We start from the raw sequence: 68688 nt of genomic DNA on the forward strand, positions 1-68688 counted from the left end.
CAGCTGCTTCTGCAGGGAGCCTGGCTGCTGAGGACGGAGGCCGAAGGGGAGGAGGGGTGGGGCTTGGGGACTTCGGCGTCCCCGTTGCTGTCGGGGGAGGAGGAGGAGGAGCAGCTGCAGACTTGTTTATCTGCTCAGCTGTTTGTGTCCAGGAGCCCGAGAGAGACAGAAGCAGCTGGGAGCAGAAAAAGCCGCCCGGCGGGGCCGGCGGTCCTTCTACCCCGGCCACAGGTCCTGACACCAGAGCAGAACCGCCAGACCAGGAGAGACTGGAAGGGGCCTCCCTCCCCCCACCTCAGAAGGGCTTCTCTGGGGCCCTTGTGCTTGTCTCTGCTGTGCAGACACCCGTGTGCCATCCTCGCCGGGGGCAGCATCCTCACGGGGAGGGGGGGGGCAGGGTCCTCACCAGGGGGGCAGGGTCATCGCGGGGGGCAGGGTCCTCCCCGGGGGCAGCGTCCTCACTGGGAGACAAGGTCCTTGCTGGGGGCAGCGTCCTTGCCAGGGACAGGGTCCTGGGAGGGGGAAGTGTCCTCGCTGGGGTCAGAGTCATCCAGGGCAGCATTCCCCCGCCGGGTTAGCACTGGCACAGACATTCCCAGGCCCCTGTCTGTTCTGTCTCCCTTGTGAGCTGCCAAGTCCATGGGGGCCAAAGCCGCTAGGTGCTGGACTTTGCATCAGCTGGAGCAAACGGGTGACAAACAGTCTCCAACAGGACTGCCCCAGCCCTGCTCCTTCTCCCTAGGGCCCCAACCGCTCACCTCTTTGACTGCCCCAGACCTGGCAGACTCACCCACTGGTCCCCTCCCCCGGAGGCTCATAGATTGTTTGGTTTTGACCAGGTTAGTAAACACACCAGTCCTCACAGCAGAGTCGGCTGTAATCACAGTGCAATTTCCACAGTTTGCTTGTTTTTCCCCTTGGCTCTTTCCACCTTATTATTTCCTTCTTGCTGTTTGTTTACATAAGAACATGGCTGGAACTCCCTCCCCACCCCGCCACCGGAGAAAGGTCTGGTGGCAGAGGACACTTTCTGTCTCTTTCTGGAGCTCAAAGGCAGGGCCCCTCTGTTGACAGAAGCTCTGCTGCTCGGGCCCTGGGCCTGGCAGCTGGGGCAGTGTGAGCGTTGCAGAGGCTTGGACATCGTTCAGACATCCATACGGCCCAGGTCTCTGCTATGGACACAAGGCCCCTGGGGGTTGCGTGGTGCCCATGGGCAGGAAGGAGAGAGAAGGCTGAGCGATCTGAGGAAGGAGGAACCTGAGACTGTTTGTCTGTGGGTGGAGGGTGGGGGGGCCTTTCTCTGGAGTCTGAGGGTGGGAGAGTGAGCGCATGGATCAGCAGGCCCTCCTTGGCCGCTAACGAGTTAGGTGGTCTGGGCAGACACTTCCCCTCCATGGGCATCCTGCTTAAAGGCAGGATTTGGGGCTCTGATCTCTGGGTCCTTTTCTGCTTTACGGATTTTCTCCTTTTAGAATGCTAATTTCTTTGTCTATAGCCCATTTCCTCCTCCAGAGACCAGGTAGCCCCATAAAACCACTGCTTAATGGTGCTGGTAACCCAGCTGGCGTGGATGACTGCCTGCTTCCCTGAGCCCGGATGCTCTAGCCAAGACCGGTTAAAACTTTGATCACTGGGGAGCTCTGGAAGCTTCCCTCTGACGGGTCAGGGGCTCCAAAGGGCAGGAGGGCCAGGGTACCATGATCCTCAGCGTTTCCTGTGCTATTTCTATGGAACAAGGGCCCCTCCTCCAGACCCCTTACACAGCTACACCTCCCTCCAGGCACATTCCCTGAGCTCTGCTTGACAGAGCTTGACGGAAGTCAGGCTGGGGCTCTTCGCCTTTTTAATTTAAATTTTATTTGTATTTGCACACGGGATTCTCCATATTCATGGAGGCAAACAGGATTTTTAGTTGGGGCCTGTGGGATCTGGTTCCCTTAGCAGGGATTGAACCCAGGCCCCCTGCATTGGGAGTGTAGAGTCTTAGCCACTGGAAGTCCCCTTCACCCTTTTTTAAAATTTTGGCTGCATCATGTGGCCTATGGGATCTTAGTTGTCCGGCCTGGGATTGAACCTGTGTCTCCTTCAGTGGAAGCACATAGTCTTAAACCCTAGTCCAGGCCAGAACTCTTGGGCCTCAGATGGCATTCCTGTCAATTTACCAATGTTTCTTGAGCACTTACTCAGAGACTGATGTTGCTGGATACAAAGGATTACAGCAGACACACGCGGCCCGGTCCTGGGAGGACACATCTGTCCTGGGTCCTCCATCACTCCCCACAACCTCAGGGAACATGGGAAAGGACATCATTACACTGACCAAAGAATGTATATCAAAGGTTGAGGGTGGAATTTCTTTCCTATATTTAAGAAAACTGGGTCAACTATACTCCAATAAAATAGCTAAAAAAAAAAAAAAGAAGAAAACTGGAAAGTAGAAATTCATTCAAGTACAAGTGCATTTGCAATCATATATATATCTATATATTTTAAGCTGAAAGTTAGACCTCAAAGGCCTGATTAGATTCTGATTAAAGCTTCTTGGCAAGAACACAGCCTATGTGCTTCCTCTGGTTCTATCACTAACAGAGGCATCACTGGGGCGCGGGGCTTATCACAGGGGGAGATGTCTCCAGGGAGGGGGACAGGCAAGAAGGAGGCAGACTTGGGCTGATTCCTACGACAGGTTCCTACAACAAATCTCAGGACGTGTGCCAGGGCAGAGGGTCTTCCTTTAAGACTAGGGGCCCAAGAGGCAAGCTCAGACTCAGGGCTCTAGAGAGCAGCCATCCAGAGAGCCCTGAGCTGTGGCCCAAGGCCCCTCCCAGGAGCTCCTGGGGATCTGAGTGCAGTGGGGCAAAGGAACAGGGCTGGCGCAGAGACAGGCAGACCTAGTGTGGCAGGTTCTGAGCTCTTTGGCCTGGGCAGGTGACTCGAACTCCTTGAGCCTTGGTTTCCCTGGCACCATAAATATCCTACTTAACAGAGGAGTTTTAGAAAAGACCCTGATGCTGGGAAAGATTGAAGGCAGGAGGAGAAGGGGACGATGGAGGAAGGGATGGTTGGATGGCATCACTGACTCGACGGACATGAGCTGAGCAAGCTCCGTGAAATGGCGAAGGACAGAAAAGCCTGGAGTGCTGCAGTCCACGGGGTGGCAAAGAGTTGGATATGCCTGAGTGACTGAACAACAACAAAAGGGGAGTTTTAGGGACTAGCACCCATGGACAGAGACACGGGCACAGAGGCTGCCCATGAGATGAGCTCGTGGTAGTGGAGAGAGCTGTGGACACAGTGATGGGCCAGGTCCAGCCGGTGGGGCTGCCCCTCCTCCCGGCAGTAGGGAGCCCCAGGTGCTGGGTGAGGTGAGGCTTGGAGCAGCTGGAGCTTTGCCACATAAGGGACTGTGGATTCTCTGATTAGGAGGAGCTGGTGGGTGGAGGCTGGCAGGGCGGAGTCATGTCACGTGTCTTTAGGGCCAAGGCCCTCTCCACCCGCTTGCTGCTGGTGGGGCTACACCTGCTGGGACAGGTTCCCTGCCTTTGCTGTTTGAGTCCTGAGTTGACCCCATAGTCCTCTGTGATCTGGGTTTTAGGGCCTATCACATATGGACGAACTCTGGATTTAAGACAAGGGAGAACTCAGCTCTTGAGATTTAAAAATAAACATTCAAACATAAAATGGTGACTGTGGCCTTAAACATGAAAAACCCACCCTGAAATGTGGGTGATGAGCTAGTGAATGGTGGAAACCAGGATGAGAATGCAACTCTCCAGCCAGAATCATTTTGGTTTCCAACGACAGAATGTGTAGCTAGGAGAGGCCTGAACGGCAGGGCATCTAATCCCATGACAAGAAAGTCCAGAAGAGGCGTTCAGACAGGCAGGCGCTCAATACTCTCACAGCTCTATCCCAGCTTTCCTGTGGTCCCCTCAGCTCTGCCCTCGTGACCCATGGTGGCTGCTGTAGCGCCCATTGCTACATACATTGTTCAGTATATTTCAGTTGCTCAGTTGTGTCTGACTCTTTGCAACCCCATGGACTGCAGCACGCCAGGCTTCCCTGTCCATCATCAACTCCACAACATACCATTGTGACAATACGCAAAGATGGCAAAGGTGTGGGCGGTGTCTGCTCCAAAAGCCCCTGCCAAGGTCAGGGTTGCCTCGGGCTCTGACCAGAGCAGTTCACACACCTGCTCCAAACCAATCACTGTCTAAGAAGCCAGCCCCCCCTTGCCCAACGTGGCTCCGACCAATCACATTTCACCCCTTGGGGCTGGGCCCACCTCCCCTGAAGGTATTACCTCTGTACAAAACAAAAGGAGTCAAGCAGAAGTTGGTGGAGGGCCAGCAAGGTCAGCCGTGGTAACCAAGGAGCATTGTCCCCTGAGCCACTGTCAAGAGGTCCCTGGGGAGAGAAGCAAGATTTGAGAAAGGCCCTGGTGTGCAGAGAGCAAACCTGTGTGCAGGAGAGCAAGAGAAGGACAGACTGGACTGTAGGGCGGCCTGGCCTTCGGGGCAGGTCACCAAGTGAGAGGATTGCCTCCTTTAAGAGAAAACCAAGAACTGACTGTGACAGCAGGTGGCCACAATGGCTGTGCCACCTGCCTAGACCCAGAGCCAGGTGTCAGGCGGTGCCCCCATGCTGAAGATCTGGGAGGGGGAGGCGGCCATACGCTTGTCTGAGAAGAGCAGCTGGTTTTGCCTTGTATGGAGGGTCCAGTTTTGCCCAATCTGCTGATCTTTCAAGAGAAGTTCAAACTTTAAAATATTATATGAAATTGTCCTGCTTTAAAAAACTACAAATTAAAAAAAAAAAAAAATTAAAATTTGGTGGCCCAGGGACTTCCCAGTGGTCTACGGTCCCAGTGCAGGGGACCCAAGGTCAATCCCTGGTCAGGGAACTAGATCTCACATGCCACAACTAAGACCCAGCACAGACAAATAAATACATAAATACACTGTTTAAAAAATAAAATATGGTGGCTCAGATACATCTGTGGGTCAGATTTTGACCTGCAGGTAAACAGGTTTGGAAAATGGGGAAATGTTACTGCGGTAATGAAGATGTTCTCAAACATATTTATGTTAATTATTACACAACTTGACTGTAAATTTACTAAAAACCATCCAACTGTATAGTGAAATGGATGAATTATATGTTACATCAATATGCCTCCATGAAGTATGAAAACATTTGGCCTGCAGACTGGAGGCATATTCTTCCAAAGTCCTCCCCTGACTTGGTTTTGGGTTTTCTCCCACCTGCCCTGGGTGCTCTTGACAACAAATCAGGACGACCTTCCCTGGTTGCCAAGATCACTCTTGATGGTGGTCCACCAACTGCTCAGAGTGGACATCTATCGATGGGGGAGGTAGGACAGCCTGGTGGTGACTGTAGGCCATGGGGTCACCTGGCCCCTTCATTTGGCAGCCCTGAGACCCTGGGCACATCACCCTTTGGGTCAGCTCCTTGGTTTCCTCATATCTGAGATGAGAATAGCTCCTGGAGGATTAAACGAGATGATACATGTGACACATCCATACAATGAAGCCCTTGGGGACTATACAGTTATCCCTGGAAGATCCTGCCTTGCAGAGCGAGTGCCCCCTTCCTCTGCCTGCTGTCCAGAACTTCATCACTAAGCTCCATGGTGCCCAAGGAGGGGGCTCCCCCACCCCCCAGGTGTTCAGCGGATCTCCTGATTTCAGCCCAAGTTTCATTACAGAAAGGTTTAGATATGGACCTTGTAGGGCCTTGGGTGTTATGAGTAGGGCTGAGGAAAGGCGCGACCTGAAGGTATTTCCTGGGAAGTCAGATTTAGGCTCCTTTTCTTTAGAAATTCAAGGAGGGTTGATATATATCCTCTGCTCCTGTTAAAGCCAGATAGATGCCTGAAGCCCACAGGACACTTGGGGACCCAAGAGGGGCTATGTGACTGGGAGTGAACACAGGGTCTTTTCAGAGGGCAGTGTGGTGTGGGGCATGTGGGGTTGAGGCAGGCAGGGGGAACCAGGCCAGGTCAGACACTTGACCCAGAAACCACAGAGGAGAAAGAAGCTTGTGTCAGCCCACCTGGCTGGTCCTCAGTTCCCTGAGTTCTTGTCCGTCTGTCCGATTCCATTTATCCTTCCCTAATCCTGTAGCCTCTTCCTTTCCCTCTGTGCTCATCCTGTGGACCAGGGCCTTCAGAGAGGGATTAAGTGTAAGTGAGGCTGTTGGGGTGAGTCCTGATCCAATCTGGCCGGCGTCCTTACAGGAGGAGAACATTTGGACACAGAGAGACCAGTGGTCCAGGTGAGGACACAGCGAGAAGGCGGAGGGAGGAACCAAACCTCTGACAACCTGACCTTGGACTTCCAGCCTCTGAAACTGGGAGGAAATCCAGCTCCATCATGTAACACCCCTCCTCCACCTGCCGTTTGGCAGTGACAGCAAGCTCGTGCAGAGAGAGACGCTGAGACCCCCAGAAGGAAGTGTCACAGATTCAGAGCCCCACCTTCTAGAAATCCCCAACAGCCTCTGTCCTGTGCCCGAGGGTGGGGTTCCCTGAGGGCAGGGTTCTCTGAGGAGCTGTGGTCCACCTGTGTCCTGGGTTGCCCCCTGCAGACAAAATGCGTGTGCGTCCATCAGAGTCCTCCCCTCTCCAGGCCTCCCACGTCCCTCCTGCTCACTCACGTTGCACCCCCACATTGCACCCAGGTACCCTGGAGTGTCACCTCATGTTGTGAGGAAGTACACAGCTCCCTCTGCACTGTGGCTGCGGGGGTCTTAGGAATGTCCTCTCAGGGCCCGGCCTCTGCCAAGTGAGTGGCATCAGGCAGCCCACACACGCCCACCCCAGCTAGTTGAGCTGTCACCACCTTCAGCTAGGCTGTCTCCTGGGCCCCTGCCAGGAAGCTGTGACTCGGAGCTGGGGGTGGCCACAGAGACGTGTACCCGAACAAGTCCTGGCGAAAGACAGGGAGACAGGAGCAGGCAGAGACAGAAAGGGGACAGAAAGGGGACAGAGACAGAAAGAGACGAGGGGAGGCGGGGTGGGCCATGTGGACCATCGCCTATTTGTTTATAAGACGCAGCAGAGGCCTGGGCCCCGGGCCGTGGGTGAGCAGACGCCCCAGGATTTATTTAACCCTAGAGGCCATCCTGTGTCTGCTGGCTGCTCTTCTGTCTCCTCCTGCCAGCACCTGGGGAGGCTGTGTGCTCACCTGAGTTCCCGCTGCCCAGGGTCAGCTGTGTGTCGGTCATGCTGGCCTAGCTTTGCCCAGCCCAGTAGGATCCGCTCTGAGCACACAACCCCTTTCCGGTGTTTAAAAACATTCTGCAGGGATCCTCACAGGCAAGCTCGGCTCACCAGGCGGCCTTGTGTGCAATCAAGAACGGTGTTTTTGGGACTTCCCTGGTGGTCCAGTGGTTAAGACTCAGCCTTCTAATGCAGGGGTTGTGGGTTCGATCCCTGGTCAGGGAACTGAAATCTCTCGTGCTGCAAGGCATGGCCAAAAATTAAAAATAAATAAATCTTAAAAAAAAAAAAAAGAACGGTGTTTTGTTTTCTCGGCAGGCCTATGACTGCAGACCTACACGCTGAGCGTGCATGGCCTGCCATGACCTTAGTGACATCTGCAGAGTGCCCTCTGCTGCAGGACACGGAACAGTCTCAGGTCCAAGGATATCTGTGTTCCCCGCCAAAGAAGTCACATGCTTGAAAGGAGTCAGAATAACATGAAAGTGTTTTCAGAAAAATCCCGCTCTCACACCCTGTCCTCCCCACCTGATCCTGAGCATCCAGCCCATGGAGCCAGGCTGCCAGCTTCCTGCGTGTGTTCCCAGAGGGGCTTTCTGCAGATGGCCGTGAAGATGTTCTACTCTTTCTTCTTCCTTTCTGAGACTGGGGTGGCCCAGTACGCCTCTCTGCACCCTTCTTTTTTCTCTTGATGTGAATGAAGTTTGCAGAGAAGGAAGGATTTCCTGTTTGGATAAGGCACAGCACCCCCTGAACAGTCTATCAGGCACCCAGTCTGTCTCCACTGGTGGCCTGCTGGTCTTTTCCAACATTCGGCTAGGTGCTCAATGGCCGTCAGTGACCAGCTTCACATGGTGTCATTTCCTGCCTGTGACCACTGATTCCTCTCCAGTTCTAACGTCTCTAAGGCCAGTGACCAGCTGGCTTGGTGACAGTCTATTCCAGGCATGGAGGCTCGAGCTGGAATTTGTGAAGCTGAGTCACGGCTGGACTGAGAAATGGTTTCAATGCCTCTGAAAGTGCTCTCAGATTTTCTGTAGGAGCCGGCCCTTCTGCCCAGCCCTGGGCCCTCCAAGCCATTCACCCCAGGGTGGTGTGAGCTGCCGCCAAATCCCCAGCCCCAGAAGGAGGCCCCAGCTCAGCCGCGGTCCTGACTCCTTCCCAACCTGGTGGCGCCCTGCTCTTGTTGCAGGGAGGAAGCCAATTCTGACTCCATGTTGGAAACTGTTTTCTTCGACTTGCTTTTACTATTATAATCATACTCAATGGCTTGCCTGGAGGATCCTGCCCCTCTGCTTGACTGTAAACCAAAGTGCCTTTGTTCAGCTCCTGGAGAGATATGTTGTACCTGCCCACTTGTGAATAGAAGAGATTAACACACCCCTTCTGAAGGTTGGACATACTCTTGGAGATGCTTTGCAAAACTGAAAACCCTTCCCCTTTACTTCTCACCGCATCTCCTTCTTTATTCTGCTTTTTGACGTTGGTTCCTCATTGCTTCTTTCTCTCTGATCTATAAAAAGAACCTGGCATCCAGACCCCAATAAGATGGTTATTTTGAGGTGCTAGCCTGCCATCTTCTTGGTCTGCTGGCTCTCTGATTAAAGTCTCTTCCTTGCCATTGAGGAATTCACCTCATCTCTCAGATTCACTGGCCTGTCATGCGGTAAGCAGAGTGAGCGTGGACTCGATAACACTCTGACTCACGGGGTTAGCTCCTCTGACCACTTCAGCCTGCTCCCCCTCCTCTCCTGATTCTTCTGAGTTCTCAGTTGCCTGGAGAAGGTTCACAGGCAGATTCCTCTTCAACTAAGATGGTCAGCTCAGCCCACAGCAGGGTGCACACGTCAGCCTGCAGCCTGAGGCCCTTCCCGACCTTGGCCCTCGGCCTCCTTATGCAGAAATGACCCAAGTGCCCTGCAGGCTCCTGAAGGGGTGAGGGGGCTGTCCTTCCTACAGATCATCTGGTGACACAACTCTACCGTCACCCCTGGGGACTCCGGGGGGTGAGGGGGCACCGCGGGGGAGGCCGAGGGCTGCTCTTCAAGCTGGTGTGGGGCTGGCTAGCCGCAGAGGCTGGGCTGAAACGGGATTGTTGGCCCCGGATGCCCAGCCACATCCAGCCTGGAGCCAGGCACCCTCTGTTTCCCTCCTTCCCTCGCTTCCTCGCTCTTCCCCAAGGCCTCTGCACACACAACCCTGACCCCACGAGGATGCCCCTCCTCCCTCTGTCACTTCTGCCCGCCTCGCCCCCGACCCGGTCTCATTTAAAGTGTCACCCCCACTGTGGACACTGCCCGGCTCCCCTGCCCCGGGTGGTTCTGCCTCCTACACTGGTCTCATTCCTCCAGACCCTAGATGCGATTCTTTCCATGCCTGTAAGTCGTGAATCATTGACCCGTGCTCTCCTCTCCACACAGACTGCAGAGGGAAGGACTGCCCTTCCCGCACAGGGCCAGGCACAGAACAGGTCTCAGAACAATTTGGTGAATGAACAAAAGAGCAGGAGAAACTCAGAGGCTCGACGTGGCTTCATCGGTGAGCACTTAGCTGGCCAGATGTTGGGAACATCAAAATAAACTCTGCCTGGTGTCCCTGCGGTCAGGACCCACACGGAGCCTGAGGGGCGGGGTGGGGGGTGCTGGTGGGGCAGGGGGCTCTGGGGGAAGGGGGGATCTCGTGGGGAGGATGCCCCCGATGCCCCCGTTTGATCTGAGTTCCTGCACTCGATCGAGCTTGCAGTTCTGTGCCTGTTTCTATCCCTGACGGAGTCTCACCCCCTCCCCCACCCCGCTAGTTTTCTGGTGGAATAAATGTCCTCCATGTCACCTTGAGTTACTGACCCGGGATCCTGTCCTCGGTCGACGCCCTGGCTTGTCCCGGGAACTTTCCATCACCTCTCCAAGGATCTTGCGTCCCCTTTCGGTCTCTTTCTTCTCAGTCCTGATGGATTTTTTTTTTTGTTTTTTTAATAAAGTGCTGGCCCACCCAGTAGCTCCTGTCCCTCCAGCCTGCGTCAGCTCTTCACCCTGACAATAACTGCACTTAAAGATTCATTATTGTCGTTTGCATTTAAAAGGTAATCCCGGTGGCCCCGGGGCAGTCTGTTTCTGGTATTGCAACTTTAAAATACTTAAGACACCTGCATTAGCATTTTAATACAAGCCTCGCCGGGTTCCGTGTTTGTGGTGGAGTCACCCCAAATCTTTCTATTTGCGTTGGGGGAGAGGAAGTGTGGTGGGGTGCTGGCGTGGGCACACCTAGGAGCAACTCCGGGTGTTAATGCAAGTGCTCTGCAGGTTGGGGGTGACCAGGGTGGTGCATTGGATTTAGAAAAGGCAGAGGAACCAGAGATCAAATTGCCAGCATCCGCTGGATCATCAAAAAAGCAAGAGAGTTCCAGAAAAAACATCTACTTTTGCTTTGTTGACTATGCCAAAGCCTTTGACTGCATGGATCACAACAAACTGTGGAAAATTCTTAAAGAGATGGGAATACCAGACCACCTGACCTGTCTCCTGAGAAATCTGTATACAGGTCAAGAAGCAATAGAACTGGACATGGAACAACAGACTGGTTCCGAATAGGAAAAGGAGTATGTCAAGGCTGTATATTGTCACCCCGATTACTTAACTTATATGCAGAGTACATCATGCGAAATGCTGGGCTGGATGAAGCACAAGCTGGAATCAACATTGCCGGGTGAAATATTGATAACCTCAGGTATGCAGATGACACCACCCTTAGGGCAGAAAGTGAAGAGGAACTAAAGAGCTTCTTGATGTAAGTGAGAGAGGAGAGTGAAAAGTTGGCTTAAAACTCAACATTCAGAAAACTAACATTGTAGCATCCAGTCCCATCACTTCATGGCAGATAGATGGAGAAGCAATGGAAAAAGTGCGAGACTGTTTTTGGGGTCTCCAAAATCACTGCAGTGACTACAGCCATAAAATTAGAAGACGCTTGCTCCTCGAAAGAAAAGCCATGACCAATCTTGACAGCATATTAAAAAGCAGAGACATCACTTTGCCAACAAAGGTCTGTCTAGTCAAAGCTTTGGTTTTTCCAGTAATCATGTATAGATGTGAGTTAGACTAGAAAGAAAGCAGAACGCCGAAGAATTGATGCTTTTGAACTGTGGTGTTGGAGAAGACTCTTGAGCGTCCTTTGGATTGCAAGGAGATCCAACCAGTCCATCCTAAAGGAAATCAGTCCTGAATATTCATTGGAAGGACTGATGCTGAAGCTGAAACTCCAATACTTTGGCCACCTGATGCGAAGAACTGACTCAGTGGAAAAGACCGTGATGCTGGGAAGGATTGAAGGTGGGAGGAGAAGGGGACGACAGAGGATGAGATGGTTGTGTCACGCGAGTGTATGCTCCTCGGTTCTTTGTCTTGTCTGGTGGCATGTAAGGAGTTAACCAACTTCCAGTTGGATGGCGTCATCGAGTCAATGGACATGAGTTTGAGTAGGCTCTGGGAGTTGATCATGGACAGTGAAGCCTGGTGTGCTGCGGTCCATGGGGTCTCAAAGAGTCGGACACGACTGAGCAGTTGAACTGAACTGAGGGCGCTGCACACTGGGCACACCACCCCTTGCCCCAGTTGGGAGCCCACCTAGGCCCCAGGCTGCCTGAGAGGCTGAGCAAACACTGGGGGCTCTTTGGCGGGTCTTGGGAAGTAATCCTAATTGTGGATTGGTTCTCAGCGTTTTCTGGGTTTTGTTTTGAGTCAGAGACAGCCCTGTTCCCCATCTCTGCCCACCTGCATGAACCAGCCTTGGGCGATCTAGTCTGAGCTGGGAACTTCCCCTGGGCCACTGTCCACAGAGGGTTCTCCTGCCGCAGACCCCAGGAACTGCAGCACTCCAAGCGGCCCTGTCTCTGACAACAGTGACACTGACAGTGTCGGGAACACACGGGACAGCCGGCCCATCACAGGCCTCCCCTCTGACCCCCACGGCACCCTGCGCAGCGCTGTTTCTCCGACCTCCACTCTCAGTCCAGGAAACTGGGTTGGGACTGTTGAAATGACCCGCCAAGGCCACAAGGCTGTGAATGTTCGGGCTGGTGCAGGTCTAGGCCTGGCGGCAGCCTCAGCACATCAGTGCTGCGTCTACTCTGCCCTCCCTCCTGGAGGGACGCCCCTTCCCACCTCCCTTCCTCACAGCCCCTCCACCTCCCACCGCCACCCTCCACTGCCCTGCCCCACACCCGTGATTCCTCTGAAAACATGTACTTTTATTTATTTTTTTGGCTGCACTAGAAGTCTGTGGGATCCTAGTTCCCCAACCAGGGACTGAACCCAGGCCCTCGGCAGTAGAAGCACTGAGTCCCAACCTCTGGGCCACAGGGGAATTCCCAAACATCTACCTTTTGTCACTTCTACTTTTTCATCCACTGTCCAGTGGGTCGGCCCACGCTTCACCCCATATTTCTGAGGAGGACCACTTCCCAACGTTCATGAGCAGGTTCGAGTGCCTCCAGCCTGGGGGGTAGCCACTCACACCCTACCCACAAGTGAGCGTGACCCACCTGCACACTGTACATGACACACACACACAGCGCAGGCCTGTATGGCTCTCACATGGATGCTCACACACACAGAAACACATGTGTGCCCACATAGACGCAGCAGGCCACACCCCACCCCCAGGCTGCAGGGAAGTGAAACCCTGCCCCAGGGAAGTGAAAGACTGTGAGCCCCGGTTTCCAAAGGGCCTTTGTGGGAACGGAACCCGCAGTCACTGTCTCTGGAGCTGTCCCGAGGTAACTGGGGTCCCTTGGGTGGGGCTTGGGGCTGAGGCGTGTAGGTGGTTGGGGGCAGTAGGGACTCATCTGGGCGGGGGCCCGCCCTTGGGGTGATCCTGGGGGTGGGAGGGGCAGGGCAGCTGGGGTTGCGCCACTTGCCAAGGTCCCAGTTCGTGACTCAGGCTCACAGATGCACAAGTTCCTTAGCCTGCAAACAAGCTGTTTTTGTAGCATTTTTCTGCGCCTTCTTCTAAAAGCGTAAGTGCCAGGCCCCAGAGGGAGGAGATGAGTGAGCACCTGGACGGGGTGACTTCTTGTCCCGCTCGGTTGGGCTGCTCCTGACCAGCGCTGGACACACTTCCGTCTGGCCGGCTGGGAGGAGCCCTGGGTGCTGGCCACATGGATGCTGTGGGGTCCGTGGAGAGGACGGAGTGGGAGGTTTGGGGGTGGTGGCTCCTGTTCAATGTCACTGGGGGAGAGGGGACGAGAGGTGGGGTCCTGGGTGGAGGACGTGGGTGGGATAAGACGGCTCTGTGATGGGTAGTGGTGTGTAAGGGATGGTGTCACTGTCCCCTGCCTGGAGACTTCAGGTTCGGCAAACACTGTCATCTGGGGAGAGATCTGGGGACCTGGTGAAGGGGCAGGGATTTTCCCAAAGCCCAGTTCTCAGATTTGAGGTCCAGCCCTGCCACGCTGGAGTCTGATATAACCACTGAATAATCGAAAGCCAGCCCTGGAAAGGATCTTGGACAAGGTGTCCTGATGATGATCACACTTTCAATTAAAAAAAAATCTATTTAATTTATTTATTTGTCTGGCTGCATCTGGTCATAGTTGCGGCACCTGGGATCTTTATTGCTGCATTTGAACTCTCAGTCCTTTAGTTGCAGCATGCTAACTCTCACTTGCAGCCTGTGGGATCTAGTTCCCTGACCAGGGATTGAACCCAGGCTGCCTGCATGGGGAGCGTGGCGTCTTATAAGTATTTTATTCCATTTGAACAAAATTGACACACGATTCCCACTTTGAGAAGCACTGGTCTCACCCAGTTCACCCTTGCTGCAAGTGAGGAGACAGGCCCTTAGACATGAAGCGATGAGCCCGACGTCTCGCCAGGACATGCTCATTTGGGGCTGGGCCTGGGGTCTCCTCATTTACAGCCTTGATACTTCCTGAGAGAAAGGAGCATACCCTCAAGTGTGCATTAGGAATTCCACATTCATGTGGTTCCAGGAGTCAGCCCAGGTCAGGGGCTGCTGGTAGATCCAACCAGGGAGTTCCTTGATTCTGCCCACAAGCCCCTGCTCACTGGCCACCCAGGCCAGCTGCTCTTTGGGAGCTGCCGGAAGCATCAGTGCTCAGTTTCTGAGATATCGCCGTTGATACTTGCTGCATGCTCAGCAAGTCTTGCACACTCAGCGGGGCAGATCTTCAGATCTGGGACAATTTCTTTTTTTTTCAATATTTTTTCAAGGTCTTTACTGAATTTGTTACAATACTCTTTCTGTTGTGTGTTTTGATTTTTTGGCTATGCAGCATGTGGGATATTATTGGGAAATGAAGACTTAACCACTAGGCTGCCAGGGGAGCCCCTGGGACAATTTCTTATATTATTTATTCCCTTTTTCCTCCCGTCTATTGTTTCTTTTTCCTTCTGAAATGTGTTTTTTTGGGTGTTGGTTTCCTGAACCCAATATTCTTCTTTTCTTCGCTCCTGTTTTTGTCCTGCTTTCTTAAATCTTCTCTTCATTTCCATCATTTAATATTGCTGGTAAAGGTTTTAAATTTCAGTACTCCTGCTTTTAATTTCTGAAAGCTCTTTCCTGTTTTGTGTATTTTTCACACTGTGCTTTGCCTGTTTCATAGAAGCATGTTTTCTCGTTCCTGTAAGGAGGTTAACCATGGTTCTTCTGGACTTCTTTTTATTTTTCTGTGCTAGTTCCTTGTCTGGGCTGTTTTTTTAGTTCCTTTCTCATGTTGTGGCTTTCTTCACAAGCCTTGTGACCTTCTGCTCTCTGGTTACTAAGTGAAAGTCGCTCAGTCGTGTCCAACTCTTTGCGACCCCACGGACTATACATTCCATGGAATTCTCCAAGCCAGAATATTGGAATGGGTTACTCTTCCCTTCTCTAGGGGATCTTCCTGACCCAGGGATCGAACCAGGGTTTCTTGCATTGCAGGTGGACTCTTTACCAGCTGAGCCACCAGGGAAGCCCAAGAATACTGGAGTGGGTAGCCTATCCCTTCTTCAGGGGATCTTCCTGACCCAGGAATGGAACCGGGGTCTCCTGCATTTCAGGTGGACTCTTTACTAGCTGAACCACCAGGGTTATATTTGAAAGTAAAACCCAGACAGTCTATGGTGTCTTCCTCTGAATGTGAGCAGGGCTCGTCAAGGACGAGCTCCCATCTGGGAGCTTCATGACGAGTGTTTGTGTGGGGAGACTGTCCTTGCCCATCTTCAGGGATCTCTTCTCCAGGGTCTCGGAGAAGAGTTTTTTGTATGCTGCCTCCTGGTAATCTACTGAACCTCCTCCAGCTTCAACACTTAGATCTGTAGTTTTCTGCCCCCTCCCCACCTCAAGTCTACAGCTGAGTGATCTCCTCTTCCAGGCATCCCAGCATCAATGTCGGGGCGGCTGGCCCTGCCCTCCCTGCTGCTGGCCGTGATTGTGTCTTCTTTTTGCCCGGCCACATCCATGTCCGGAGATGACATGCGAAACCAGCTGTTGACAAGAGAGAAGATGATGCGGATTGGGGGGCAGTTGGTGCTGACTCAGGAGGAGGAGCTGGCCAACCAGAGGCTCAAGGCCCTCAAGGAGGCTGAGATGCATAAGGCCTTGAGTAAGGGGAGCATCCTGCCCAGCATGCACTTCTTCCAAGCCAAGAACCTCATTGAGAAAAGTGAGGTGTTTAACATCCTGAAGAAGATGCCTAAAGGTAGGTGCCTGGAGGGGAGGGTTCTGGGGCCCTGGGGACTTGGAGGAACTAAATTGCATCTGGTGGTTTCTCTTCTAGTGGAGCGCAAACTCCATGGGGGTCCTGTGTGCTCCTTCTCCCTGGTGGACAGGGGGCGGGGGTCCACATGGCTTCTGTCCACCCTGGAAACCAAAACCCCGGCTCTGAGGGGACTCAGTGTCAGACAGACAGGGAGGAGGCCTGGGTGTCACCGGGCATCCCTGGTGGGCTTGCAAGTTGTCCCCCACAAGAACCTCATCCCTCCTTTCATATGCTCTTCTAGCCTTTCCAGGGGCCAAGTTACCAAACAGGATACATCCTGGACAAACAATATTTCTTGTAGTTCATTGCGAGCATCCACTGGGAAAAAATGCATGACCTGAGTGTTGTGAATTAAGTTTTATTTGGGCAAAATGAAGACTATAGCATCTCAGATAATTCTGAGAAACTGCCCCAAAGAGGTGGCGGTGGGGGCAGGGGGGAGGTCAGCACATATGTGATTTTGGTGAAGGGGAGTTCCTACAATCAAGCACACATTTTTTGCAGGTTTTTGCTAGTTGTGTGTAGATTACTGTTAGTCACGAAGAACAGATGTCTCCCTAAAGGATTTCAGTGCTTTTCTAGATATGTGGAGATGCAAGAAGTGGGTTCATAAGCTCATCTCCTGAAAATATCCAACTATCAGAAAACTGTCCAGCCAGTTTTTCCTAGAGCACAGAGGGCCTCGTTTCTGCTCTCCACCCTGAACTCCTTTCAGGGGTGTTGAAGGCCAGCAGCTGCAGCAGCTCATAATTTAATCCTTGTAGAGGTAGATGGCAAGTGCCAGTTTGTAGCTGAGACTAGTACAGAAATGTGTCGTCACTGTGAACACATAAATTGCACTTTGCAGCTTGTAAGGATTTTTCTGTCCTTTTTTTTTTTTTTTTAGTATTGTAGAGATTAAACAATGTAAAAACTGTGAGGTCGGTAAGGTAGCCTCACTGTTTAGGTGGGGAACATGGCAGAGCTCATACAGTGGGACACCTGTCATGGGGTGAGCATCAAGGCCGGAGAGCAGAGGAGGTGGACACTGAGCCTCAAGTCAGGGTGAGGTCTGGAGGAAGCTGCTCGATGCTGGCAGGAAGCAGGGAGCTGGCAGGCAGCGGATGGGGTAATGGGGAACTCGCTGGGGGACTCCAGGATCCTGGGCAGACAGGCCAGGGGGCAGGTGGGGCTCCTCTTTCTTAAACCCCCTCACATGACACTGGGCCACTTGAGGACTTGTTTGGAGGTCAGGCTCCTGACAGGAGCTGGAAGCCGGTCTTCCAACTCCAAACCTGCCTGCTGCCTCTTGAATGAGACCACCCAGGATCCCTCCTGGTGAGGGAGGGAGTCAGGGAACCAGGAGGCTGTGGCCAGCTCTGAGCCGCAGAGGGAAAGGGCCCTGGGTTCCCAAGAACTTCACCCTGTAGAAACCCCGCCCACCCACTCTCCCCCTCAGGGGCCGCCCTTCACGTCCATGACTTCAGCATCACCAGCCCGGATTGGTTGGTGAAAAATGCCACGTACAGGCCCCACTGCTATTTTTGCTTCACCCGGAGGGGGATCCCGCAGTTCAGATTTGCTCATCCGACTCCCCCTACCCCGAAGCCGGCAGAATGTCCCCAGTGGGTTTTGCTGGAGAAGTTTCGGAAGGGGCTGCATAACGTCTCGGAGTTTGACAACAGGTGGGTGTTGGTTTGCAAAGAGCTTGTCTCGCACCTTCATGGGTGGGGGTGGCATAAGGTGTCCCCGTGCAACAGACCTTTCAAGAAACACCTGACCTTAAAAAAATCAGGCGGCTTTTTTCTTAACTGTACAGGATGCTTTGCTTCACCACAGTGTTCCACGCCTTTCCCATCCAAAGCAAACTCCTGGTACGTGTAGACCTGATTTGATCAGCAACTCTGCTGCTGTGTCTGGACCCTCAGCAAGGGTGCTGCTGCTACTGCTGCTAAGTCACTTCAGTCGTGTCCGACTCTGTGTGACCCCATAGATGGCAGCCTACCAGGCTCCTCCATCCATGGGATTTTCCAGGCAAGAGTACTGGAGTGGGGTGCCAATGCCTTCTCCGTCAGCAAAGGTAGAGACCAGGAAATTCCTGGCTCTCAGAGCCGAGAGGGTCCCAGGTGGACGAGATAGCCTGAAAACATAATGAGCAGCTTCCTAACAGACCTATGAAGAATTACTATAACTCTTCTAATCAGAGAATCATCTACAGAGGGCTTTCTGGAACTGCTTCCTTTATGAGTAAGAAAATGCTGCTCAGCCTGGGTAAGGAGGTTGTTCATGGCCACACAGCTGATGAATGAATGGCTGAACAGGGAAGTTACTCATGTCCTGGGCTGCCAAGCCCACAGTCATTTCCATCAGACCTCAAGTGTGAGCTTGCTGGGGCTGCCCCAGTGGGATGCCAGAGATGGTGGCTTAAAGGAGAGAAATGTATTTTCTCACAGTTCTTGGAGCTGGAACTCCGAGATCGAGGTGTGGGCAGGTTTCTCGGAGGCCCCTTTCCTGGGCTGATGGCCAGCTGTCTTCTCACTCTCTGTGCAACCCTAGGGTCTCGGATGCTGGCCTTGTTCATGCAGCTCTCTGCCCTTGGTGCTGGTGGTTTTAGTTACACAGTTGTCTGACTCTGCAGCCCCATGGACTGCAGCCCGCCAGGCTCCTCTGTCCACGTGATTCTCTGGGCAAGAATACTAGAGTGGGTTGCCATTTCCTCCTCCAAGGATCTTCCGGACCCAGGGATCAAACCCTCAACTCCTGTGTCTCCTGCATTGGCAGGCAGATTCTTTACCACTGAGCCAGCTGGGAAGCCACCACCACCAGCTCCTGAAAGGCCCCATCTCCACACACAGTCACACTGGGGATTAGGGTTCAACATATGAATTTGGGGGATGCAATTCAGTGCACGAAACCTTCCAAGGAGAGCTTGACCTGGGATGTTCGTTCTGTGGGGTCAGCCTGGCTGAGAGGCGGAAGGCAACAGGTGGGCCTGGCTGGGGTGGGTGGGTGTGTGTCCTGCCTGCTGTCTCCTGGGGAGCAAGTGCAGGTCCCAGGGTGGGGGGCCTCCACCGGAGCAAGGGCCGGGGTGATGGCCTGTGGCACGCCTCCCCACACCCTCTGTGTCCTGACAGCCTGCTGAGAAATCTCACTCTGATGACCGAGAACCCCCACGTGACTTACACAGACCAGGATGCGATCTGGGCCAAGTTCAAGACCATCTTCTTCGTGATGGGGGACCTGGTGAGGTATGCACCGGTGTTCCGGGACTACCTGTCCCAGGGCCTGGAGGAGTTCTATCAGGACAACGTGCTCTACCTGGAGATCAGAGCGTCACTGTACCCGGTGAGCAACCTCTGCTCACCTCTGCTTGGGCCAGGCTCTGCTGTCACCCTGCAGAGTGACAGAGTGACCGAGTGACACTGGCTCCCCACCCTGGTGCCCCGCAGCACCAAGCCCCGGCTTCACCCCCGGGGGTCTGGCGCCTGTCCAGGGGCCGTGTGAGCACGGAGCCCTGGAACGCACTGGGCTAGCCCTCACTGCCCATCACCTCCCTTCCCCCCTGACCCCCACGTCCCAGCGCCCCCAGACACTCGGGGCCTGCTGGTGCCTGGACACCTACCTGCACTCTGGGCAGTGCCTCGAGCCTGGACGTCCTCGACCGCCTGCTTTCCTGTCAAAGCGTGCTGCAGGATGGCGACCTCAGTGCAGGGACGCTGAGCCATCTGGTACACGGGTCTGGTTGCATGTAGAGTGGGGGCTGGGAAGTCCCTGGAGGTTGGTCTCTTCTGTGGGCAATAGAGATGTCTGATTTGACTTTGAGGAAGGAAGGTCAAAGGGAAAGGAATGGAAAAGATTAGGAGGAGTCCAAAAATATCCCAAAGTGTTAAAGTATTAAAAAGAAAATCGCTGAGTAGGACCTTGAATGTTGGCCAGTGGAAAAGGGTGACAGAGTCTCAGGTGCATGAGCTGGACCGACCTCAGCTTTGCTGGGGTGTCTCGGGTCCAGGTTGGGGGCAGAGTGGGCGTCCTATGAGGAGCCCAGGGGAGCCAAGTATGGCTGAGAGAGGATGCTCCTGGTGGGTCTTGGAAGAGGACTTCTGGGGGGCGGCGGGGTTGGGGTGTCCTAGGTACTGACTGACTCCCTCTGGGGGACTCACAGGAGTGTGAATGCTTAGTAGTGCAGGGGAGCGGCTCACCCTCAAGTTGTCCCTTGGCCTGTGGGTTATTTTGAGCAGAAACAGTCAAGGCCCATAGGACTCAGGAAGAGCCTTTGACCTTCCCTCTAAGTAAAAAATAGTACTTTTATTTATTTACCTATTTTTGGTTGCACTGGGTCTTCGTTGCTGGCTGGGTTTTTCTCCAGTTGCGGTGAACAGAAGCGATCTTTCATTGTGGTGTGAGGGCTTCTCATTGCGGTGGCTTCTCTTGTTGTGGACACAGGCTGTAGGTGCGCGGGCTTCAGTGGCTGAGGCTCCTGGGCTCTAGAGCAGAGGCTCAGTAGTTGTGATGGATGGACTTAGTTGCTTCACGGTGTGTGGAATATTCCCAGACCAGGGAAGAGAGACCCGTGTCTCCTGCGTTGGCAAGTAGAATCTTACCCACTGCACCACCAGGGAAGTCCTCCTCTAAGTTCTTAAAGAACCTAGATGAAGGGCCCATTCCCAGAATAGAGCTGTCACCAGTCTCTGCAGAGAATACCGCAGGTGTGGTACAGAGACTTCAGGGCTTGAAACCAGAGTCCTCTCTGTCCCTTGTCCCTGTGGGCCCAGAAAACATGTATTCACCAAACACTTGCTGTTTATCACCTGGTGAATTGCTTTCCTCCCCTTTGAAGTCCCAAACCCCCACCCCCAACTCCCTCTTTGTCTTTTGAGCTGAAGAGGTATTTAAGGCGAGAGCTTCAGCCATTTGGGTGAGTGGCTCCCTCTTCCTGCGTCTCTCCCATGTACAGTTGTTATGAAGCTTGTGCTTCATTTTCTCCTGTTAATCTGTCTCATGTCAGCTTAATCCTTAGACCAGCCAGAAGAACCTAGAGAGAAATGCCACCCCCGCTCCCCATCTACCCCATCCCCCCCAGTCCCCACCCCACCTGCCCTCCCCCCTCCCCCCTCCTTGACAGCTGGCCAGTTGCCTAGGTGGCCCCAGGCTGCCACAGCCCAGAAACCCTGGCAGAAGGTGAGAACCCTTATCCATCAGTCAGTCCCCGGATCTCTGCCTGCAGCGTTTTTGGAAGCAGGAGCGGTAAGAGTCTTTTTTCTCATTTCTAAAATTAGGTCAGCAGGAGAAAATATTTGTGGAGCTGGTTCCTGGGGTTTAGAGCTTCTGGGATGGTAAAGTTGGTAGAGCTCTGGGCTTGTTAATCCTTTTCCTCCCAGAGATGGTGTCTGTTTTCCTGTGTCTCTGTCTGTTGTGTCATAAGGAGGAAAACCTTTGGCATGATGCCTTTTCCTTTTTTCTTGTTCTGTTTTGAGAGTTTGGCCTCAGGACCAGTGAGAAAACTCGCCCTGGTCCTATCATCCAGAAGATGCAGGCACGGGGCATTTGGTGGCCAGTCAGATCCAGTGGGATTCTTGGCTGTCACTGATGGTGGGAAGCACACAATCGTGCTGGCTCCTAGGAGGGTTTGTCACAAGGGGTCCCCGTCCATGGGGGCTTCTGTCATCTCAGCCTTCACTACAGTCTTTGCTTTCTCAGACCATCTTGGGGCGCCAACTCTCTGGATCTGGTGTGGCCGTGTTCTTTGCCCTCTCCTGTAACACCTCTTGTTCGTGGTTAAGCCACGGAAAGCCTGATTGGTGTGTGTTTGTGTTAAGATCCTACTCTCCATGGCAGACACTTTGAACTGGAGAAACTTCTAAATTGGTAGATATTTTAGCGACCTCTCTTTGCAAACACCTGTCTTATTGGTACCAATGTTAAGACCAAAAGGTGGATACAAAGAAATGTAACCTTAATTCAAACACACAGAATGGTTTGAGAAGCAGAATGGAATGGGTCTTTCAGATGCTGATAAAGACGATCTGTTAATTAGCAAGCCAGTGGGGGCCCTGGAGAAAGGAAAGGGGAAGAGGGGAGCTGTTATGGACTCTTCCCAACAAGGTGGACAATTGTAAAGGGTCACTGGGGGACCACAGGACTGGTCACAGCAGCGTGGGAAACTTCAGATGGCTGTTAAGAAATGGGATGCTAACAGTGGACATTGATGGGATTAAAGCAGGTTTTGATACAGCACTCCCTAAGGTTGGGTGGGCTAAAGGGACCTCCTACGAGTTTACCCAACAAGAAAGGGCCCCAAACAAGTCCTCCCCCTCTTTACCCCAGTTTGGAGAAATTTAAAAGCCAGAATGCAGAGATGATAGCCAGTAAGCCAATCCACGATCACCAGGGGCAACAGAGGCTGTTTAACCAAGTTAAAGATTGACAGTAAGGCTTGGGTCTCTGGGCTGGATCCCTGGCCAGGGACCCAAAGCCTTTTGCAAAGAAGAGTGGAGGGAAGTTCCCCCGACGCCTCAACGTCGGGGGAGGGGCCCCATGAGTTGCTGCACCAAAGCCACTAGTGGATCTGACTAGGGGTGTGAGGGTAGACAAAGTTATAAAGGTCAGAATGTTGGGGCGAGTATTTGATGGGAATGGCTGTGGTGTCCAGCTGACAGTTTCCAGACTGTCTGCCCACGTTCATCCAAATTACTGAGTCAACCAAGGCCTCGGGGACTGACTCCAAGGACAGCAGTATTTCAGTCTTGTTACCAAATGCCATAGTCTTTGTAGGCTCAGAAATTCTACTGTTTGTACACCCAGAAGTAAAAGGGCTCCAGAGACTGACACACATTGACCAAAGTCGTAAGTGACAGATATATGCACAAGAAAGTCAGAATACAGTTTTAAGAGAAAATTGCCAACTAGACCAGACACGTAGGCTTCCTGATTGGTAAATTCTGTCTTGAAGGCAAATCTGTTTCTTTTAAATTGAAATATAGTTGATTTGCAGTGTTGTTCTGCTCTATGTTGCAGTGAAGTGACTGCATTTTACGCACATACATTCTTTTTTAAATACTCATTTCCACCATAGTTTATCCTAGGAGATTGAATATAGTTCCCTGTGCTATACAGTAGGATCTTGTTGTTTATCCATCCTATAAATAATAATTTACATCTGCTAATCCCAAAGTCCCAGCCCTTTGCTTTTCTTCTCAACCCTCCTTAGCAACCACAGGTCTGATCTCTACGTCTGTGAGTCTGTTTTAGTTTTGTAGATAGTTTGTGTCACATTTTAGATTCTACATATAAGCGATATCATCTGATGTTTCTCTTTCTGACTCACTTTACTTAGTATGATAAGTCTCTAGTTATATCCAGGTGCTGCAAATGGCATTATTTCATTCTTTTTAACAGCTGAGCAATATTCCATTGTATATATACACCACATCTTCTTTATCCATTCGTCTGTCGATGGGCATTTAGGTTTCTTCCAATCTGGGCAATTGTAAGTAATGCTGCTATGAACATAAGGGTGTATGTATCTTTCCAAATTAGTTTTGTCTGATATATGCCCAGGAGGGCAATTGTAGGATCATATGGTAGCTATTTTCAGTTTTTTGAGCAACCTCCATGCTGTTCTCCATGGTGGCTGTACCAACTTACATTCCCACCAACAGTGTAAGAAGATTCCCTTTTCTCCATATCCTCTCCAGCATTTATTATTTGTAGACTTTTTAATGATAGCCTTTCTGATTGATGTGAGGTGATACCTCATTGCGGTTTTCATTTGCATTTCTCTAATAATGAGTGATGTTGAGCGTCTTTTTTTTTTTTTTTTTGATGTTGAGCATCTTTTCATGTGCCTTCTGGCCATCTGTATGTCTTCTTTGGGGAAATGTCTATTATGGTCATCTGCTTATTTTTCTATAGTTTTTTTCTTGCTGGATTATATGAGCCATTTGCATATTTTGGAAATTAAGCCTTATCTATTGCATCATTTGCAAATATTTTCTCCTATTCCATAGGTTGTCTTTTCATTTTTTTTTAATGATATCCTTTGCTGTGAAAACCTTGTAAGTTTGATTAGGTATTATTTATTTATTTTTTCTATTGCCTTGGGTTGAAGGCAAATCTTTTTTTAAACTTTCTATGTATTTATTTTTGGCTGTATTAAGTCTTTTTGCCAGAAGTGGGCTTTCTCTAGGTGTGGTGAGTAGGTGCTACCCTCTAATTTGCAATGCAAGCACCTCTCATCATGGTGGGTTCTCTTATTGCAGAGCCCGACCTCTAGAGTTTGGGCCCAGTGGCTGCGGCACAGGGCTTAGTTGCCTCACGGAACATGAAATCTTCCTGGACCAGGGATCGAACCCATGTCCACTGCATTGACAAGGATTCTCAACTACTGGACCACCAGGGAAGTCTGAAGGCAAATCTTAACTTCTACTGAAGCCAAACTATCTGATATTTTTCTTCTTCAGAATCTGATACATTTTTAAATCCTGGGTGGAATCCCTAAAGGGACTCTGTTGCCCTAGAGTGACTTGCTCGGTTGGCAGGCCCTGTGGTGGAAGCTGATCCTGCCCTGAGAACCAGTCATTCTTGAGTCAGGACCCCTTCCCCCACCCTCCAGGTCTCTACTCTCCTGTGCGTCCTGTACTGGCCGCCTTTCCCTTGGGTGTGTTCATCCTCCTCCAGGTCATCCCAGGTGAGGGTGGGCATCTCTACCAGAATCTGGTGTTTGTTTGACGGTTTAATGCTGAGTACAGACTTTTGTTCCTATTTCTTATTCTTGGGAAGTGGGAGTGGGACTGACCTTGCCCCCAGGAGAACCTTTGCCAGCCTTGTGAGCAGAGTCAATAAGTACAAATGTTCCTTTCAACAGAAAAGAGAGGGTCCAGTCCACCTTCCACTAGGAGAAGAATTTTGGAAAGAGGTGAGCTCGCCTAGGGCTGGCCTGTGCAGGGCGGAGGACAGGGCATCTCCCAGAACCATCATTCCCAGTTTGCCCTGAAATCCCATCTCTCCCCTAGCCTTGGCTCCCCACCTCCAGTCCATCCTCCTCTGGAGTCTGGCTTAAGCCCCGCCTCCCCCTCCCCCTTCTTGGAACTGGCTTCCTCCCAGCTCTGGATCCCCAGTTAGCCTATGAGTCATTCCAGACCACCTCCCCCTACCCAGGCCCTCCAGAAGCCCCAGGAGTGGTCATCACACTCAGGAGTGGTGGGTGTACACGGGACTAATTTGGAGGTGCTCTTTGGCTTCTGACCTACCAGGATCCCAAATCTGGGGTCTTGAGTGGGGCCAGGAAGCAGCCCATTTAATTAGCCAGCCACCTCCACCGCCACCCTGAGGTTCTGATTCAGGCTCTCTGACCCAGACCACACTTTGAGACCTTTTCAAGTGCTTCATCTGCACCGTCTCATCTGAGCCTCACAACCTGCAGTTACACCCGTGGGAATGAGGTGGGGAAGGGTCGAGGGGTCTGGCCCAGGCCACGTGGGCAGTGAGCAGGGACTGGGCTTTGAGACTTTCGGGTCCACATCACGTCTCAAGAGGTGCTCCCTGAGGGAGTCTGGCCCGGGGGTCGCTTCCTGCGGTCACATCCTGCCGGCTTTCTCAGTAGTAGGGAGTGGGAGGGAGGCCTCCACACGGGGAGGGGCCTTGGGCTCCGGTGGGGAGGGGAAGAGGGGAGAGATGGCAGGGAGAGAGGGTCTGAGCCCGTGGCAGGCATCTGGGGAAGTTGCTGAGGAATTGCATGGAGGGTCGGCTTCCTCACCCCCTTCCCCTCTTGTCACGCCCCCTGGGGACAACTGGCTCCGGGGTCTCCCCTGGGGAGCTGCTCAGCTCCCCTCTCTCGCCACCCCCTCCGGACCCAGCCAGGATTCCTAGAAGGTGGAGGCCCAGGGGGATGGGATCTGCCCATGGTTCTGGCCTGACCCCGGAACAAAGGCCCCTTGCCATGGAGAGTTTCGGGCTGACGCCCCCATTCCCCAGAGTAGGGGAGCTATCGGCACATTACCAATCCAGACGTCTGCCCTGGAATTCTCTTCTGAGCCCCGGCCTCCCCTCCCTGCTCGTGGGGCTAATTCAGGGTCTGGGACGAGGCTTGATGGACTAGGCTGCCGGCCCAGCCTCCTATTGTGTCACTAATGCTCCATCACAAAGGCCACTCGTCCTTAGCAACAGTTGCTAGGCGGGTCTGATCTCCCCGGACCCCATCCCCGCCCCCATGGCCAGAATCGGAGACTCTGACTGGATCGGGCCAGCCTTCCAAGTGGAGCTCCCAGGGGTTTATCCTCAGGAGCTTGCCTGGTTGGCCCTGACCCGTGGGCGGTCTAGCGGTCGGGCGGGGGGCCGGGGGGGGGGACAAGCCTGGGAGCCCAGGATGGTCGTTCCCAGATACCTTCTTGGATGCTGTCACTGGTGTGACCAGCGGTCCTAGTGCTCCCCCTATCCACCCCCGGGGTTTTGTCATGGATTCTCAGCAGACTCCTTCTCTAGGAACTCAACCTGGCTTTTGCTGTAGTGACCATGTTTCAAGTTATTGCTGCTGCTCTAGGGAATCCTGAGGGCAGCACCTTCTACGGTGTTATTCTGTGACTGTGCTCCTCACAAGACTGTGAAACCTAGAGGCACATACAGGAGAATCACCTGGGCAAGTTTTAAAGAAAAAACCAGCTTCTACCCAGGGAATCTGATTTAATTAACCCGGGGTAGGACCCAGGCATTTTCTTCTCCCTGGGTGGCTGGAGACTTTGAGACCACCCCCCACCATGCCTCCAAGTAAACTTAGCCATCCCCACCCCCCACTCCAGCCTGGGAGCAGGAGCAAGTTTCTTACCCTTTCTAAACCTCAAAATCCTCATCTCTAAAATGTGTACTGGTGGAGCATGTGTACTATGTCTCTGCAGTCGTGTCTGACTGTTTGCGACTCTATGGACTATAGCCCATCGGGCTCCTCTGTCCATGGGATTCTCCAGCAAGAATACTGGAGTGGGTTGTCATTTCCTCCTCCAGGAGATCGTCCTGACCCTAGGGATTCGAAGTTTTGATCCCTTCCAGATCCCTAGAGCCTGTGCTCTGCAACAAGAGAAGCTACCTCCATAAGAAGCCCACACATCGCAACTAGAGAGTAGCTCCCACTCTCAGCAACTAGAGAAATGCCCACACAGCAACAGACCCAGCACTGCCAAAAATAAATAAATAAATACAATTTCTTGCAGTGACCGTGTTTCACACCATTGCTGAATTCTAGGGATCGAATTCGGATCTCCTGCATTGCAGGCAGATTCTTTACCATCTGAGCCAGCAGGGTTCTTCGTCTCTAAAATGAGACCCAGCTGACAGAGCAAAAATGCCTAGTGAACAGGAGAAGCTCCAGAGAGTCAGGCTCTCCAGGTGAAAGCTGGCTGTGTCTCCAGTCAGAACCTCTGGGTCCTAGTTTCTGGTTTGACACAAATGGATTGTGTGCCCTCGAGCAACTCTGACTCCAAACGTCCCTTTTTTCCTTCAACTTCACATTCTCTAATTCCATGATATCATGCTGCTGCTGCTAAGTCGCTCCAGTCGTGTCCGACTCTGTGCAACCCCATAGACGGCAGACCACCAGGATCCGCCATCGCTGGGATTCTCCAGGCAAGAACACTGCAGTGGGTTGCTATCTCCTTCTCCAATGCATGATATCATAGACAATGGAAATTTCATAATCTTACACTGGTTTATGAAAGTTGTATGTAGTTTGAATAACTTCCCCACAAATACAGTTCCTTAATTAAACTATAGTTAAGGCTTGCCATAATCTGAATTGAATCCAATGTGGTTTTTTTTTTTTTTTGATGTGGACCATTTTTAAAGCTTTAATTGAATTTGTTTCAACATTGCTTCTGTTTTATGTTTTGGTTTGGTTTTTGGGCCACAAGGCATGTGGGATCTTAGTTCCCTGACCAGGGATCTATCATCCGTTCACTCTCTGCATTGGAAGACGAAGTCTTAACCTCTAGACTGCCAGGAAAGTCCCTGAGGCCAACATTTTTTTTTTGAAACCCTTTTGCTAAATCACTTCACTTTAATAAATTGTATTTATTTATTTAGTTTTGGCGGTGCTGGGTCTTTGTTGCTCCTCGGGCTTACTCTCTAGTTGCTGAGAGTGGAAGTTACTCTAGTTGCGGTTCGTGGGCTTCTCAATGCGGTGGCTTCTCTTGTTGCAGAGCACAAGCTTTAGGCATTCAGGCTTCAGTAGTTGCAGCACTTGGGCTTAGTCACACCACAGTGTTCTGTTCTTGGGGACTGCAAATTAAATTTGCAATAGCCACATTAACAGGAGAAAAGGCATAGCAATTTTATTTGATGTTAATGTTTTAACTTTATGTGCATGGACACCTTCATGGAAAAGAAGTGAAGACCCAAAGAAGTGGGTATACCAGGTTCTGATATACTATTTTAACAAATGGTGATAAATTGTGGAGAAGCAGTAAGACAAAGGAAAGGGGGTTTGGCTTCTAGGAGTAGCAACTTGTGGGATGGTCAGTGTATGGGGGAACTAAAAGAAGATAGGGGCTATTTTGTCAGGTTTGTTTGTTCAAACCCACTCTGGTGCCCGTTTCTGTCTCTGCTGGTAAGCGTGGGTGTCTCTCCTTCTGGAATAGGAGCTGGAAGGCGATACCTTCCAGACAGAAATATACGTCTTGCTCTGAGGCAGACGGGTGGGCACGGAGATCTGTTTGCCTTTGAGCTTCCTATTTGCCTTTAGTTCAAAATAGTCCTGCAAAAAGTGACAGGTTTGGGGGTGGCACAGTCTAATTACTCTTCAGGACCCCCAGAGATGAAGAAGCAAAAGGCCTGCTCTTCTCCACTGTGTTTTTTTAACTCTGTCAAACCTACTGTGCATCCCTGCATCTTCCCACTCTGCCTGTGGCCATGTCACCTTGGTGTCCCTAGTGGCTCGGTTACCTCAGGGTCCCCCGCCTCGGGGTGGGAGAGTGGGGAGATGAAGAGGGTCTTCAGACCACTCTTTCTGGCTGGCATCCTGTCCTCAGCTGGCCTGCTGCTCATTTGCTGCACAAACACTTCCTGAGTACCAGTTGCTTGCCAGACACTATTCTAGGTGGAAGGACCCAGGTTTGAATGAGAAGCAGACACCCCAGCCTTACAGTACCAAGAGCCTCAGCCCATTGAGGGCTGGGACTTCTGGTCAACCTCAGAGGCCGTCAACCAGGCTTTGGAGATTGTTGGCAGTTGGGAATGAAGTTCTGCCTTGTTCACCTCTGACGTCTGGCTGGAACCCTGCTTCCCTCACAGGTGTATGAACTGGACGGGACGGTCTACAGCCGAGAGTGGTTGGTGAGGACTTACGAAGAAGTGGCTCATAATTTTGCAAAAACGCATCCTGGGTTTATTGGAATCAAACTCATTTTTTCGGATCACAGGTGAGAGTGAGTGAAGCTGAGCCTGGAGGAACTGGGAGGACAGGCTGTGGGCAGAGCCACGGGGATGGGAGGGGATGGGACAGGAGGAGAAAAGGGTGAGGAAGGTCAGGGAGGCTGTCGCCAGGGGCAGAGACCCTCAGGGCCCAAGCACCATGGGCTCCATGTGCCATGGAAGTCCAGGATATGACCTACCCTGGCCTGGGTGGTCAGTTATGGGGTTAGTGTTTTTCCCTGAATTGTTCCAATGGTTTTGTTTCAATTGGTGGCCGGGTTCTGCCTCACAGCGGCCCCATATGTATGGCAAGCTCAAGCACTGCGAAGACAGACCCACCCTGGCTCTAAGCAAGTGCAGAAAGCCTATAACAATTCACCTGACTTTACCAAGGAAGAGTCTCCCTCTTGCTGAGGGGCAGTCAGTCTGGATAGACTGTGCCGTGTCCAGCTGGAGGGCTGGGGAGGGGCAGCCGCCCCTCAGCAAACAGACCTCCCTGGAGCCCCTCCCCTCCCGGTGAGACCTGGGGCCACTGGAGCTGGTGGGCCAGGGTGCAGCTGGCAGTAGTGGGTGGTGAAGGCTCCCTGGGGGCTGGTGGCAGGAGCTCCAGGGCAGGGCTTCAGTGCCAGCTGCGTGGGTGCAGGGAGGGACGGGCAGGTGTGGGGGGCGCAGGGGTAGGGATCGGAGTGGGTGGGCCAACACCTTCCCCCATCACAGGCCTGCGCCTTTTCTCTTGGTGCTCCTGTGGCGATGCTCTTGCCTGGTTCCTGGCCTGGGCTGGAAAGGAGAGAGCTTCGGGGGAGATGAGGCAGCCTGGTCATCTGGTTCTGGAACACTCTGGCCTTTTTGACTGAATCAGGGGACAGGCCCATGTGCCCCACAGGGATTGGGTGGCCACGGCATTTCACAGGTGCCCAGAGAGCAGAGAGCTGGACATTTCCAGGACCATCTCTCAGGGACACAGGGCAAGTTTCGATCACGGCCACTTTTCTTCATCCAAATGCAGACAAGTAAAACCTGCCCTGTGGACCCCTACCCCACTGGCTTTCCAGAGACTTGGGTCCCTCTGGTGCAGCCAGACTCCTTGACGGGAGTGGATTTGGGCAAAATGTCTGTGTTTAAGAGGGACTCAGCAGCCTGGATGGGGTAGGGTTATGTGCAGTTGTGCCGAGGGTTTGAGACACAGCAGCTGGGAGCCCCGGACGTGGTCGGCCGTCCACTTGGGAGCTGATACCCGTGCTTCTCTCTGTCTCTCCCGCAGAACCAAAAATGAGTCCCTCATCAAGAAATCCATCCAGACAGCCATGGATCTTCGTGCCAAGTTCCCTGGGATAGTGGCGGGGTTTGACCTGGTAATGGGCCCAGAGCGAAGCCCCCGGGGAAGGGCTGAGGGGCACTGTTGACACCCTCCCTTGGGGTCTTGGGGGGTGAAGGGAGAGCAGAAGAGGTCAGAAGAAGGCTGGAAAGGGTAGTTCCTGAACAGGAAGGGCCATGAGGAGAGGCTGTCCCCACTCCCCAGTCCCCACACTGGGCATGACACCTGGCTCTTCAGCCTGCAGCCCAGGGGTGTCTGGAAGCTGAGATGTGGCTGGGCCTTGGGGAGCTCTGTCCGGGATTCCAGCACATCCTTGGGTGGTGTCGCCCCCCCCCCCCAACTCCCCTCTCCCCTAAATAACAGCCGGGTCATCCAGGTGACAATTTCTTAAATCTTATGAAGAAGCTAAGTTAGTGTAACCAGCTAGATGCATCTGAACCCTGTTTCTGGAATCTGCATGTCTTACCCAAGAGAGCTCACGCTCTTGCTCTCAGACCCATCGGGGCCCCGGAGCAGATCTTGAGGGCTTGTTTTCTCTGGACCAGGGTGTCCTCCTGGGGTCCTTGAGGGCTGCTCACAGGATCCAGCCTCCCCAAAATAGGGTGGGTGGTTATATCAGAGCCACACAGCCCTCTTTTCTTCCCCAGTCCTGCTACTGGTCTCTCTTTACGGCCACGACAGAGGCCGTGGCAATGGTGGCAGGGCACTCCAGCAAGGTGAGGCAGGGGGCCGGCAGGTGCCCCACGTGCCCGCTCTGTCCTGCAGGTGGGGCGCGAGGACACGGGCCACACCCTGTACGACTACAGGGAGGCTTTGATGATTCCAGCCTCGCGGGGCGTTCACCTGCCTTACTTCTTCCACGCGGGAGAGACCGGTGAGCCTGCGACACCGCCGGGCACAGGGCTGACGGGCAGGGACCCCTCAACATCTCCGAGGCCACAGACAGGACCCCGGCCGGTGGAGGGACAGCCCTACGGCAGCTCACAGTGCATGTCCGCTTCCCGCACATTGCTGAGCCTGTGCTGATAGCAGTGCCCAGAGAAGGGGGCACGGTGGTGCTGGGGCAGCCGCGCTTCACATCCCCTACCCGTGGCTCTTACCTGGTCCTGCCAGGAGCGCACCCCACCCCCATCTGCAGGCGAGGAGCCTGAGGCTCCAGCCAAACAGGGTGACTGGTCCACCAGAAGAAGCTGGGAACCCTTTCTGATGATGTCAATTTCATAACGAGCGAACCCTGCTTTGGAGGTGGACTCATGTGCAAAGTCACACCCTGGGAGGTGGGGGGAGAGGGACCAACAGGCCAGTTCTGTGACTGGGAGTCACTGTCCACCCCCACCAGGCTGGGTGGGGGGGTGCTGTCGACTCCCACCAGCCTGGGGGAGCTGCCTGTCCACACCCACCAGGCTGAAGGGGGGCTGCCTGTCCACGTCCATCAGGCTGAGGTGGGGGACCTTAGTCTGCACCCACCAGGGTGAGGGGGCCCACCTCTACTCAAGCAGCCTGGCTGCCCTTGTTTCTGAACCGACATCCGCCTTGCCAGGTCTCTGCCCCTCAAAGCTCTGTCTGTGGTCTCACTGGTCATTGCTTAGCCTCCAGACGCTCCTCAAAACGTGTAAACCCTCAGCGGAAGCAGCAGGTCATGGCTGCAACGTCAGATCCCGGGGAAGATATGGGGGGCTTAGATCTGCTGCACCCTATCCCCACACGCCTCAGAACACCCAAGGGTCCGGCCACCTGAGAGGACCAAGGAGCCAAGGGTAGAGTCAGGATTTCACAGCCAGGCTGAAACCTGGCATCTCACACCAGCTCCAAAGCAAGGGTTCCTGCACATTTATCTCCTTTTCTGGACATTTCAAGTCCATTTGGAGCCAATTTAGATCAAAGCTATTCTAGGAGATGTAAAGAATGGTTTGTGAGGGATGGGAAGCTGGGATGACTCAGGGCGGGGCAGGGGCCGTGGCATTTGTTAGGCTTGAAGTCCCTGAGATTTGGTTGGGAAACCATAATCATCTCTGAAATCAATTCAATCCCAGGACATGGTCCTAGGAAAGGATTTTGCCAGGACTTGAATATCTAATGGGCTTCCCAGGAGGCTCCAATACTTTGGCTGCCTGATGTGAAGAGTGGACTCATTGGAAAAGACCCTTATGCTGGGAAAGATTGAGGATAGGAAGAGAAGGCTTCAACAGAGAATGAGATGGTTGGATGGCATCACTGACTCGATGGATGTGAGTTTAAGCAAAGTCTGGGAGATAGGGAAGGACAGGGAAGCCTGGTGTGCTGCAGTCCATGGAGGTTGCAAAAAGTTTGACACAACTGAGCGACTGAACAAAATCCAGGTGTCTTAGTAGGTAAAGAATTCACCTGCAATGCAGGAGACCAGTGTTTGATTCCTGGGTAGGGAAGATCCCCTAGAGGAAGGCATGGCAGCTCCCTCCAGTAGTCTTGCCTGGAAAATCCCATGAACAGAGAGGCCTGATGGGCTACAGTCCATGAGTTCGCAAAGAGTCAAACACAACTGAAGCGACCTAGCATGCACCTTTATTAAAAAAAAAAGAAAACATCTTTGAAAAGAAAGTGTTAGGGAACCAGTGAAAATTCACCTAAAGTACATGCCCTCACCAGCAATGGGAATTCTTGGGCTTCGTTCCCAAGAGAAATGTGGCATTTTCATAGTTCACATGTGGGTCAGTTAGGATGCTTTCGGCGTCCAGCAATGGGGCCTACACACCCAGTAGGACCCACATTCAGGTCTGTTGTGACCGTTCACCGTAATCAACCTTGCTGTCCTCCTGGGCCTGGGATCTCTCCCCATTTGTTCACAGATATCACTATCTGTGTCACATCCGGGTGTGACTACATCCAGTGAAGCCAAAAAATAGTTGTTCCCTCCAGGGCATCTCCCTGAATGGTGGGGCGGGGAGCTGCAGGAGTCCCCCACCCCATCCCAGGCTGCTGGGGAGGCTGGCGGAGTCAGAACGGTCTTCTCACCTCTAACCAGGAGGCCCTGCCAGCGGGAAGGTCCAGTGGGGTGGCTGGTTCCTGCTGGCTGCGGCTACCTTGCCATGGGTTGTCCCAGGAGTTTTGTTAAAGATGGAAATTAAAGTAAGTGCACATTAATACAAGTCATTATAGTGACAGAGTCTGCAGCACATTGTAAAGATCTTACACATAAAATTCCAAGAAAACAGTTTCTAAAAACAAACATAAGATGTAAAGAAAGAATATGGGGAAAACGGGGGCAGGGAATTCCCCGGTGGTCCAGTGGTTGGGGGGCGGTCTGTGCTTCCACTGCAGGTTTGATCCTTGATCAGTTAATGGAGATTTAGATCTTGCGTGCCATCTGGTTCAGTCAAAAAAAAAAAAAAAAAAAAAAGAAAATACGGACTGTGGGTCAAGCAGACCAAGACTTGAAACCCACTTTTTCTGCTCTCTACCTGAGGACCTTCCCTCAGCCTATAAAGCCTGTGTAGGTTTCCGCTTCCTCACCTGTTACACACACACACACACACACACACACACACACACACACAGATACATACAGGCGGGCCGTACCCACTCCGGCAGCGTTGTCAGAAGGAAAAGTGTGTGCACATTTGTGTTAATGTTCATTTCTCTTCCTTTTCCTGCCTGGGAACTCTGGGGTCTTCACCTGCCGAAGGTCTGGAGTCCTATCCATCCTACTGAAGACCCCTCTCTATTCCCAGATTGGGAGGGAACTTCCGTAGACAGAAATCTTCTGGATGCCGTGATACTGAACTCGACCCGGATTGGCCATGGATTTGCTTTGAGCAAGCACCCGGCAGTCTTGGCTGAAGCCTGGAAGAAGAACATCCCCATCGAAGTCTGTCCCATCTCCAACCAGGTACCGGCCTCCCCAGCCTCCCTCCCTGTGGTCACTCCAAGACGCCCTTGTGTCCCTCCACACTCTCTCTCTCACTAGCATTCATGAAGTTATTTAGGAATGGCCTTTGCCTAAACCGTTCCAGGTAATGAGGGTCCCCAGTGGGGCAGGACCGTGGGCGAAGTTGTAGACAGAGCTAAAGGTGCCCTGGGGGGCACGCAGCGGGGAATGTGGGATCCTCCACTGCCACATGGCTCCTCGGGGCTCTGTGCTCAGGACGGCAGCTCAAGCTGGGCCAGCGGAGACGAGATGGTTGAGTAGGACTGGCTCTTCCTGCATCAGGACTTTGCCCAGAGCTGTCCTGATGCTCGGAACAGTCACAGGGAGAGAAGGGCCCGATCCTGCTCACGGTCTCACCTCCCTCGTGACGAGTCCTCAAGGATCCACGCTTGTCTATGCCCAAGCAGGTCCTGAGGCTGGTGTCTGACCTGAGAAACCACCCCGCTGCCGTCATGATGGCCGCCGGGTACCCCATGGTGATTAGCTCAGACGACCCCGCGGCCTTTGGGGCCAAAGGCCTGTCCTATGATTTCTATGAGGCCTTCATGGGCATCGGCGGGATGTCGGCCGACCTGAGGACGCTCAAGCAGCTGGCCATCAACTCCATCAGGTGAGTCTGCCGCGTGAACCACTCCACCACCGCCTAAGTCCACCGCTCTGAGGTGTGGGCAGAGGTCCAGAAGGTTCCCGTGAGCTTCTCTGCCTCTTACGCTTTACTGCTCTCGGACTGGGGACATGGAGCCCTGCCAGCACCCGAGGTCCCCTCCCGCTCCCTCCCCAGGCTGACCTGGGCATCCTGCCCCCCCGCCCCTACAGATACAGCGCCCTGTCAGAGACGGAGAAGAAGTCTGCCATGGATACCTGGGCGGAGAGGTGGCAGAAGTTTGTAGCTGGGCTGGCCAGGGGCCCCAAGTGAGGGGACAGCTCCACCTCTGCCTCCCTCCTCCCAATGGTCCAGAATCCAGGGAAGTCACCTCCGTTTGTCCATCAGGCCGCTGTGACTCTGGCCTGATTCACATGAGCCCCTAACTCATCTTCCTCTTCCCTTTGCCCTCTCCTGCTCATTTTCCCCAGAGCAGTGACTGTTTAAAGTTAAATTAAACCAGAGTACTCCACTGTGACAATTCAGAGCACTTAGAACTCACCCCCTACAAGCCCCTACTGGGCTCCCAGCATCCTATGAACAGGGGTCCCTCCCATGTTGTCCCAACCCAGGCGCCCGAGCACACTGGCCTCTGGCCTTGGGCCCCTCCTGGCTCTCTCTGCCGGGAATGCTCTTTCTCCCCACTTCCGTCTGCTGCCTCCTGTCACCCTCAGGCTTCGTTTCAGGTCCTTGTCTCAGAAAGACTTGTCCCTTGGGGCACCTTGCTCGCTCCCTCATGACTTCACCCGATGTGTCATTATGGATTTATTTCTGAGCGGCCTCCCTCCCCCAGACCTTCAGCTGCACAGGCACTCGTGGCCGGTTCACGTCCACTGTGAGCCAGGAGCCTAGCCTGCCCCTTGCCTGGTTGGCCCTCAATAAACATCATGTTGCAAGAATGCCTGTGCCCTGTCATGCTGAGCTGGGTCAGATACGTCTCCCAGCCCGGCCCTTGGGAGAAAGAGGGCAAGGAGCCAGCCTGGCCTTGCTGGGCCCTGGGTGTGAAGGAGAACCAATGCCTTCCTTACAAGGCCCAGCGATGTGAGTCTTCTTCTTATCCCCCGTCCCCTGCATGGAGCCCGCAGGACCTCCCCCTGGGCCCAGGCTCCTGATGCTGGACAGACTGCTTGACTGGAGTCTTCACCCACAGGCTGGTTCCCAGAGGGAGTCAGATATTCTCGAAGACCTTTTGACTCACAGCCTTCACCAGTCCCACGGTGGGGCATACAGGTCCCAGTTCAGCTGACTTTGATTCAATTAATGGTGACAACAGACCATAGCAGAATGGGCTTTGGTAGCATGTTTCCATGGTCACAGGGGTCTCCCAGGAGTGTAGGGTCTCTGATTTGGGAAAACAAACCAGCTGTGGTGCCTTCTTTCCTGTTAAACAGGCAGAGTCCAAGCAGAGGACCAGAAACACCAGTAGGGCCAGACCTGAACTCACCAGGTTGCTGCTGGCAGAGAAGGGAAAGCTGGTTTCATACACACCTTCTGGGACTTTCTGAGGGGCCCTGACATGCTGATCTTCTAACCTGTGTTAATCGAATTCTTATAAACAAAATCATGGTGCACAGTTGGAAGGGAGCATGCTGTTTCAGGAAATCTGTAGCAGAAGCTCCTGTTCACAAAACACCTTTTTCTGATTTGAACTCCAGGAGTCTATATTTCTTAGACTGAGGTCAAATTCCTTTTAAAAACTCTTTTATTATCATTTTGGCTACCCTGGGTCGAATCTCTCTAGGCTGAACACCCTCAGTTTCAAGAGGAGGGGGTAGAGACCCTGCCTTCTGATGGAAGATGGTCCAGGTCACATTAGCGGAAGGACACAAAAGATGACATAGAAAATGTCTGGAAGATAAAATCACCACATAGTGATTTTTCTGGTTCTACCATTTCTTCTATATTTATTAGCTGCCATTCTTCTGTAAGAAGAACTTCTTCTCATTGATCAATTGGTTGATTACCACTATGGCTCATGGATTTTGGCTATCAGTGGATTATAATCTGTGACAATTGTTATTTATTTTGATGCCCAACTTTTGTAGACGTGGTCACAGGAACTCTGTTAAGCTGGCTCCTGAGACTCTTGGATAAATTCCTTCTATTCTTTGAGCACTTATTTGCTTTCTGACACAACAAAATGTTTTAGGTTCACTTTACACTTTCCATGTCTGTGGCTGAAGATCAACCATTTCTCCAAAGAGCTCTGGTTCTTTTTCATAGAGAATAATATTTAGAAGCCTTGATCTGGGCATTAGATGTTCCTGTTGCTACTGATGTGTGTAAAAATAATCAGATATACATAAATACAATTTATATATGTATGTGTGTATTTAGTCACTTAGTCGTATCTGACTCTTTGGGACCCCATGGACTGTATCCCACCAGGTTCCTCTGTCCACGGGATTTCCCAGGCAAGAATACTGGAGTGGATTGCCAATTCCTTCTTCAAGGGATCTTCCTGACCCAGGGATCAAACCCGTGTCTCCTGTGTCTTCAAGATTGCAGGCAGATTCTCTACTCACTGAGCCATTGAAGAAGCCCAATTTATATATTTTAGAATGCAATATATATTTAGACACGTACATTTTATGTTTCCAAATTTATCTGTTTAAAAAAAAAAACATGGGTCTATATCCACATCTCCAATTCTATTAAAGACCATAGGGTTGATTCCAGCCTCAGCCCTCCCATATCCCTCTGTTCCCCACCAGTGAGAACCTGGCACCCACGACCTCCATGGCATCTTCAAGGCATCTTAATATTTGCTGATGCCCTTGTTTGTGGTCCATCTTGGACCTCCATTGCAGCCTCTTCCACTGGCCCCTCCCACTGGTCCCAAATGCCTCCAGGGAAGGGAGAGGACAAGGGAAATGTTTGGAAGAAGAGAAACCCGTGGGCTTTCAGTGCTCAGGAGTGACTTAACATGGGAGCAGATTTACTGGTGTTACTGAAGCTCTGTCTCAGGGGCATTGACCCCCTTGCAAGAGAAACCGTGTATTAGTGATTTTAAATCTTCCCTAAGAGGGACCTTCAAACTCGTCGTGAAGCCTCAGGGGCCCCAGTCCAGGTGGGCTTTCATCTGGGATGAGGCAGATGCAGAGCTGAGATCAGTTATAGCGAGGTCAGCACTCCAGGCTGGAAGGGAGCCTGAGGCTCTCAAACGGTCCTCTAGGTCGGGAGGCGCTGCCAGGAACGTCCTCCGGGAAGACCTGCCTGTTGAATTCTTACAGCTCACCAGCAAATAGGTGGCTCACCCACCTCAGCCACCTCGAATGGATCCCCAAATGTCCCCTTCCCCAGATGAGGTGCTTGAATGACTGATATGAGCCACGCCCCTTGCAAGACTGGACCCCTTGAAGTCTGGCTGCCTGTAGATGCATCTGTTGGCCAAATTGAATCAGACTTCTGGATTATAAATGTTATTTTCACATATATAGTATATGTTACTTTAAATAGCAGTCATCCTAAAGACAATGTAACCTTCTTTGTCCTTTCTTCTGTGTCTGGAAGCTCATCCACTGTGTGGGGTCTGGCAGCACGGTGGGGGTGGCGAGCACTTTCAGATGCGAGCACTTTCAGATGAGAAATAACTATAGCTCCCAGTTCTCACCTGGATGGTGTGGCCCAGGCAGAGATGCTGAGTTCCACTGGGTCCAGGTGTTTCAGCCAATAGCCTTCAGGATGGTCAGGATCCGACCTTCCAAAGGGCCTTTCCCTGGGGACTGTCTGGAGACCATGTTGGGGGATGAGGTCTGCTTGGTCCAGCCAGACCTCCGTGGGGCTAAGCCCCCTCTGGGGGGTAAGCGTCAGGGGACTGGAAGTTTTAGATTCACAGAATGAGAGCTGGGAGAGGTCTGAAGATCATTTTATCTAACCGGAGTGACAGGGACTCAACTTGGGCCCAGAGAGGGCCAGTAACTCTCCCAGGTCACACAGCAGGTGACAGCCGCTTCCTGGCTCAGTGATCACCTTACAACACGCAGCTATTTTCTCTCCTGTCAGGAGTTCCTTTATCGAGAGTGGAGTTCATGCTAAACAGCTCCTAACCCACCCACAGTCCCTCCATTCTTTAGTTCAATGAGGCCAGGCTTCAGGCGACAGGCTGACCCTTCCCCTGACCCACTCCCGAGAGCCCCTGATTAGCCTTCGGCGGTGTCCCAGCCCCGGAAACTGTCTCCGCTTCCTGTGGCCCGGGAGGAATGGATTCTTGCCCGGAGCTTTTGTCCAGGGTCCCCCGCTCCCCTGCCCCCAGGGACTGTCGTTTGCTGGGAAGTGGCCCGAGGAAGAAGCAGGCGCTGCGCGCGGTGCGCACCTGTGGCACCTGCGTTGGCAGCACCCGCGGCGGGCGGCGTGCGGCTGACCCCTCGTGGCCTCCGGAGGTAGCGCAGGCGCCGCCACTCGCTCCCAGCGCCCTCCCGGGTTCAGACCCGCCGGCTGCCGCGCGCTTCCTTCTTCCAGGTGAGCGAGCAGACCTGGGGTCCGTGCCCCCGGCTTCGGCCTTCTCGCTTGCACTGCCCGCCTCCCCTGCTTTGCTCCCGCGCCCCGTCCGCTCCGTGAAGAAAGGCTGGCTCCTGCCGTGGACGTCCTGCGCTTTGAACCGGCTAGGAGCTCATAGTGGGAGGAGAGTGTAGGGCCATCGCGGTGTTAAATTTTGTTACATTTAAAATGAAAAGTTCGAATACACATGGAATCACATTTCAAAAATCAAAAAACACGAAAAGGGATACTTTGAAAGGTTTAGACCCGCCTTTACTCCACCCGCTCTCCCATCTTTCCCATTCCACCTATTTCTTCCACCACGTTTATTAATTTTTTTGGTTTCTTTGCATAATAAACAAATGCACGTGTAAACTCTGTTTCCTTTTCTGTGATGAAAGGCGCACATTGCCCACCTGTCCTGAGCTTTGCTTTGCTTTTAGTTGAGGGTCTTCCCCACCCCCCTGCCCCGTCTCACTCAGGGTTTGGGGGTGGGGTGGGGAAGACACCCCAGAGCTTAATAAACAAGGTCCTCTAGGTGACATCTGGGTTCTTTTCTTTCAAATGTGTGTGTGTATTAGTCGCTCAGTCATGTCCGACTCTTCTATTCCATGGACTGTATGTAGCCTGCCAGGCTCCTCTGTCCATGGGATTCTCCAGGCAAGAATACTGGAGTGGGTTGCCATGCCCTTCTCTCTTTTCAAATAAATGTTGGGCTAAACTCTTGGAACTTCCCCGCCCATCCAGTGGTTAGGACTCCATGCGTTCACTGCTGAGGGTGCAGGTTCAGTCCCTGGGAGCGGAGGAACTAAGATCCCTCAAGCTGTAAGTTCCGGCCAGGCCAAAAAAGTAAAACAAAAACTCAAAAAGCCAAAACTCTTGCAATATGAAAGTGAAGTCGCTCAGTCGTGTCCGACTCTTTGCTACCCCGTGGACTGTGTAGCCCGCCAGGCTCCTCCGTCCATGGGATTCTCCAGGCAAGAATACTGGAGTGGGTGGCTAGTTCCTTCTCCAGAGGATCTTCCCGACCCAGGGATCGAACCCAGGTCTCCCGCATTGCGGACAGATGCTTTAACCTCTGAGCCACCAGGGAAGCCTCTTGCAATATAATATAATGACATATTTATATTATATAATAATATATTTATATTATATAATATCATTCATTCATTGTGTAAATTAGCTACTTATTATATCTTGCAATATAATATATATCTTGCGAATAATAAGTAGCTAATTTACGCAATGAATGAATAAAGACCCAGGTGACAGAAGCCCTGAGGGCACGTTCCTGGGCTTATAAATCAGCGCCTCCAGCACCTCCGAGGGTCAGAGGATGTGCAAATAGTCACCCGTGTTTCGTCGGAAGCAGGGTCTTCATTTACATGTCAAAGCTAGAGGGTCCATGCAGGTTAGAACTAGAAATGGAAAAAAGAAAGTACATGGACAACATTTTGAAGGGAAAAGTAAGAAACCAGACATAATTTTCTGTAGACTCTGCAACACTGCTCAGAGGGGAGTTGGAGGTCGAGGGGATAAGCGCCTTGGCCAGTCTGGGTCTGCGAGCTCCTTGAATGGCCTCTTCCGACCCCCTCGTCCGAACCATTCTGTGATGTTAGGAGCTGTATCTGGGGTCCCAGAGCTCTTCCAGAAAAACCCACCCTTCTTTACCCCAATAACTTACACATGGCCAAATAGAACAAAGCTGCCCAGAGTAGAAGGTTAAGGGGGCCTGGACCCCGGGGGAGAGTGGCAGGGTTGTGAGCTCCTATTCCAAATGGGCTACAGCCCTGCAGAGTGGGAGACCCACGAGGTAAGGGGTCCAACGTTGATGGACCCTGAGGGTATTAAGCTTGGTGAAATAAATCAGCGAAAACCAAATGCTGTGTGAACTCACATGTGAAATCGAAGAAACAGAATAACCAAGCTCACAGATCCAGAGAACCAGAGAGAGAATGGTGATTGCCCGAGGCGGGGTGGGGTTGCGAAATGGGAGAGGGGGTCAAGAGGAATAAACTTCCCATTCATTATGTGATAAATAAGACCGAGCTCAGACGCGGTCCCCAGAGACCGAAGCAGAACTACAGCTTCCGAGATGTCCCGCGCCAGCTCCACCCCGACCCCGACACTGAGCCGAGACTACAATTCCCGTGGTGCCTCGGGCGTTGCCGGCCTCTGATTGGCTGCGCGGAGCGCGCAGGCGGCGGCCCATGGCTGCGCTCGGCAAGGCGGCGGCGCGGTGGGCGCCGGGGCTGTGGCGGCGGGCGGTGCGCGCGGCCGTGTGGCTCGGGGGCAGGCGTTTCGCGAGCGGCGGCGCGCAGGTGAGGGCTGCGGATACGGGGTGGGCGGCGGGAGCCCGAGAGGCCTTGCGTGCCGGACTCGGAGCTGGGTTCACGACCTCTGGATGTCACCTCTCCCCGCCTTGGCCTCAAGTGGCTACGTCACGTCCCCTGCGGCCCTGCCACCCGGGTCACTGTCTCCCCGGCTCCGTCCTCACAGCCGCGTGACCCGGTCCCTCGCGGGGGCGACCCGGGGGCTCGGAACGCGGGACCCCAGGCAGGACCCCAGTGTCCCGGGTCCTGACTTTATCCACTTTCCTGGTGGCGAGAGTGGGAGGAGGGGGAAGTGATGCTGCTCCTTTCGGGGTCAGTCCTGCCCGGGCCACGCACTCCCCGTGTGACTTTAAGAGAAGTTACCGCCGTCCCTTGGTTCACGGGGGACACCGAAACCCTCGGGTGCTTGAATCCCACAGCTGGACCCCGTATCCGCGGACCCCGCCTCCGCGGATCCACCAACCCACTTGGTGTGTGAGGTTTGCCATCAGCAGTTGGTTGAATCCAGGGCTTGCCTGGTGGCTCGCTCAGTGGTAAAGAATCTGCCTGGAATGCAGGAGACGTGGGTTCAATCCCTGGGTCAGGAAGATCCCCTGGAGGAGGAACTGGCCACCCACTCCAGTATTCTTGCCTGGAGAATCCCATGGACAGAGGAGCCTGGCAGGCTATGTAGTCGATGGTTTGCAAAGAGTCAGACACCACCGAGCGACTAAGCATGTCAGCGTCAGGATTTAGCATGCAGTGTTTTTGCAAGAGGCTACCAAGGGCACTTTCTGTGATGTAGGTGTGGTACCTGTCACAGGGACTGCGGAGATGGAGCTAGTAGGAGTGGAAAGAAAGAAAGTGAAGTCGCTCAATTGAGTCCGACTCTTTGCGACCCCTTGGACAGTACCCTGCACCAGGCTCCTCCGTCCATGGGATTTTCTAGGCAAGAGTACTGGAGTAGGTTGCCATTTCCTTCTCCAGGGAATCTTCCCGACCCAGGAATTCAACCCAGGTCTCCTGCATTGTAGACAGATGCTTTACCATCTGAGCCACAAGGGAAGTAGACAGTGTCCCAAATGGTCGTTGTGCCGCTGTTGTTGAAAAGCACATCCACCAGTTCCAGATAAGAAGCAGAAACACAAAGGAGCATCTTAGTTGTCCCTTCATTTCAAACTAATCTTAAAACCACACTTTTAAAAATTGAAGTATATGGAGAAGGAAATGGCAACCCACTCCAGTATTCTTGCCTGGAAAAGTCCATGGACAGAGGAGCCTGGCAGGCTGCAGTCCGTGGGGTTACATGACTGAGCTTGTGTGCACGAGGGTGGAGGGAGATGGGTTGGTAGCAATAAAGTGGTAGAACTAAAAAAGAAAAAAAAAATTGAAGTATAGTTGATTTACAGTATTGTGTTAATTTCAGGCATATAGCAAAGTGGTTTAGTTGTGTGTGTGTGTGTGTACATATACACATGTGTATATGTATCTGTACACACATATATATGTTTTTTCAGAGTCTTTTCCATTATAGGTTATGGCAGAACATCAAGTGTAGTTCCCTGTGCTATATATTAGTTCCTTCTTTATCTATTTTATGTATAGTAGAAAACCACACATTTTAGCACTGCCACAAATATGAACTTTAATTAGAAAATCTAGCCTTATACCCAGGACTAATTAAAAAAAAATGAAGTGATATAGAATAAAAATACAGAAGAGAATGAAAAGAAAAAAGAATGAGAAGAAAAAAAATCTAATCCTGTTTCCTTTGCTCTAGGAAACTTCACTTAAAAAAATTAATAGATGTTATTTTTTAGAGCAGTTTTAGGTTTTCAGAGAAGCTGAGCAGTAAGAGTAGAAGTCCCAGACCCCAATCTTCCCGTTTCCTGTTCTTAATGTTGGAGGGGCCTTGACTCAGTAGGTGGCTGGATGCCTGTTTCTGTGACTGCACACTCCTGATGGTTGGAGGTAGAGGTTATACACCGATAGGAATAGATGTGAGAGTGTCATTGCTAAATTGTCCTGAGACCTTGTTCTCAGTAGCAGGGTCTGTGGAGTATTACGTCTAAGAGAGCAAATGGTGTAACTATTTAGAACATGGCCACTCAGAGCAGTGAAACTATGGTCAGCTTTTGCTGTCATCAGCACAAACAAGCTGTCTTATATTTTAACTGTGTATTTAAAAAAGAAATCTAAGAACAGTATTATGAACTGCATAGACCTATCTTCCAGAATCAGCAGTTATTAACATTTGGCTGTAGTTGCTTTGCTTATCTCCCTCCACCCTCTTCTATTTTGTGGCTCTAAGAGTTTGAAATGAATCCCTGATTTCTTGTCATTTCAACCCTAAATTCTTCTCTGTGCACCTCTAAGAAAATAAGGATATTCCGAACATAAGCACAATATGTGTGCGATGAGAGTGGCTTGACTTGGCTGGCGCAAACAAAAGGAAAATGGCAAACAGGTTAGGTTGGATTTTTCTGACAATTGAAAAACATCTTGTATGTTAATAGTTCATAAAATAAGAGGTGGGATGAATTTTTAAAAAGAGGATAGTGTTCAACTTTGTAAATCTAAGAAATGCAGATTGAGAGGTTTTTTTTTTAAACTTTGAAATTAACAAGACATTTGATTCTTAACAAACTCTTTGATATTGTGAAAACCATCTTTGGCAAGGGCACCAGGGTCCATGTGAGCTGATACATGTTTTGGAAGACAGCTTGTTAGTAGGTGTTCTGTCATTGAAATGTCTGTACCCATTTGGCTTACTACTCTTGCTTTTAAGAATTTAACTTAAGGAAATGTCCATAATATGGAAAAATCAGTAAGCATGAGGAGGTTCTTTATAAGATAATTTGTAGCAGTAGAATATGGGAAAACCTAAGTGAGATAAGGGAAACCTAATATTACTGGAATATTCACTCAGAATATTATGTAGCCAGAAACATGGAGGATGTGAGGTTGTATGTATTGATGCCGAAAGAAAACCAAGAGAGACCAGTGAAAAGAAGATGGGAATAAAAGCACAGCATAGTGCCGTTTGTGTGTTGACGAAAAGATGAGAAAGTAGCACCATCCAGGAAGGGTTTCTGGAAAATACCAAGAGGGGTTGGCACTGGGTGGAAGAGGAAGCAGGAAACTTAACATTTTATTTTCTGTATCATCTGTAGCGATTGAGTGTTTTTTAAAAGCTCTGTGTGTGTGTTGTTATGGTAAAACTTAAAAGGTGGTTATGAAGGCTGTTGTAATAGATTAAAATGTTTCATGTCAAGCAAAAAGAACAAGACACAAAATCATACGTATGAGGTGCAGCCTCAGCCACCTAACAAGCATAAGACTAGAAAAAGGTGATTAAAAGAAATACTGATCCGTCGTGTTCAAGTCCTGGGCTTGTTTCTGAATTTTTCTATTTTCCAATTAAAAAAATTCCTTTCGGGACTTCCCTGGTGGCTCAGTGGTAAAGAATCTGCCTGCCAACACAGGAGACGGTGATTCGATCCTTCTCGGGGGAGATCCCACATCCCGTGGAGCATCTAAGCCCGTGCACCACACCTGCTGAGCCTGTGCTCTGGAGCCAGGGAGCTACAGCTACTGAGCCCACCTACCACGTCAACAAGAGAAGCCACCGCGATGAGAAGCCCACGCATCACAGCTAGAGGAACACACAACTAGCTTTCTCACTGCAACTAGAGAAAGTGCATGCAGCAACAAAGACCCGGCATAGCCATAAACAAATAAATGAAATTAAAGTAATCCTTTATATCAGTTATGCAAAAATAACTTTAACCAAGTAGTTATATGCTTAAAAATACCTGAAAAGGCCTCATTCTCTATTGCAGATGGATCTGCCTGGCCAGCAACCCCGAGTCCTCCTCTGAAATCTGCGGCCCGGGCTGGCCCAAGGGTGGGGATGAGGCCTCCCCCAACCCTCTGCCCCTCTGCCTGACTTGGGCCGCTCTCGTCTCCCCTCCGTGCAGAGCCCGCCCACCTTTGGGTTGCTGTTGGATATTGATGGGGTGCTGGTGAGGGGCCACCAGGTCATCCCCGCCGCACAGGAGGCCTTCCGCCGGCTGCTGGACCCCCAGGGGCAGCTGCGGGTGCCCGTGGTCTTCGTCACGAATGCCGGGAACATCTCACAGTGCAGTAAAGCCGAGGAGTTGTCGACCCAGCTGGGCTTCCAGGTGAGGAGACGGTGGAGTCTAGAGGCCGAGGACCCTCCCCCCAACTGAACCCCCTCTCCAACACTGACTGCACTCTTGCCCCGGGGTGGGGGACAGTGTGGATGAGCCAGGGTAAACCTCCCAGACCCGCTGGAAAAATAACTTGAAGCTCAAAGGCCAGACTCCGACAGAGCCCCATCAACAGGGTCCTCTTTTATGAAAACGAGCATCATGGACTTGGCCATTTCCAACTTTCCTCCCGGGCCTCAGAGTCACGTGTTTCTAAGTGTCCACGTCCCGGGGGGATGGTGAGGTGACAGCTCTCTTTTCTCATGAGTAGGATGGCACAGTTCAGTGAGCTCTTGTCTCTCGCCCGCCAGCAGCTCCCACCGCCCCAGCATCCACATGGCGTGTGTTGGCAGTGGATCTGGGTTTTGGAAAGAGTCCTCATGAGACCTAGAGAGTAGAGCCATTGCCGAGCGGCTGGGACACTGCTTGGGGACAAGGCCGGTTCTCCCCCTGGTGTCCAGACAGTGGGCCTTCGAGGTCACCATTAGCATAAATGCTGAGAAGCCAGGTCTTTACTTAGAACTGAAAACCTTCAGAGGCAGAGGCAGGTCTGAGCTCGGGCAAGAACCCTGTGGTTCTCCAGCAGGGCTGAGAGATCGGGGTGTGGACAGCGGGGTGGGCAGGGCCCGTGGTGGCCACAGCTCCTGCAGGCTCTGCTGTCCGGGCCCCTCACCCATGTTGGGGTAGCTCCGGAAGAGCTGGGCCCCTCCGGGCCAGTTTCTCCTTCCCGTGTCCCCACTGCTCCCGACGCTGCCCTCGCCTGCCCTCACCTGCGTGTCCTCTGCTGTCCCTCTCTTGGCCGCCCTGCAGGTGGAGCCCGACCAGGTGATCTTGTCCCACAGCCCCATGAAGCTCTTCTCACAACATCATGACAGGCGGATGCTGGTGTCTGGGCAGGGGCCCCTGGTGGAAAACGCTCGAGCGTATCCTGCTGCTGCTCCCAGCTCTGCTGTCCTTGCCCGGCCGAGGGGACTGGGGCCAGACCTGCCCGGTGCCCAAGGGAGGAGGGAGGGCGGCTCCCAAGTGTCCAGCCCTGGCGTCCGGGGGTTCCTGAAAGCCAGCCCACCGCTTTGGAGCCTGCTGGGCAGCTCCCTGGAGAGTCTGACTCGCCCCGGTCCGAGAGCCCGGGCGGTTCTGTGGTTCGGTCTGGGCCCCGCGGCTCCCTGTGCTTGGTGTGCGTCTGCGTGGAGCTCACCCCCAGGCGTGTGCTCGTAAGGGTCAGTCCCCGTTCTGAAGCAGCTTGTTCATCTGCTGCTCCTGCAAACCCGAGCGGAGCACTGCCGTGGGCAGCCGCTCCTGGGGGACCAGAGCAGGACACGGCTGCTGCTTCATCAGGGCTCCTGCTGGAGGTGGTGAAAGGGGCCTTAGGACAGGAGCACGGCAGAGAGTGCTGGAGGGTGAGGCTGCAGTGTGTCCCCCACCCCCTTTAGGCTGAATCTGGTCCATCGTCCAGGTGTCGTCCGGCCTGGCTTCTCCAGGCTCTGCTCAGCCAGCCTCCTTCTCATCGAGGAGTCTTCTCTCAGCCCTCCTCAGAGCGCTGGTGCTTCCAGCTCTGGGCCAGTGTGAGCTCGGGGATGGGGCTTCCTGCTCGAGGGTGCCCATCACCAGCGCCCACGCCTGCATGCAGTGCCTCCTGGCGCGTGCTGGCCTCATGCGCTCTGTCCAGGGTTGAGGCAGGCTTGATCGGGTCGGGGGTGCTTCCTTTACTTTCAAAGGCATCTCCCCCCGCACCCTGTCCTGGCCACTTTGCTTCCTGACCTCGCTGCAGACTGGGTTTCAAGCACTTGGTCACAGTGGACGAGCTGCGGGCAGCCTTTCCTGTGCTGGACATGGTGGATCTGCAGCGGCGGCCCAAGACCACGGTAATGGGACATGATTGGGCCCCCCTCGCTGACCCTGCAGCCTTGCCCCCAGAGAGCAGGCTGCTTGGAGGGCACGACTGGCTGAGGACTTAGTCCCTAGATGCGCAGGGTGAGGACTGTTCTCTCTCCTTCCAGAGCCCTCTCATCTCCTCCAGCTGGCGGCTTTGTGCTTTACCAGCTCTCCCAGAGTCACCCGGGAGGACCCTAGCCTTTGTTGAGTTGATCGCGGCTCTGTGGTCCTAGGGCCCCTTACAAAGACGGCTGTCCTGGTGGGATGGCTTCCTGGGAAGGTGCACTTCTGAGCACCTGCCGCAGCTCCTTTTGGGTTTGGCTCATACTTGAACATTCTCTCTTCCGGCCAGTGGCCACGGGGCCTGTCACTGACCCTCTAGGGTGCCCGCTGTCTCCTGCCGGCCCTTCACCCTCCCCCTCCCCATGTAAACTGTCTCCCACACTGCAGCATGATGACGCAATTGTTACAAAGCAGACAGACCTGCTTCTGTTGGGCTGTGGCTCCCATCCTTCCCCTGCCTCCGAGCCACGCACAGTGTGTCCTCAGCCAGGCGTCGCCCCAGCTCTCAGGACAGCGCAGTGACAGCCCCCGGGGACGTTCTCAGCTGGTCGCTGGCAGAGCTGAGACCTGGGCGGCTGTTCCTGGAAGGAATGGGCCCCAAGACGGCAGTCAGTGGGGGCCCCGCCCCTGGAGTGACACCAGACTCCTGTCCCTCCCGGGCTCGTCTCGTTCTCGGCCGCCTGATTCCACACCCTCACCTCCCATCCTTGCTGGCTGACCTTGACACGTGTTGCACCTGGCTGGACGCTCTCACCCTCTCCCTGAGGACCTCCCCCTCGGCCTGTCAGCTTTTCCTTGGCCTGGCCTACACCGAGGGACCCTCTGTCTGTCGTCACACGTCCCACCCCCTGGAAACCAGGCGTGGAAGGTGACCATGGCATTAACGGCCTCTTCTTGGTCTCTTGCAGCCGCTTCCAAGGAATGACTTCCCTGCGATTGAAGGTAATGAGGTCCCTGTGTGATGCGGACAGTGTGGGTGTGGTGCTGGACGCTGGGCTCTGGTCTCCATCTGCCATTCACCACCTCTGAGACGTTAGCTGCTAATCTTTCCTTCCACATGCCACTTGCCTCGTTATTCCAGAAAAATCATAAATATAGAAAATCTTAAGTGGAAAGGTACCTAAGGTAACCTGGTCCAGTGTTTCTCAGCCCTGTTAAACCCAGTTCTGCCTGGGTAACAAAAATACTGTATTGTCCCACTTACTATTCCAGGTGATCTCATAGATAATATAACTTTCCTATACACAAATGTTATGGAGAAGGAAATGGCAACCCACTCCAGTATTCTTGCCTGGAGAATCCATGGACAGAGGAGCCTGGCAGGGCTCCAGTCCATGTGATCATAAGAGTCAGACATGACTCGCGACTGAACCCCCACCACCACCACCATACACAAAGATTAATTCACTTTAAAGCTGTAATTGTATGGAGAAATAAATTTTTTTAGTAAGGTAATCTGCATTTCAGTATGTAATAATTACCCAAGAGGACATAGTTAAGTAGCAAAATGATCATAGCAAAAGTAGAATCCCCAGGAGTGTCACAACTAAAAATGCAGTGTGTTCACAGGTGTGTAGGTGTGCATTGATGTGCCAAACGCAGTGTGTTCACAGGTGTGTAGGTGTGCATTGATGTACCAAACACAGTGTGGTCACAGGTGTGTGGGTGTGCCTCGGTGTGACATGCACTGTGGTCACAGGTGTGTAGGTGTGCCTCGGTGTGACAAACGCCCTGTGGTCACAGGTGTGTAGGTGTGCCTCGGTGTGACAAACACAGTGTGGTCACAGGTGTGTAGGTGTGCCTCGGTGTGACATGCAGTGTGGTCACAGGTGTGTAGGTGTGCCTCGGTGTGACAAACACAGTGTGGTCACAGGTGTGTAGGTGTGCCTCGGTGTGACAAACACAGTGTGATAACAGGTGTGTAGGTGTGCCTCGGTGTGACATCCACTGTGGTCACAGGTGTGTAGGTGTGCCTCGGTGTGCCATGCAGTGTGTTCACAGGTGTGTAGGTGTGCCTCAGTGACATGCAGTGTGGTCACAGGTGTGTAGGTGTGCCTCGGTGTGACAAATGCACTGTGGTCACAGGTGTGTAGGTGTGCCTCAGTGTGACAAACACAGTGTGGTCACAGGTGTGTAGGTGTGCCTCAGTGTGACATGCAGTGTGTTCACAGGTGTGTAGGTGTGCCTCGGTGTGACAAACACAGTGTGATCACAGGTGTGTAGGTGTGCCTCGGTGTGACAAACACAGTGTGTTCACAGGTGTGTAGGTGTGCCTCGGTGTGACAAACACAGTGTGATCACAGGTGTGTAGGTGTGCCTCGGTGTGACAAACACAGTGTGGTCACAGGTGTGTAGGTGTGCCTCAGTGTGACATGCAGTGTGGTCACAGGTGTGTAGGTGTGCCTCAGTGTGACAAACACAGTGTGGTCACAGGTGTGTAGGTGTGCCTCAGTGTGACATGCAGTGTGGTCACAGGTGTGTAGGTGTGCCTCGGTGTGACAAACACAGTGTGATCACAGGTGTGTAGGTGTGCCTCAGTGTGACAAACACAGTGTGATCACAGGTGTGTAGGTGTGCTTCGGTGTGACATGCAGTGTGGTCACAGGTGTGTGGGTGTGCCTCCCTCGGTGTGACAAACACAGTGTGGTCACAGGTGTGTAGGTGTGCTTTGGTGTGACATGCAGTGTGGTCACAGGTGTGTAAGTGTGCCTCAGTGTGACATGCAGTGTGTTCACAGGTGTGTAGGTGTGCCTCGGTGTGACAAACGCAGTGTGGTTACAGGTGTGTAGGTGTGCCTTGGTGTGAAATGCAGTGTGGTCACAGGTGTGTAGGTGTGCTTCGGTGTGACAAACACAGTGTGGTCACAGGTGTGTAGGTGTGCTTCGGTGTGACATGCAGTGTGGTCACAGGTGTGTAAGTGTGCCTCAGTGTGACATGCAGTGTGTTCACAGGTGTGTAGGTGTGCCTCGGTGTGACAAACGCAGTGTGGTTACAGGTGTGTAGGTGTGCCTTGGTGTGACATCCACTGTGGTCACAGGTGTTAGGTGTGCCTCGGTGTGACATGCAGTATGTTCACAGGTGTGTAGGTGTGCCTCGGTGTGCCATGCACTGTGGTCACAGGTGTGTAGGTGTGCCTCGGTGTGACTCAGAAGTTAGGGGCAGTGTCGTCACTGGTGACGTGCTTTTCCCGATTGGGGAATAAATCTTGGTAAAGTTTTGAAGAAATGAAATGCAGTCTTCTCATGACTAACATGATAGTTGCATTTTTTGAAAAAAATCCGTGTTTATGAAAACCCTACCGACCTGTGGGTCAGCTGTTGGTAGACCTGAGGGGCCTGACTGTGCAGGGCTGTCCTGAGCCCGCCAGGCTGTGGACTGGCCGGCTCCTGGTCTTGCAGCTGGCCCCAGCAGGCGCTGCTGCTTCTCTGCTTTTAACCCTCGGGATGGCCCGGAGAACTCACGAAGGAGCCCTCAGGAGCTCCTCCTGGCTCAGCTTTGTCCACCTCCTGGGACCCGTGCCCTCTCCAGGGCCGGGCATGGCGGGACTCCCCGAGGGGCTCCCCGGACCATGGCTCACGCTCCGCGCTCTGCAGGGGTGCTCCTCCTGGGGGAGCCCGTGCGCTGGGAGACGAGCCTGCAGCTGATCACAGACGTCCTCCTCAGTGACGGGAATCCTGGCACGGGTCTGGCGACGGCCCCCTACCCCCACCTTCCCGTCCTGGCCAGCAACACGGACCTCCTCTGGATGGCTGAAGCCAAGATGCCCAGGTGAGGACACGGGGTCCCTGCCTCCAGCTGCTGGTGGCTCCTCAGCCATCTGGGTGCTCTGAGCTCAGACCCCTTCCTCAAGGCCCCGGGTTGCCATGGTAACGTGGCCTCTGGGAGGGGTCTCCAGGGTCACATAACATACTGAGTAGTAAAATGAACACTGCTGCTTACTGAGCATGGAAGGTGGATCGAGGTGGGGGTTACCCCCCCGCCTGACCGCCAGAGTCCAGCAGGACGGCTCCTTTTGGCTCTTGGAGCCCGAGTGGTGCTCAGCCCCTGTTATCCGTGCCCTCCCCTCCCTGCCTTCACCCGAGGTGCTGGTTCTCCCACTTCTTGGTGTCCTTCTGCCCGTAAGACGCGGGAGAGGGAAGAGGATTTTGAGGCCTTTGGCCCCGGGGAGGGCCCTCACCCCACCCTGCCCGGCCGAGCTGCGCACAGCACAGACCCACAGATCCACAGACTGCGGTTTTGCTGACCCCCAGGTGACCTCCCTGGAAGGGCAGCTGCTGGTGCTGTTGGGCTTGTCTGGGGCCACAGGCGAACGAGTGACCTCTCTCCCCCACCTGCCTCCAGGTGAGCTGTGCAGTGGGTCCGTCGCTGGTGCGGGGGCCAGCCCTGAGCCACTGTGCAGCCGCCCAAGGGGGCAGGTCAGGTCACTGTGTTCGCTGTCACTGCTTTCCTAAAGGGTAGTTCCGCAGCTCGAGGTCAGGCATGTCTTCTGGAACCTTCTTCCTAGAGTTCAGGTTTGCTGACGCTAGGTGAAGGGAGCGGGTTATGTAGGACTGAATGTCTGGAGGTGACTTATGGATTATAAAGCCAATTTGATGTCACCTGTTCATTCAGTAATGTCAAAACTGAAACCTCCCTGGCAGGTTCGGCCACGGGACCTTCCTGCTGTGCCTGGAGGCCATTTACCGCAAGCTGACAGGCCGGGAGCTGCACTACACAGGCCTCACAGGCAAGCCCAGCCTCCTCACCTACCGGTACGCCGAGGGCCTGCTGGCGCAGCAGGCGGCGCGGCGGGGCTGGGCCGCCCCCATTCGGAGCCTCTACGCTGTGGGGTGAGCCCTATGCCCCCCACACCTCATGTCCCCCTCCTCCCCTGTCTGTGCTCATGCCCTGGCCCCCTCCACCCCGAGTGGACAGCACCCTGCCTGCTGCCCACCACACTGAACTGGGTCCTCTCTCCCCAGCGACAACCCCATGTCCGACGTCTACGGGGCCAACCTGTTCCACCAGCACCTGCAGACGCAGCAGGAGGGGGCGGCCCGGAGCTGCGCCTCCATCCTGGTGTGCACGGGCGTGTACGGTCCCCAGGCCCCCAGCCCCACCGCGCCCGCCCCGGGTAGCGAGGGGTGTCCATTCCATGGACACCGGGACTTCGGCTTCAGGCCCGAGCTCCTGCAGGCAGCCCACGTGGTCAGTGACTTGCAGGAGGCCGTGCGGCTAGTCCTCCGCAAGGAGGGCTGGGCTGTCTAGGGCCTCGGGACGGGGGTGGGATGGGGGTGGGCCTGCCAGCTGCCCCCCAGCCCCTCCCCTGCCCCTGCAGACAGCGTCCTCACCCTGTGGGGTCTTCTGCAGAAAGGAGGTGCTGTGGGTCTCTGCCCGCTGCCAGCATGGGCTGTGACTCTCAGACACTGTTTCATATGGTGTTTTAACTTGCTGCCTAGAGACTTTGGACCTTTTTTTTTTAAGTTAAAATAATTGTACAATAATAAATATTTGTTTTGCTGTGTCTTGTGACGCTGTGCCTGGAATGCACTAAAAAGTCCCTCGTGGAAGGATGGTAGGGGAGTGGAGTGGGTGACCTGAGGCACTGGTGAGAGCGTGGACCCCAGTCCCCTGCAGTCTGGGCCTCGAGCGGTCTGTGCAGGACTGAGTCTGGTCCAGGCCTCACCACGGACTTAACCACTTCCCTGATGTGGAAAGAAAGAGGGGCCTTTCCTACGGTGACTCTAGAAACTGTCTCACGTTCCTTGCTGCTCTCGCAGTCATCCCGGTCATCCCATGCCTCTCTTCCAGGATTGTGGCCCCCACCCGCCATGTGCCCGCCCCCAGCCAGCCCCGGTCCCCATCCTACTGCAGCTGACACAGCCCGCTGCTCCCTCCCTCCTTCAGACTCTTCCCTGGGCTGCTCCTGGGAGGGGCGAGGGGGAGGGCGAACGACATGTGCCCCGTCCCTGAGCAGGACCATGTCCACAGGCCCTGCAGGAGACACCCCCCCTCCCCCACCTCCAGGCAACAGCCGCTCCTCCTCACAGGCAGCCCACCCTCGCCTGCAGAACCCCTCCAGCCCTGACACCCCTCACAGGCCCAGTCAGAGCGGAGCTTTGATCTGCTCTCTTATCAGCTCCCCACTCCCCAGTCAGGTTACTCTAGGGCTCGCACAGGCCATCCTGCCTCAGAGCCTCTGCACTCGCCATTCCCTTACTTCACACATCCATGAAGCTCCATCCCTTTTTCAGGATCTGAGGAGGGACTCCCTCAATTCCTTTAAAAACAGGGCCTTCCCTGCTGGTCCAACGGGTAGGACTCCAGCTTCCACTGCAGGACGCAAGGGGTTCCATCCCTGGGTGGGAAACTCAGATTCCTGGTGCAGCAAACAAAGACAGAAAACAAAACAAAATCGCTCTCTCTGCTGTCCTGCATCATCTTCCCTGAGGTCCCCATCACCCCGTGACCTATGTTCACTCCTTACTGTACATCTTCTCCTAAAAGACGCGCTCCGTGCACTGTCCATGCTGGTGCTTTCTTGGGTCCCCTCACCCACGTGCTGGGCGTGTGGCAGGACCGCAGACCCACAGGCAGGCGTGGTTTCTCTCCCTCCTGTTCCTTGGGGGAGGGCAGGGGCCCCAGTCGCAGGGATCCCCACTCTTCTCCAGCTCCTTCCTGTCTGTAGATGGTGGATGTCACGAAGGAGCTGTTGTAGGTACCACACCGTGCTGTTTAGGATTTTCTTCAGCTGCCTGTCTCAGAAGCCTGACCACAGTGTTTCCAACGCTGTCTAATCATCACGGCATTCGAGGCAGGCATCTCAAGGACTCTGCTGCCCACCGTGCTGACCTGTAGGCCTAACCACCTGCAGCATGGATGGCCTCAGCATCTCAGCCATGTTCCATGGAGAGAAGAGGATGAAGATGGAGCAGGTGGCGCTGGAGTCCCTTTAAAGAACTTTCCTGCAATGCGTCTTCCCTGGTGGTCCAGTAGCTAAGAGTCCGCGCTTCTAATGCCAGGGGCCCTGGTTCAATCCCAGGTCAGGGAATTAGATCCCACATGCCACACTAGGAGTTCCTGTCACTGAAAGATCCTGCAAGCCAGAACTAAGACCTGCGAGCACTCCCTAGGCCTAGGAGGCCCCCAGGAGTGAAGGGAGAGTGCACCAGCCACGCTGGGTGTGGCCGCGTGCAGGGTCTTGCGGGAGCCCCATGCTGAAGGGATGGGGTGACAGTGTGTGTGTGTGCCCCCAGCTCTGCCCTGTGGCTGGCAGCTGCTCTCTCTGTGGCCCTTCTCTCCCTTGCTAACACTTGGTTTCCTGAAGGTGGTAGGAGCCCTTCCAGGTGGGGTGCAGGAAGGAAAGGTGACTACAGGCCACTCCTGCAGGTTAAGGGCAGGGCGGGCCACTAGGCTTCAGACCCCAGACAGGTCTCCTTTCTCTGGGGCTTTGTCCAGACCTTGGAACCAAATCCACAAGCAGCTGCTTCATTGCTCAGCCTGACTGAGTGAAAGAGTTACCTTTTTGTGTTTCGAAGGAGCCAAATGAATACAAAGAGTCCATGAGTCGGTCTGCACAGGTAGTAAGCACATGTTCAGAAAAAAGTGATCAGCCCCGAGCAGACATGCGGTACCCACGTGGATCTCCAGTCCTGGCCTTGGTGCTGGAACCCCGCCCTTCCTCCGTGTCCCCGAGGGGCTGGCAGCTTCTGGCCTCCCAAGGACGCCCCTGGGCTGAGGCAGGTGGGGAGCCAGTGGGTGGTCAGGCCTCCCCAGGAGCTAGGGTTGCTGTAGCAACCGGATGCTGCCTTGAGGGCGGATTTTTAAAATATCTCAGCTAGAATAGCTTTGTTCCCCCAATCTCTCTTGTCACTTCCCCCGTACCGCGTGGTGCGGGGAGGCCGGGTCATGCGGGGACGCCTGCCTGCTCTCTGCTGGGGGCTCCTGGCAGCTTCTGCCAGGGGCTGGAGGTGCGAGGATTGTCTCGGGCTGTGAAGGGCTGTGAGGCTGTCAGGGCTTCAGCTTTTGCTTCCAGCCTCCTCCAGCTCTTGGTTTCAAAAGCCTACTCATTTTCTCTTTTTTCGGGAGACAGAGAAGAGGGGTCTGGTTTGAAAGCCGCCTCCCTCCTCCCACTGTGGCCCTGGCTCCTACCAGAACAGCTATAGCATCCGGGACCTCTCTTTGGAGCCCAAGGGGTGTCTCATCTTGTCTGCTTTTTCCTTTGTATTTCTAATGTCCTCTTTGGCTTCATTTATTCACTCAACAAATGCCTGCACAGCACCTACTGAGCCCCTGAAAGAAATGAAAAACTGCCTTGTCTTGGAGAAGTTCTCCCTGTCTTCACCCTGGATTTGGTCCTATCAGATTTCAAACATTTTTAAAAAGTTACAGTAAATTAAGACAGTGTTCTCTTGGCAGAGGGCGGGATACAAACCAATGGGACAAAACAGCACTCAGATACAAGAGCATTGAAAATACAGCTTAATGCACTCAAGGTATCTCTCGCTCATTTCATAGACTGATGCGGGCCAGGTGCTGTTCTTGGCCTTCCCCCCAGGTGGTGACTCAGACATCCAGGCGCCTTCCATCTCTCATAACAACTCTATGAAGTAGGTGCTATTAATTATTGTCCCCGTTTTACAGATGAGAAAATTGAAGACAGAGAGAGCAAGTAACTTGACCAAGGTCACCCAGCTTCTGAGTGGTGGAGTCAGGATTTGAACCTAGATAGTCCAGTACTCTTGCCTGGAAAATCCCATGGACGGAGGAGCCTGGTAGGCTGCAGTCCATGGGGTCCCTAAGAGTCGGACACGACTGAGCGACTTCACTTTCATTTTTCACTTTCATGCATTGGAGAAGGAAATGGCAATCCACTCCAGTGTTCTTGCCTGGAGAATCCCAGGGACGGGGGAGCCTGGTGGGCTGCCGTCTATGGGGTCGCACAGAGTCGGACACGACTGAAGTGACTTAGCAGTAGCAGTAGCAATCTAGGTCTAGTGCATATACCCTTAACTACTATGCTAGCTCCTTTATCACTATATGATGAAATTCTTTATTTCATAAAAATAGTCTTGAGTATAAAGTTTATTTTTTTCTAATGCTAATGTGGTCACACTAGCTTTTTAAAGCTTTTTTAAAATCATTTTTATTTATTTATTTCATTTTTTTGGCTGTGCTGGGATTTTGTTGCCATGCAGGCTTTTCCCTAGTTGCGGTGAGCAGGGGCTAGCCACTAGTTGCATCTCATTGCGGTAGCTTCTCTTGTTGCAGGGCATGGGCTCTAGGCGTGCCGGCTTCAGTAGTTGTAGCCTGTGGCCTCGGTAACTGTGGTTCCTGGGCTCTAGAGGACGGATGCAATAGTTGTGGCGCGTAGGTTTAGTTGCTTCATGGTGTGTGGGATCCTCTGGGATCAGGGATTGAACCTGTGTCTCCTGCATTGGCAGGAGGATTCTTCACCACTGAGCCAGCAGGAAGCCCAAGTCATGCTAGCTTTTTTGAGTTAATATTTGCTTGGTTTATTTATATAAATGCATTAAAACACATATGTCTACATTTTTTCTTCAACCTTCACTTTCTATCTTTCTTTGTCTTTATGTTTTAGAGATATTTCTTTTATTTATTTAGTTTTGTTTGTGGTGGCTCGCCGTTGCTGTTTGAGTGCTTTCTCTAGTTGCGACGAGCTGGGTCTTCTCTTGCTGTGGAGCACAAGCTCTAGGCGTTCGGGCTTTAGTAGCTGCAGCTCAAAGCGCTTAGTTGCCCCACGGCATATGGAATACTCCCAGGCCAGCGACCGAACCAGTGTCCCCTGCATTGGCAGGCGATTCTTACCCACTGTACCACCAGGGAAGTCCCTAGAAATATCTCTTACAAAAGCATATAGCTGGGAATTAAAAAAAAAATTGAACCCAATCATCTCTCTTATTTAATAGGACATTTATTGTCATTACGGATATATTTAACTTTATTTTTTTAACCATCCTTTGCATTCTGGCTTGTGTTATTTCTGATGAGAAGTCTGCTGTCAATCTAACTGTTGTTCCATGATTTACTGTCATGGTTTCTCTGAAGATCCTTTCCTGTAGATGCTCTCTGGTTTCATATCCAAGCATCTAGGAGCATGTTTATTTTTATTCATCCTGTTTAGGATTCATTGTGATTCTTAAATCTATGGATTGGAGAAGTTTTCACCAATTTTAGAAAATTCTCAGCTGTAATTTCTTTATTATCTTTCCCCGACTCTTTAAAGTTTCTCCTTCTGGAATTTCTACTAGGCATATTTTGGATCTTCCCCATCCACTCAGTTTGTCTTTGGAATATGTTACCACTTCTAGCTCTCTCTACCACATTCTAGAGATTTTCTTCAGATATATATTTTTATTCATTTTTATTGGAGCATGGTTGTTTTACAATGTTGTGTTAGTTTCTTCTGAACAGCAAAGTGAATCAGTTATACATATATCCCCTCTTCAGATGATATTATTAAAGTTACTAAGTCTTTTTAGGTGTATCTAATATGTTGCTTAATCCATTAATGTTTTTCAATGACTATATGTTTGAAGTCTGAAGTTCTTTTTTTAAAAAAAAAATCTTCATTTTTGGCACTAAGAGTTTTTTTTTTTTCCTAGTATAACATTTAATTCCTTTAACAATTTTTAAACTGTTTTTTTAAAATATTTATTTATTTGGCTGTGCCCGGTCTTAGTTGCAGCACATGGGATCTAGTTCCCTCACCAGGGATTGAACCCTGGGCCTCCTGCACTGGGAGATTGGAGTCCCAGCCACTGGACCACCAGGGAAGTCCCTTAAATGGTTTTTTGAGTTATTTTCTTAGTAGTTGCTCTAAAGCTAATAATATACATTGTATCTTATGATTTATACCAATGTAATTTCAGTGAGAAATAGAAAACATGCTTCTATGTATTTTATTTCTGTTCCCCTCTTAGTACTATTATTGTTGTACACTGTAGATGTATATATGTTACAAGCCAAATAATAACAGTCTCATAATTGTTACTTTTATCTAATTTTATGTCTTAAAGAAGTTGAGATCTAGTCTCCCTCTACAGGAGAGAAGGTATATATTTATAAATCTATGGTGTCAAACCTCAGTGCTCGGGGTGGGGGTGGTCCTGACCACTGAGTTTCCTAGGCTGCTAAGCTGACTGGCCGTGTCTTCTCCCTCCCAACCCATCCTGGCCTCCCCGCTCCAGGAGGACGAGGTATCAGGTCTCCAAACAAGCTTTACCTGGTGACTCCCCCTGCCTCCCAGCATTTAACAGGTGCTCAGGGAAATGGTTTTTGGATTGAAACCTGATTAGTTTGTCCCCCACTCCCAGGCTGCTATCCTAGGCTTATGAGAAGTGTGGTGGGCAAATGAGGACACAGGCTGGGAGTTGGCGGTCTGGGAGCAAAGTGCTGTCCCTCTTTCTCTGTCCCCGGGGTATTGTATGTGAGACGTAAGCACAGACTCCCTGGGAGCCTGGGAGCTGCTTGGCGCGTGTGTCTTCCCGTTTCCAGGTCCTTGTGGGATGTTTGCACTCAATTTATACATGAGAAGTTCTTAACTTCCTTCTTGTCATCCCAGCCACATCTTTGGCAAGCTTCTCCTAGGCTGAAGCGAAGGCTCTCTGTGTGCATGTGTGTGTTTGAGTGTGTACACAGATCAGACATAACCCACTGCAAAACCGAGGACCCTCTGGTACTCAGACCATCGGCATACTCCATCATGTGCCCTGATTTCTCATCCTTCTTTTCTGAGACCTTTATATTCAGGGCCTCAGACCTGAAAGAAATGGGGCTAAAGAATCTCATTCAGAAGTTACTCTGAGTGATTGGAGTCCATTCCCTAGAAATCCAAGGATAACTTCAAAGACCTGGTACAACCCAAGTTCCCAGGAAGGAGACCTATCCTTGGGGGGCTGGGCAGGGGGGTGGTCTGGGTGAGAGTAGCAGGCCTGGGCTGGGGTGAGGACAGAGCCATCACTGTTTGCTCAGGAGCCCGGTTCTTTGCCTTCATCAGCGTCTCTGCTTCTTCTCCTGCTTGGTTGACTTGAGCAGGAATTATAGGCCAGTTTTCAGGTTAGCTGCTGGCTGGTGTTCTCCCTGGGGGGAGGCTGGGAGCCCGGCTGTAATCACTCCCATTAGCAGTTGGCAGCTCCCCAGCCTGCTTTTTCACCTGGACCTGCTGTGACACTCAAGAGTGCCCCCCCCACTGCCCCGGGTGGGTGGCCTCAGTGCCAGCTGGCAGGGCTAAATCTCTCATGCCGTGAAGCCTGTGCCCAGCTCCAAGGACCGCTGTTCCCAACAAAAACCGCTCAGTTCCCTGGTGCCTGGAGAAGGCCAGAGCTGTCGGGCAGCAGAGCTCCCAGTGTGGAAGGGATCCAGCCCAGAAAACAATCAAGAGTGGCCTGAGCTGGTAGATGTCCCCGAGGGTGGAGACATGAGCAGTTGTAATGATGACACCACTTACCTTTCACACATTCTGCACCATGAACTGCGCCAAACCCTCCCAGCTCATGACCTCCTAATACAACAGCCTGGGAAGGCAAATGTTGGTCCCCTTTTGCAATTGGATAATTTGAGGCTCGGAGAGATGAAATAAGACCACATAGGCTCAGTGGTAGAGCTGAGACCACCAACCCAGGGCTCAGCTCCCCTGCCACATCTGTTGGGCCCACATGAGGGCTGGACACAGAACGTGTGCGTGCTGGGGGTGTGCTGTGAAACCCCACGTCCACCTGTGGACTGGCGGGACAGAGCTCTATCCACTGCCTGGCTATAGCGTTCAGCATCACTGCTGTGGTCCTTTGTGTCCGTTGACACTCCTGCACCTCTAGGTGTTTCTTTATTTTTCCTCTGCAGCTACCTCTTCCCGTTGATTCCCATTCCTGCCTTAAGAACCTCAGAGAATACCCAGCGCCAGCTTGGCTGGGGCCACACAAACCGTCTTCTTTCTGCTGCTTTCTTCCCAGCGTTTGTATTCAGAGAGCTGCTCCCGCCACTGCAGATTGGTACCTCCCCCAGGGTGCCCACTGAACCAGGTGACATAAGTATGTAGACATACCAAGGGACATAAGTATGTAGAAATATATATCTGTTTATGGTCCTTGTAATCAGTATGGCCTGACTCTTCCCGTGGCTTTTAAGGGCCTTAGGGAGAGGCAGGGTGGCCCAGTGGAGAGTGGAGAGGGCACTGGAGCAAGCAGAGGCCAAATCTGCCCTGGTGCCTGCAGAGGTCCGAGCCTGGTTGCTCGCAGGCACGGTCTACACTGAGACCAAGGTCACTCGGTCCCTAAAGCCCAGGGGTTCAGCGGGTAGGACCTCGCGATCACCTCCCATCTCGCCCCCGCGTTCCCACGGGGCGCCCCCGCGTTCCCACGGGGCGCCCCCGCGTCCCCACTGGTTCCGAGGCAGCGTCCTCCCCGCTCCCCGCCACCTCCGCGCCCAGCAGCCTCTCCCCTTCTTCCCGCCGACCCCGCGGCCCGGATCTCCCCCTCCCAGCCCCGAATCCAATCCCGGTCTCCCTGCCCCGCCCCCAGCTCTTGGCTGGGCCGCCCCGCGCGCCGTCACCGCCGCCGTCACCGCGCGCGCCCGGCCGCGGGGCTCGGCTCCGGCGCGCGGCTCCGGCCGGGGAGGCGGGAGGGAGCCGAGGACAATGCGCCCCGCGCCCGGCGCCCCCCGCGCGGCCCCGCCCCCAGCCCGGCGGCAGCCCCGGTTCCTGCGCGGCCGGAGCGGCTCGGGCAGCAGCGGTGGCACCGGCGGCGGCAGCGACAGCAGCGCGGGCGCCGAGCGGGAGGACGACGACGAGAGCGCCAGCATCAGCAGGCCGCTGGTGTCCGCCGAGCCCCCGGGGACCCCCGCCGCCTCCCGCGCCTCCACGCCCACCTCCGCGCGCAGCATGACCGCCGCTGACCTGGGCGCGGGCGCCGTGGCCGGGGCCGTCGGGGGTGCGGGCGGCCCCGGCCCCGGCCCCTCCTGCCGTTCGTGCTGCGGTTGCTGCGGGCGCCGGGCCCGGTCGGGCCGCGGGGGTGGGCGCCGCGGCTGCTTCTCTGGCTCGGGCTGCCGCTGGGGCTACCAGGCGCTGTCCGTGGCGCTGCTGCTGGCCCAAGGCGGCCTGCTGGACGTGTACCTCATCGCCGTCACGGACCTGTACTGGTGCTCCTGGGTGGCCACCGACCTGGTGGTGGCGGCGGGCTGGGCCATCTTCTTCGCCAAGAACAGCCGGAGCCGTCGGGGCGGCGCACACGCCCACCACCCGCATCACCCGCACGCCGCGCCCCTGCACCTGCCGGCCGCCCCCGCCGGGGCTGCGGGCGCCAAGGTGCGCGGCGCGCGCGGGGGCGCGAGTGGCCCGGGGCCGGCGGGGCCGGTCGGGGCGGCCGGCGAGTTCGCTTTCGCCTACCTGGCCTGGCTTATCTACTCCATCGCCTTCACGCCCAAGGTGGTGCTCATCCTGGGCACGTCCATCCTGGACCTCATCGAACTGCGCGCGCCCTTCGGCACTACGGGCTTCCGCCTCACCATGGCGCTTTCGGCGCCGCTGCTCTACTGCCTGGTGCGGGCCATCGGCGAGGCGGGTGCCGCCCCCGGCTCCGCGGGCCCCCTGCTCCTGCAGCCGCAGCGGCACCGCGCCGCCGGTTGCTTCCTGGGCACGTGCCTGGACCTGCTGGACAGCTTCGCGCTGGTGGAGCTGATGCTGGACGGCCGCGCGCCGCTGCCCGCACACCTGCGCTACCTGCTCCTCGCCGTCTACTTCCTCGCGCTCGCCTCGCCGGTGCTCTGGCTCTACGAGCTCCACGCAGCCGCCTCGCCCCGGGTCCGGGCCTCGCGGCCGGGCGGCTGCAGCTGTCTCCTGCGCCTCCTGGGCAGCTGCCTGGTGGATGCGCCCTTACTGGCGCTGCGCTGCCTGCTGGCCCTGAGCTACCAGCAGCCGCTCTCCGTCTTCATGCTCAAGAACCTCTTCTTCCTCGGCTGCCGCGGCCTGGAGGCCCTGGAGGGCTGCTGGGACCAGGGGCTGCCGGCGTCCCCTAGTCGGGCCAGGTCCGGCTACGGTGCTCCGCCCTCCGCCCCGCCGGCGCCCGGAGCCCCCCAATTGAGCCACTGCGTCTCCGAGGACGAGGGGTGCGCCCACGGCTATGTCAACACCCTGGCTGTGGCTTCCCAGAATTGAGGGGTCTGGGGGTTTGCTTTGGGGTTGGGAAACCCAGCTCCCTGTCCTCCGACCTTTCCTCACCTAGCCTAGATCATCTGTTAACGGGGCTGAGGGCCAACCTGCCCCTCTGAGCCCTTTGGGTCAAGACTGCTTGGAGGGAGCCAGCTACTGAAAGAAGGAGGAAAGTCGCCTGGCTCTGTTCTCCACACCCATTCTGAGTTCCAGCCTCCAGGAGCCTGGCGCCTCTGCTTATTGCTTCTCCCACCTCACTCTGATTCCGCTCCCTTGTAGGGGAGAGTGGAGGAGGGGGACCCAGGCAGGAGGCTGGATGGGACAGCTGCTTTTAGGCTGTGGCTGATGGCCAGTGTCCCACAGCTTGAAATTGACCCGGAGTCCCCTGTTCCCAGGCTGTGTCTGTTGTGTTTCATCCAGATGATGCAATCTGTGTGTGTGTGTGTGTGTGTGTGTGTGTGTGTGTGCACGCGTGTGCGCATGTTGTTTCCTTGTGTCCACCCTGTGCCCCTTGAGATCAGCAGGAGATCTGGGGAGGCCCTGTCCTCCCCACCCACACTCCTCATTCCTACCTGAATCTGTGGCCATGAATTGATTCCCAGACAGAGCTGGGCACCTGGGGACTGCCCAGTGGCCCTCCTCTGAGGGAGAAGCTCACCCAGGGTCTTCCTCAGTCCCACCCTGCTCCTCTCAGCTGCGGGGTGGGGTCCATACTCTAAGGACCAAACTGCACCCTTTCTGGGGTGAGTGAGCGTGTCTACCTCCGTGCTTCCCACTTGTGTCGCATCACACACTGATGCTGCTTGCAAAAAATAAGGACAAAGACTCAGACATCGCATTCACCGTGGCCACTGGACCCGCTAGGGTTTGGTGCCAGTATTATTACAGGGTCTATGGAGGATCAGCCACTGGCTGCCCTCCGTCTCTCCCCCTCTCTGGGCCCACAGCTCCCATCCTTCCTGAGGCCGGTTGCAGGCTGGGTCAGGTCTTGGCTTAGAATAGCTCCAGTGGGGTCCCTGGATTGATATGAGTTGGGCCACCTACGGGCCCACAGGAGTAGGAAACCCGTCTCTCACCCCCTGCCCTTCTTCTGGGAGGCCTGGCGTGGATCAGAAAGGGTGGCAGTGAACTTTGTCCTCTGCTCTGGTCAAGGGAGTCCTTAGGGAGAGGGTAGACTGCCTGGAGGGGTGGACAAGCCCCACCCCACCCAGCCTCCCTCCCTAGTGACCGCTGATATGCAGGGGCTGCCCACACACAGTCCTGAGGCCGGGGTACCCACTCCCGCACCGGGTGACAGGATGGGGTGGGGGAGTTTGTAGGTATCTCCCCTCTGTGTGTGCTTGGGCAGCTTTGTGTGGTGTAATAAACCCCAGACCAAGTGCCCCAAGTCACGGGCAGTGGCTTTACTCTCACAGGCTGGCTTCAGCGACACACAGGCCACTTTTGCTTCCTGGGCCTCTGTTCTGTGCTGGGGGCCAGAGAATGTTTTGGGGCCCTTCATGGTTTTGGGGGCTTGTTGACAGAAGGCAGAGACACAGGAGGGGCTGATGTCCTGAGCCTCCCTGCTCTAGGGGCGGGGGCAGGGAGGAAAATGTTTGCACTCAGTGTCGGGGCTCCCAGCCCCTCGCCCACCAGGTCCAGGGTCAACTGGTTGGATTTTGCAACAAATTGTTCCTTTTTTTGCCTTCTCTCCTCTCCCAGGAGCCCTCTTCTTGCCCTTTGAAGAGGGCAAGAGTTCTGGGGCCCAGACCCTGGGGGGGAGCCCCTCTGTTCCCATACCCTCTTCTCCAGCTTTGCTGTTGCTCTGCTACCTACTCTCCGCGTCTGAGCCATGGAGGGCCCAGGCTGGCCCCCGCCCCACCCCCTTTCTCCCCGCGGAGTGACACTCCCCCCACTGTGGGGTGTGCTGGTGGGGGGCTGCGGTGGGTTCTGATGAGCTGCACTTCCCCGTCTGACGAGAGACTGCGGGTGCGGCTGGTTCCAGCTGCCGGCCCGCGTTCCTCCGGGGACAGACGTCCTCTTCCTGACACTCGGTGCCACTACTTGTGCTCAGGGGCTCAGCCCCTTCCTTCTGCCATGTTTCTCTGGAGTCCTTTTACTTACTTCCCTTGCCCCACTCACAACAAGAGATGCCCCGGAAGTTTTGTTTTTCTTGTTTTCTAGGGGCATCTGTGGTGCGGGGGGCCAGCTGGAGATGCTGTGGTGGGCCCAGCAGGCGGGATTTCCTGTCCCCGGGCCCGCGCCCTCCGTGCAGGTCACGGAGGAGAAGCTGGAGTTGGACTCGCGCTGCCGCCTCTAACGCTGGGTGGGTCGGGCCTCTGACTCCATCCCTGTTTGGAAAGGGCTTGGCCCAGACCCTCTGTACAGACGGCTACAGAGTTCACGTTTCTTCTGGAAGAGCGGAGAGCTGGCAGTCGGAGCCTGGAGGACGGAAGTGGCACCTCGCTGGCATTTATCACGTTTTTTTTTCTCTCTCCTTCTCTTTTTAAAAATAAAACCAGCTTCTGTTCTGAAAATAAAAAAAAAAAAAATACTTGAGACTTGTGACAAGCTTCCTGTGCGGTTTAAGATCGTGCCTGTCCTGGTTTCCCTGCTAAACTCTTAAATGTCACTGTGACATCTGTCATCACTTTGCGGGTCTCTGTTCACATTCTGGGCCCGCCTTGGCTGCTTCCTTTCAGGTGGCTGGCAGGCTCTTGCGGAAGTGGCCTTGGGCTTCCTCAGCGGGGCCGTGTCCCCTGTCTCTCGGCCTGAGGGTGACGCCCCTGCTCCTGTCCTTGGCTTCTTCTTTCTGAGAAGAACTTGCCAGTGGGGGAAAAGGCTGAGAAGCCAACTTCTTAAGTCCTCTGCCCTCCTGGCACAGGCCAGAAGCAGGAGTCGTTTTTGGGAAGAGGAGGGGCCGTGCTTGTCTGTTTGTAGCATAGAGAGCTGGGCGGTCTGAGGGGACACCAGGTCTGTGCAGAAAAAAGACAATGGTCGCAGTTCTGCACAGAGAAGGCTGGAGCTGTTCAAGCCTCGAAGCCCAGGCAGCTCTGCCCACGCCCTCTCAGGCCCACCTGGCCTGCGGGATCTTCCCTACTTACAGGACAGGAGCGCCTATAAGGTGAGAATGGGGTGACATGTGCCGAGACGGTCCTTCCCTCAAGACATGGATGATCGTAACAAGTACAATAGTCACAGGGCAGCAAAGACCATGTCTTCGTGTCTCCCTAAATGCGGTAAGATAACCAATCTATGTTTCTCATGGCTGAGCTGCTCAAGAGGGAAGGTCGTGTCGGGAGGCTCTAGTCCTGCAGCCAGAGGCCTGGGGTCGACTGAGCGTGGGGCCTGGCCCCTCCGTGGAGCTTCTCCTCTGCTCCTGAGCCCAGAAGGATGGAGCTGCCTGCGGGAGGCTGCACTGCAGTCAGCAAGGGAATCGGGTCTGTACCACATCCAGCGGCCTGGGGCAGCCTTTGGACTTGGATTCTCCGTTGTCGTCTGGGTCTGGCTAAAAAGCAGGGGCAGGAGCCACATCCCGGGAGCCCTGCAGGCCCCCAGTCAGGCCCAGGCAGACTCTCCTCTCAGGCCGTGGAGAGGAAGGAGCCAGGATACTGATTCCCACTAAGGTGTGAACAACTGAAGTTGACTGATGGGCAGGGCTGGGCGGGGCCCTCACTGAGCAGGTCTGTGCAGGAAGGCCCCTCCCTTGTTTACCTGAGAGGGGAGACTGCTCCTGCGGAGCGGAGAGCAAAGCCTGCAGACGGAAACCACCTTTGTCGTCTGGTTCTGGCTAAAAAGCAGGGGCAGGTAGACACATCCCTGGAGTCTCGAAGGTGAGCATCTTTCCCTTCTGCCCGAGGCAAAGATAAGCAGGAAATGAGTAAAATCCATCACAGCAGGCGTTCAGAGGAGCTGCTGAGTAGACATTTAAGTGACGGACAAAAGCCCCTCCAAAACCTGAGCGCCTCCGAGGACTTTCCTGAGCAGGAAAGAGAAGCTGGTTCAGAACCAATGTGGCCTGCAACGTCCCAAGGACCTGTTAGCTGTTTCTCACTTTCCTAGAGAAAAAGCTGTGGACATCCGCACGGGTTGTGTGGCCAGGGGCCCTCCTGCATCCTTGAGCCCCTTCTGTGCGCTCTGCTTGGTGACGGCCCGAGGCGTGGGGGTCACAGCTTAGGGGACACTTGTTATCAGAGGGCCTTTCTGGGTGAGGCATTATTTCACTAGCCGTGGTTCAGAATAGCATGGAAAGCGAGACCTGGCCTTATTCACACCTGATGCTCTTGGCATTTGGGCAATACCTAGTCTGAGACCAGTGTGAAGCTGGGGGCTCCAGGGAAGAAGCGGGGACATGGGTAGAACAAGGGTCGATTACCTGGGGATCTTCCTGACTCTGTTTATATCCTCTGTGTCCACACAGGCACACCCACTGATGGAAAGATTAGTGACCACCCAGTGATGGGATGTTAGGGGTTGTGGAGTGATGATTAGGGGAGCTGGGTTTCTTTGGGGAGGAAGAAAAATGTTCCAAAATTGACTATGCTGAAGGTTGCTGAACTCCAAACTCCCCAAAGCCTTGACTTGTACAGGGTCCGTGGTGAACTGTGTGAGCTGTGAATTGTGTCTCAGTGAAGCCGTGAGGAAAAAAAGGGCAACTATGGCGAGAAAGGGACCTGGTGGACAGTGACAGCTGGGTCGTCTGGCCTCAGGGGCCAGCACAGCAGGAGTCTGAGGTCTGTGGAGAAGGTGGCCCAGGCGGAGAGTGTCTCCCAAGACCAGGCCTGGGACCACAGGGCCGGGACACCTTGCCGCAGGCACCACCTGGCTCTAGCCACGGAAACCACACTCTGCACGTTGAGCATGAGATGATTGGAAGTGGGGGGATTGTCCTGGAAAGCTGCGTGGGCATCTGCACCCAGTGACACCCACCCAACATCATCAGGGGATGGTGCCCGGGAGGCTGGAGGCTGGGAAGGCTTGGCTCCTCTGACTTTGTCCGCTTGGCTGCTAGAATGGAACACCCGAGACTGCGCAGACTATCAATAGCAGAAACAGACCAGGGCTGGAAGTCCAAGGTCAGGGTGCCAGGAGATTCCGGATTCACAGACAGCCGTCTCGCAGTGTCCTTGCATGGCAGCAGGGGACAGTGTTCTGTAGCGTTTCCTACAAGGGCACTTATCCCATCCATGGGACCCCACCCCACAACCCCCCTCCCTCCTCCCAGAAGCCCTCCCCAACACCATCACACACTGGGGACCAGGTGTCAACCAAGGGATGTGGGGCGGGAGGGGGGGGGCGCATGGACGTCAGCCTGTAGCACGTCCATGCCTGGTCCTTTGCTGTGCGGGGCTGGTGTGGACCTTGCACTGTCCAGG

The 68688-nt window shown here is 53.7% G+C and overlaps 3 protein-coding genes across 8 annotated transcripts; all 3 read left to right on the forward strand.

The window, feature by feature from the left end:
• Nucleotides 1-12897: 12897 nt before the first annotated feature.
• On the forward strand, nt 12898-37555 carry ADA2 (adenosine deaminase 2). 6 transcript variants are annotated; one of them, XM_043441182.1, is made up of 11 exons: nt 12898-13016; nt 15612-15938; nt 17437-17662; nt 19112-19322; nt 24841-24891; nt 29253-29380; nt 30634-30724; nt 31453-31561; nt 34395-34552; nt 34996-35201; nt 35408-37555. In XM_043441182.1, the coding sequence occupies exons 2-11, from the start codon at nt 15626-15628 to the stop codon at nt 35505-35507; spliced, it is 1593 nt and encodes a 530-aa protein (XP_043297117.1). In that variant the 5' UTR covers nt 12898-13016; nt 15612-15625; the 3' UTR covers nt 35508-37555. The 6 variants fall into 6 exon arrangements, with proteins under 6 accessions (XP_043297117.1, XP_043297119.1, XP_043297122.1 ...); XM_043441184.1 differs by having other exon boundaries at nt 34999-35201; XM_043441183.1 differs by lacking the exon at nt 12898-13016 and adding an exon at nt 13134-13256.
• Nucleotides 37556-41908: 4353 nt separating this feature from the next.
• Nucleotides 41909-53703, forward strand: HDHD5 (haloacid dehalogenase like hydrolase domain containing 5). Its single transcript, XM_043441116.1, has 8 exons — nt 41909-42034; nt 46006-46209; nt 47068-47180; nt 48026-48119; nt 49101-49134; nt 51786-51960; nt 52833-53021; nt 53154-53703. Exons 1-8 carry the CDS (start codon nt 41924-41926, stop codon nt 53437-53439), a joined length of 1206 nt encoding a protein of 401 aa, XP_043297051.1. The 5' UTR covers nt 41909-41923; the 3' UTR covers nt 53440-53703.
• Nucleotides 53704-61790: 8087 nt separating this feature from the next.
• Nucleotides 61791-65843, forward strand: TMEM121B (transmembrane protein 121B). The gene has a single exon (XM_043441633.1). It carries the CDS (start codon nt 61826-61828, stop codon nt 63338-63340), a length of 1515 nt encoding a protein of 504 aa, XP_043297568.1. The 5' UTR covers nt 61791-61825; the 3' UTR covers nt 63341-65843.
• Nucleotides 65844-68688: the final 2845 nt, after the last annotated feature.

The sequence above is a fragment of the Cervus canadensis genome, chromosome 21 (genome assembly GCF_019320065.1).
Source record: "Cervus canadensis isolate Bull #8, Minnesota chromosome 21, ASM1932006v1, whole genome shotgun sequence".
Taxonomy (NCBI): Eukaryota; Metazoa; Chordata; class Mammalia; order Artiodactyla; family Cervidae; genus Cervus; species Cervus canadensis.

Coding starts and splice junctions, on each gene's coding strand:
- ADA2 (XM_043441182.1), top strand. CDS start 15,626: ATGTCGGGGCGGCTGGCCCTGCCCTCCCTGCTGCTGGCCGTGATTGTG. Junction 15,939..17,436: donor CCTGAAGAAGATGCCTAAAG/GTAGGTGCCTGG, acceptor TCTCCCCCTCAG/GGGCCGCCCTTCACGTCCAT. Junction 31,562..34,394: donor CTTCCACGCGGGAGAGACCG/GTGAGCCTGCGA, acceptor CTCTATTCCCAG/ATTGGGAGGGAACTTCCGTA.
- TMEM121B (XM_043441633.1), top strand. CDS start 61,826: ATGCGCCCCGCGCCCGGCGCCCCCCGCGCGGCCCCGCCCCCAGCCCGG.
- HDHD5 (XM_043441116.1), top strand. CDS start 41,924: ATGGCTGCGCTCGGCAAGGCGGCGGCGCGGTGGGCGCCGGGGCTGTGG. Junction 46,210..47,067: donor CGACCCAGCTGGGCTTCCAG/GTGAGGAGACGG, acceptor GCCGCCCTGCAG/GTGGAGCCCGACCAGGTGAT. Junction 53,022..53,153: donor CGGAGCCTCTACGCTGTGGG/GTGAGCCCTATG, acceptor CTCTCTCCCCAG/CGACAACCCCATGTCCGACG.